At 40.4% G+C, this 70,702-nt stretch overlaps 6 protein-coding genes across 9 annotated transcripts in view; 1 reads left to right on the plus strand and 5 right to left on the minus strand.

Moving 5' to 3' along the window:
* Positions 1-5,796: 5,796 nt before the first annotated feature.
* Positions 5,797-17,554, minus strand: septin3 (septin 3). The gene is made up of 10 exons (XM_061086739.1): positions 17,440-17,554; positions 12,453-12,845; positions 12,187-12,315; positions 10,591-10,672; positions 10,275-10,412; positions 9,630-9,747; positions 8,615-8,710; positions 8,357-8,453; positions 8,194-8,245; positions 5,797-7,782 (listed from the first exon to the last, which is right to left on the minus strand). The coding sequence occupies exons 2-10, from the start codon at positions 12,841-12,843 to the stop codon at positions 7,653-7,655; spliced, it is 1,233 nt and encodes a 410-aa protein (XP_060942722.1). The 5' UTR covers positions 12,844-12,845; positions 17,440-17,554; the 3' UTR covers positions 5,797-7,652.
* An 8,596-nt stretch (positions 17,555-26,150) lies between these two features.
* LOC133022361 (serine hydrolase-like protein) lies at positions 26,151-31,890 on the minus strand. 3 transcript variants are annotated; one of them, XM_061089303.1, is made up of 12 exons: positions 31,839-31,890; positions 31,070-31,213; positions 29,432-29,545; positions 29,276-29,317; positions 29,150-29,169; positions 28,989-29,063; positions 27,968-28,074; positions 27,233-27,312; positions 27,117-27,151; positions 26,919-26,995; positions 26,522-26,609; positions 26,151-26,439 (listed from the first exon to the last, which is right to left on the minus strand). In XM_061089303.1, the coding sequence occupies exons 1-12, from the start codon at positions 31,870-31,872 to the stop codon at positions 26,308-26,310; spliced, it is 948 nt and encodes a 315-aa protein (XP_060945286.1). In that variant the 5' UTR covers positions 31,873-31,890; the 3' UTR covers positions 26,151-26,307. The 3 variants fall into 3 exon arrangements, with proteins under 3 accessions (XP_060945286.1, XP_060945285.1, XP_060945287.1); XM_061089302.1 differs by having other exon boundaries at positions 27,117-27,154; XM_061089304.1 differs by lacking the exon at positions 31,070-31,213 and having other exon boundaries at positions 27,117-27,154; positions 31,839-31,879.
* Positions 31,891-34,209: 2,319 nt separating this feature from the next.
* On the minus strand, positions 34,210-41,434 carry LOC133026239 (serine hydrolase-like protein). 2 transcript variants are annotated; one of them, XM_061093119.1, is made up of 13 exons: positions 41,272-41,434; positions 40,317-40,460; positions 39,236-39,349; positions 38,702-38,743; positions 38,550-38,569; positions 38,372-38,446; positions 37,196-37,305; positions 37,035-37,114; positions 36,884-36,918; positions 36,692-36,768; positions 36,518-36,605; positions 35,455-35,547; positions 34,210-34,954 (listed from the first exon to the last, which is right to left on the minus strand). In XM_061093119.1, exons 1-13 carry the CDS (start codon positions 41,327-41,329, stop codon positions 34,928-34,930), a joined length of 963 nt encoding a protein of 320 aa, XP_060949102.1. In that variant the 5' UTR covers positions 41,330-41,434; the 3' UTR covers positions 34,210-34,927. The 2 variants fall into 2 exon arrangements, with proteins under 2 accessions (XP_060949102.1, XP_060949094.1); XM_061093111.1 differs by having other exon boundaries at positions 34,827-35,547.
* A 16,690-nt stretch (positions 41,435-58,124) lies between these two features.
* On the plus strand, positions 58,125-59,114 carry mb (myoglobin). The gene is made up of 3 exons (XM_061092193.1): positions 58,125-58,207; positions 58,316-58,535; positions 58,974-59,114. The coding sequence occupies exons 1-3, from the start codon at positions 58,125-58,127 to the stop codon at positions 59,112-59,114; spliced, it is 444 nt and encodes a 147-aa protein (XP_060948176.1).
* A 2,780-nt stretch (positions 59,115-61,894) lies between these two features.
* pane1 (proliferation associated nuclear element) lies at positions 61,895-65,204 on the minus strand. The gene is made up of 6 exons (XM_061092173.1): positions 65,071-65,204; positions 64,205-64,281; positions 64,018-64,116; positions 63,424-63,503; positions 63,123-63,214; positions 61,895-62,914 (listed from the first exon to the last, which is right to left on the minus strand). Exons 1-6 carry the CDS (start codon positions 65,125-65,127, stop codon positions 62,765-62,767), a joined length of 555 nt encoding a protein of 184 aa, XP_060948156.1. The 5' UTR covers positions 65,128-65,204; the 3' UTR covers positions 61,895-62,764.
* Positions 65,205-66,648: 1,444 nt separating this feature from the next.
* The window catches only part of zgc:158803 (LUC7 domain-containing protein), a 5,311-nt gene continuing 1,257 nt past the window's right edge, over positions 66,649-70,702 (minus strand). Inside the window, exons 3-10 of the mRNA XM_061083896.1 lie at positions 70,054-70,152; positions 69,297-69,407; positions 68,895-69,038; positions 68,406-68,582; positions 68,156-68,310; positions 68,032-68,061; positions 67,389-67,571; positions 66,649-66,974 (exon numbers count right to left, since the gene is read on the minus strand). Of these exons, the coding sequence (XP_060939879.1) occupies positions 66,737-66,974; positions 67,389-67,571; positions 68,032-68,061; positions 68,156-68,310; positions 68,406-68,582; positions 68,895-69,038; positions 69,297-69,407; positions 70,054-70,152 (1,137 nt within the window). The 3' untranslated portion in view covers positions 66,649-66,736. The remainder of the gene's footprint in view (positions 66,975-67,388; positions 67,572-68,031; positions 68,062-68,155; positions 68,311-68,405; positions 68,583-68,894; positions 69,039-69,296; positions 69,408-70,053; positions 70,153-70,702) is intronic.

Genomic DNA, 70,702 nt, shown 5'->3' on the forward strand with positions numbered 1-70,702 from the left:
TCGAGAGCGATAGGCTATGTATGACCCTGTCCACAAGGGATAGCCTGTGCTCCCACTGTGGTCTGTGTCATCATGGCTAGTACTCTCACATGTTGTGTGCTCATAACATGAAATAAACATCCATGTGATCAGGAAGGGGGGCTGCTAGGAAAGCCGTGCGCTCCCTCACCCTGTGCTCTTCTTCTCTCCTCTCACACACTCAAACACATCAGACAAGGTCTGGAGAGCTGGTCTAACTGAAAAACGCTAGAGTATCACTTGTCACCTACACATGTTGTGAAATCCAGCCAGGATATATGCTGTACTGCATCTCTTCCATAGAATCGATGTCAATGTGCATTTCTCTATATGACAGCTTTTTGCAGATCACAGACAATACAGCCGGCGTGATAATCACGAGATACAGCCGGTGATACCAATGGTACAACAATTTTCGAATCGTCAGTAAATCACGATAAAAATCCAAACAAGTAAACTCATTTATCGCAATGGTTGAAGAATAATTCGTACACACTTTTTTAATATGCCCAACAATGTGACAGTGTTGTGTGCAACATGGTGTAATGTGAGGAAGGAAGCGTGTTTACCAAACATTTACCAAAGCGATCTACTTTGTCTTATCGATCCAGACAAAGGCAGACTGCTCATTCTAATTATCTGGATTTACAGTATGATGTCTCACATTTATTTATTTACAAGACCACAGTTTATTGCCAACTGACATGCACAGAAACTGTCGAGAATTTTTTGTTACAGTAAGTATTCTCTATTCCACGTGTCAGCAATATATGTAAAAAATATTGTTGTACGATCAGAATATAAGATCAGATCAAGTGGCCATGCCAAGTTTTACTCAAAAATTAGCCATGCTGAGCAGCCGGCTGAGAGACAGACTGCCAGTTCAACAAAATGAATCAGCTACTGATAAGAGCAGAGGAAATACAACTGAGATAGTCACACCACAAACCTTCATGGAACATTTCACAACAGTGCAATCAATGTTACCATGGATTTCAAGGCTTTCAGTGAAAGCAGGAAACACCCACATCTCAAGAAAAAAAGAAAAGAAAAGAAATAATTTCCCCACCAGAACAGCAGAGGGCACAACAGTGCAAAATAACAAAATGGAAGTGCTTGGCCATGAAATAGCTATTGAAAAAATGCCAGTGACATTTCTTCTGCCTGTAAACATGCTCACCCACTGTAAGTAGGCTGCAGTTTCATTTACAATCTTTGTAATTGTACAAGTTGTTCAATTTCTGAATGTAATTTCAATGTCAATATTGAATTATACATGTTTAGGAGCTTTGGGGAAAAAAGGTATTGATTTTTCTGAATTTGGATGACGGGCAAAGAAAGAGTTAGCTGATTACGTACGAAACATAAAAAGTAGCTAGTTATCTCCAGAAAGCCTGAAAGAAGAAGAAGAGGAGAAAAGCTCTTCGTCAAGTCTATGTCATAGTTCTGTATGCGATACGTTCATCTGGGATTTCTATTGACTTTACTTTCTGTGTGTGTCTTTTAATTTTTTTTCTAAATGTTTGAAATGTAATAAAAGAAGAAGATGTATGTTTGATTTGTTAACTTTGTGTCTTATCACAGAATGGGATCCACCAAATTCTTTGGCATGACACAGAAATAAAAATAAGTATTTGTATTTATGTATGTTGCACAACGAATTAAATCAAACAATGCTGAAAAGGAAAGCCTCCCGCTGAGACTGCTAAAATAATCAACAATCCCAGTGAAAGACAAATAAATATTTGCATGGACATACAGAAATAAATACAGCGTCTGTTATTCCATTCTGTTCCAAACCTTGAGCCTTGTCTTAATGTTTGTTTAGGGATGAAAGGATTTTTACTTTGGTCTTGGTACTCGTTGAGACATGCAGCTGGTTTTCCTCTCCGGTTGGCCTCTTCAGAACGTATGACCTGATCTCTTTAACTTTCACTTAAATTAATGTGTCACTTCTAATTAACATATTTGACTCATCCATTTTACCAGAAAAAAATCTACTGTTTATGAATAGAGAAGTACAGCCGGAATACCTTATAACACATAACTAAATAAGCAAGAAAAATTCTGTGTCAGATTTTGACTTGATGGTAATACTATAAAAAAAAAAGTGAAATGCTTATAGACAGAAATGCTCAGAATTACTTGGTTTACTGACATCTAGAGGCAGCGGTGGGCATTTTGTTGTTTCATGACACTGAAAATAACCCACATGTAAAGATAGTATCCAGCTGATATTAGGACTGTTTCTCCAAACCAGGCTAATTGAATTCGATCTCTGTGGGTTTTATGGTAAGATCATTTCACATCTCCTCTTTCTCACAATTTAAGCCAAACTGCCATTTCACGCCTTTGGAGGCATATTCTGGGCAGTAGCGATTTGGGTTTGGAGCTGTGACTACTTTTCAGATGTTTAACCAATCGGGAGTCAGTTTCAGCTGTCAATCACAATGTTTCACCCCATTTTTACAGCATCAAATAACTAATTAAAACCGAAGTTAGTGGAGGAAAATTGTGATCTAACATACATCAGTGGGATAAGAACCACCTAAGATGTCAGAAATAAATTGGAAACATTTATTTGACATGTACTTAAACCTTTTTATTTTTGTCCATGTCCCATCCACTAACATGGAGGAGGAGGTGTTTATGACTTGAACTGCAGCCAGCCACAAGGTGGCGATCAACACGCTTTGGCTTCACTTTTGAGGAGCAGTCATGTCATCTTTACACACCATCTCTATGGTTTGACCAATGTTAATGCTAACAGACACCCAAGCTTGAAGACCTGATGTCTGAGATCTGATGGCTACGCGGCATAAAGTCATTTGGTTAAAAGTAGGTTTTCTTGATGCATTAGAACCAGGACTGAGGTCTGATTTCCAGAACTGGGTGCTCTGTATGGATTAGCCACATTAAAAATAAACTGCCACTACAAGAAGTGAAGGATCTTGTTATATACCACAGGCCCATTGATGTGGCGCACATTGGACCTCAGTGCAGCACCGCGTGGTTCTGAATATCAATCATGCAATGCAGTGTGTTGTGTTCTTTTATCCCAAATATGATAAGAGCCGGTCTCGGTTTGGTACAGTCAAGTATTTATTAAGAAGCAATGAAAAGGTATGAAAAGTTACAGCAAAGCAATGGGCACCCAACGCATAGCCCAGCCGTCTAGCAGCACCCGGCAGTCAAGAGTCACACCGCACAGACGGCGGTTATAATATTTTATAACAGTAGGTATAATTTGATTGGTCAATAATGAAGGGGAGTAGCGACTTTGTTCTTCCTCAATGGTGCGCAGGCGTAGTTCCAGCCTCTTGGTACTCGATCAGGAAATGACAGGAGCCGCTCCCAGTCTCGCTCTTCCTCATATAGTTGCTAGGCAAATCTTCACATAAACAAGTCTAGACTCAGCTGATGCCTTGTGGGTCGGTGTTGTTCATTGGAGTAAAGAATATTGTGTTCCTGCTCTATTGGCTGTATGTTCTGTTTGTGAAAACATTCGCATCCTCCAAACAAAACAACGCCTTTCTATCTTCACCTGGGAAAGCTGCTAGAATTCTGTGTGATGTTGACTACAGCTAAGGGAGTTATGCTTTAATACAGAAAAGTTAGGTATGAGAACAAGTTAAAGTACAGTGTATCGTATGCCACAGATTCACAGTCTCCACAACAGGCAGCAGCTCTTATCAGACCATTTATCAAGACAGGTGTGAGATTGTACAGCGATGTGACGCACACACACACACTTTAACTATCTCAAGATTAAAACAAGCAGCAACGGTTATTATAAGTCATTGTGTGAAGGCCATAGATCTGGCCCAAACTGCTCCTGCCTCCATCTTCCTGCATTTGTTTAGAGTTCAGTTCTATTGCCATCTTCACAGACACACACAGACAAACATAGATTAAAAATCCCAACAAGTGGTACTCACTCCTGATCCTGGTGAACCTCGAGACCACATTAGCTGGTTCACTTAAAGGGAACCATCTCTTGTTCAACTGAAAATGCTGCTCTGACTCCAATACAGTGAGGACAGAAATGAAAAATATACAGTAGGTAGCCTACTATGCTGATATAAAACTAAAACAAAAATGCATAATGATGTGTGCAACACATCCCTTTTATCTGAAAGGGATAGTTCCCTGAAAATTTAAATGCACTCATTATCTACTCCCCACTGATGGAGGGTGGGTGTTTGAGTCCACAAAACACTTTTGGAGTTTCAGGGGTAAAGAGTATTGCAGCCAAACTATCCCTTTAAACTTTAAATGTATATGGGAAAAGATGTATCGGTCCAAAGATGGAACCCTGTGGAACACCACAAAAGAAACTATAATAGCACAAAAGTAATGACAAGCATCAGAGAAAGGTTACACATAGCCTCTGTACACACGTCACACCAACAAGGCAATGCTTACTTAAACATTCCATTTCATAATTACACAATTTATACCATATGATGAAGGATGATTGGTAAATCTAAATAAGCTGTAGATTGTGTCTTTAATGTTATTGTTTGTAAAGTTGTGGCATCCTGATGAAATCATATTTACAATATGATCATTAATTATTTGTCGATCCATAAATGCTTTTTCGGTCCATGTCTATAGTTATATAGACATGCATGTTTTCATTACTTATTTTTTACTTTCTAATTACATCACTCATCATATGACATCATGTGAAAAAAACCCGATATATATATATGTGGGGGGGGGGGGGTTTAGGGGGGGGGGGGTAATTCAACTTGACTGTTCAGGTTCAAAAGTTAATCGAGAGATACCCAAGTAATTTTCCTATCAAGTTTGGGGAAATTCCATCAATATATTGAGTTATTTTGTCCACACACACACACACACACACACACACACACACAGACAGACCTGTTTGTGCCGCTATACCATTGTCAAATAAAAAAATCCCCTATAACGGATTATAAAACTCACTTGAAGATCTTTCCAAAAATCCTTCCCCCAATGTCAATTCTACCTCATTAGAAAGCAGTGATGAGGTCAAAGAACATTCACCCTCTTTGTTAAAAATACATGGATTATCATGTTATCACGCCACAACAAGCCAGTGGAGTGCATCCAATTAAAATCAACAAGAATCTTTATTTGGATATATGACATTTTATAGGATATTTCTGCATCCAGACAGCTGTGAGCTGCTTGCCCACAAGAACCTGCTGATATGTGTCTTCATTAAGAACTCATTACACATTAAAGCAGTTTGGTGCATCTCAGAAGTAATTTTCTTGACTACCACAACTGGCCTTGCAGGTGGTGGGCAAGCTCCCACAAACAGGAGAGGAGTAATTTCCCTTGACACTACAGAGAAAGTTACTTCTTCGCATACAAACACAAAAATGTTTTTAAAAAAGTATATAATTCTGATTATTTATGACAAAGTGAGATGAATATTTATCATAACTGCAGAGAAATATCACAAATATTTATTTAAGCGTTTTAATGGTAAGATGTGAATATTTGTATTGTACTGAATGTAAATTTATCATTTTTGAGACGGTAACATAAGAAACATGGAAATGTGTTTTTATTAAATAAAGAATAAATTACAATAAAACATTAATGTATAAATAACTCATTGTGACACCTGAAGTTATCTCTAAATGTGTCACAGCAACTTTGACAAAAGTGGTTATTAAACAAATGTGCATCCGTGAGGTTCCACTAATTCAAAGGGATGGGTGATATGTGGCTGGTGAGCCGTCGGTGTAGTTACACGAGTCAAGACAGCAGCGCTCAAACTTATGATGTAACAATTTAATTTACACGTCACACACTCAGAAATAGTAGATAAGTTGCAGTGATATGTGAACACATTGGCTGTATAGGCAAACAGGCAACATGGATACACGCATGCACACATAAACACTTTCAAATTTCTGCTTGAAAACCTGACTGCACTAAAACCACGACTACAATGTTTTTGTTGCAGACACAACACTTCATGTCAAAATCGCACAAACGTGTATGATTGTATAAAATCAAGATTCAACTTCAAACAAAAACGTTGATAGGTATTGAAAAGATTAAATAACGAATAGTTTTGGCACCTTTGCGCTGTACTGCAGACTGCAAGTGGCAGAAAAGTGTCAATGTTGTGTGAAAATTTGGTAAACATGTTTATTACCTGCAGTGTGAGTGCATACCATTGGGTTAAAGCTTAAAGCTTGATGTAAACAAGGATCTGGAGAGATATAGTAGTTTTTACCGACAGCAGCCAAGGACCAAAACTCTGTAAATATCACTTGGAAATGAAATTAGGTTTCATATATGAAAAAATGCACAGAAAAGAAGTAGTAGAATCAGCGTGAATCAAAGCTGGATTTGAAAACCTGTTTGTTGTTCTGTTCAGTCACTGCTTTATGCGGTTGAGTGCTGCCACCAAGTGGTGAACAAGAGGAAGTTTAAACTGGCCTCAACACCAAACCATGCACAACATTGTCCTTGTGTCTGGCTCAGAACTCTGCTGTGTTCAGTAAAACTTTGCATGGCACTTATCAGCAAACTAAAATAAACTTGAGCAACAATTTTTCATTCATTTTCACTATATATGACAATTCTTGTTGGATGAGTTTTTTTGTGAAATTAGATTTGTATTAGCCATGCTTCTATTTATTCCTATGAGTAAAATAATTTTAAAAGCACTGGAAGCTTTTAAATCAACATCAAAACTGGGTGCATGTAGTTAATTTAAGTGGCAAAATAGCTCATTCTACTCTGTGTAAAAAGTTAAAATTTAATAATAATAAAACAACTGATTCGTTGTATAATTATTCTCAATCATCAATGTTAAAACAACTCGTCAACTAATGCAGGTGAACACAGCACGAATGCATTGGACGACTCCTCTGTCCCAAACTCTTCACGTTTTGCTCTATTGTGGTGAATCGTGGAGTCACAGAATCTGGGGTGAGCTCAGTCACACACCCTGCTGCCTCGTTCCAGCTGTCTTACGTCATATTTCGCAGGTCTGCACAAACTATTTCAAAATGATAAAATCCAACAGCACGAGGGAACATTGATTAGAGAAAACTCATCTGAGTACAGAAGGAGCTGAGCTTGCAATGTTTGTTAAGTCGTCCTGACAACAGAGCCGCAGGGTTCTTTCAAATGAGCAGTGGCTAAATGAGGATTAAAAAAACACCTAAGTATAGAGTCAACTGGCTCCACAGGAATTATGATTTTTATATTGAGAGCAAAGCAGATCATGTGTCTGAATTTAAACATCAGTTGCTACACAACACAAAAACATAAAAATAAGCCTCTTATACACACAATAACGTGGCACTTTCTAAGCTCATGTTACCCAGACAATGATGAGTGAAAATACTTTGGCAGTAGATAAAATGTTCCTCTGTATAATGGCACTAAATCTCTGAGTGGGAATCACATTTCATCCAAATACTCTGGGGGAATGACTCTGAAAATCGAACTGAAGGGTTTTGATATGTTTCAGGATTAAATTGATGGTTTGGAAGTTTGGAGAAAAAACTAATTATGTGACACTAATCTATGTGATGATATTATTCTGTGGCTTCATCTATCAGCTTCATTGCACAAATTAATTTTCACTCTGCCTGAACTCTTCCCCTGACCGACTACAGGTTGCTTTCTTGGGTGCCGTTAGAGGTGATGGGGTGTAGACCTCCGTTCTCGTTCAGTCTCTTGGCGCGGTAAGTTTCATAGTGGATGTTATGGGTGACCTCCTTCAGATCCTGGAGGTGGGACCTGAGAGAAAGAAATACATAAACACAGAAGGAGCATGTTACTAGTCTTTATCTATTTGGACCAGAGAGGCATCTGTGTTAATGTGTTTTTTAAATAAAGTTTATAGTTTATTACAGTGCTGAAATTCAACTCCAAAAGAAGACCTGGATTTAGAAAGCAATATGAACCAAGGGGATTTGTAAAAAGGTAAAATGTATTATTCAGACCCTCTCACAAGTTAACAACTATACATGTTATTTTTTAATTTATTTATAACTATAAATGACGTGGTCATCTTAGGAATCATTGACATTTAGGAAGAGGAAATAAGATCAATGTATCAGTCAAATCCTAATCAGATGTCATAGCTTCTTATTTGTTCTTTTCTTCCAGTTTATCGATTTAATTTGAGATTTCAATACTTTTTCTTACCTGATCAGGAAATCTCTCATCTGAGCAAACTCACAATGATTGGGATTTTCAACTGCAACAACAACAAAAAAGAGGGGGAATTCAAATGTCATATCTTATTTCATGTGTTTGACCTCAGATAAACAATATCATGACTGTATGGGACTTCTTCCACGTCACCCACCTTCCACGATTCCCCATGCTGTCTTCCTCCCCAGAACCCGTTTGCCATTCACTTGATATTCTCTGTCACTGCCGACCACAGCAAAGGGCATCGCCTCCTGTGGACAAACGTTCAACACTGTTCATTGGGCTGAAGAGAGTCGCACAAGGTTCATGAAATGAAACATACGCACAACATTTCCCAGAGCCCTGACATTATGTTCACAGGAAGCAGGGCATGAGGCTGAGAGAGAGAAGAAGAACCAACAGAACCACTTACTCTGATCTTGTCATTGTCGCTCTTGTCCTCCATGTCCTCATCAAACTCTTTCTGGGGGTAAAACTCAATCCCACTCATCTCCAACTCCTTTCTTACCTAGAGAAAGACACAACGCAAAAAAATCTTCATCCTTCAGTCCTATACTTTCAACGGTTTTATGTTCTTTATCCCTATTTGTTTTCGCTTTCAAATGTTGTATTAGTTGGTTGTCTTTGATATTTTGTTCACTTGTTATTTTAAGTTTCCATTCTTTGAGACAGATTCATGTTCTAGAAGGGGCTCAATAAAAAAAGTAATTATTATTATTATTATTATTATTATTATCTTCATCTGACACCTGTACAAATCCGTTTTGATACAGATAACTCTGAATTAATTAATCCATAAGTTGATATCTGTTGATATTTTTTACATATACAAAACCAACATTTATTATAAAGATCATTTAAAATGTTTATTAACTTGCATTCAATTATATTGCTGGCCACTTGAGGGCAGTGAAAACACAGCATTGACATAGAATCACCAAGTCAATATGATGAACAAACTGAGGCTTATTTACACATCCAGTGGATGCAGAGTAACATTAACATTTAATTGGATTCATTTTTCTAGCTAACTGAAATCTTCACTCTTATCTGAAATTGGTTTTAGTCTTGAGCAGTAGAATTAGAACCAGGAGTTATTAGAAACTCTGTACAGCTGACGGGAACTGTAGCAATAGGTGGTTATTCTCTGTAGCTCCTCATTTCATATTGTATATTGGCCTTAGAGCTATTGTTAATACACTGTACATTTTTGCTTCATACATTGATTAAAGAAGCTGTAAAGACTAAGACCAAGAAAACCGTGACAGTTTTCTGGTCAAACAAAGTAATGGAGACAGTTTCTGGTATTTCTCTCCTGACTTTTCTCGTTTACACATCAGATGATGTTTACACTGAATCTAGTTTCCCTGCAATGAGCTGATTTATTACCATCTTGCTTTAGTGGGACAATCTTCGATGGAACTCACCCGCTGTTTGAATTCCTGTCGCTCCTCAATGGTCATCGTGTCTGCTTTGGCAATGACGGGGATAATGTTGACCGAGTGACTCAAGCGCTTCATGAACTCCAGGTCTAGCTGCCGAAGACTAAGAGAGAGATGACAGAGGAGACAGGGAAGTGAGTTAGCAGGTAGATTTATGAACCCCCCGATTCTCCTCTAGAGTTTGCACAAAGGGTAACAAAGAGCTGACGGAGGCTCATTTTATTTGACATGTCTCATACCTTTCCCTGTTCTAGTAGCAATTACAAAAGATTTACAGCGTGGATGCTTTGGAAGAGTGGGGCTTATAACTGCAGAAAGGTTATGTCGCAGTTCTTGTTTGACTGCACACAAAACATCCTGTCTGTCTCGATTACCCCTGGCTAAGAGGGATCAGATACAGCAGCCGTAACTCACAACAGACTGTATCCGTTTATCCATTAAAAAGCAATTTAGAAGTTGTCAGCCGCATCTAATTGTAAAGTGTTCAGAGGAGAAATAGAGGTGTGTGTTGTCTGTAATACAAAGACGTGACATCAGGCTTTTGGGCATTAAAATAAATGTGTGTGTGTGCATGTGTGGAATCTCTAGTCTCCTCATCTCTAGCTCTGACATTAGGATTATTCGACTCACGAGTGTCCAGTTGGGGAGATGAAGTAGAGACAGCAATGCACCCTGAAGTCAGGGATGCGTTTTTTCCTGGTGATGTTCACTTCCTCCTTCAGGAACTTCTCATACTGCTCATTGATGTACTTGGAAATGGGCTCCCAGCTTCAGATACAGGAGAAACAAGTGAGCGTGGGAGATAGAGGTTAGTTGAGAAAGTCGTTTGGGGGAAATTGAACTAAAAAAACAGTTTTGACACATGCAAACAGAAAAGTAGTTATGTAATAAATTAATAATGATGATATTTCTGAGGTTTTATTGATCCAGGAGTTTGAAAACCCACCAGTTGTCGTTGTTGATTTGGTCCCCAAAGCCTGGAGTGTCAACGAGAGTCAGCTTCATCTTCACACCACCCTCCTCAATGACTGTAACAAAAAGAAAACTCATCTGTATTTAATGTGTATTTGACATTGGACATTTCCACACAGTGAAAAACTAGAAAGGCACTTGGAGCACTGCACAATCTGCCAAGGCCCAACGGTCCCCTTATGAAACCATATTTTGGAGCCACACCAAATTTCACACAGTCATAAATATCGGTCCTCAAAACAAAGATCAAACAAACAAACAAATGCAGATCAAATCAGCAGAATGTCTCTCAGTAGAGTGCATACATCCACCGAGGGGGGTTCTTTTCTAGATGCACAGTCCCGCCCCCTTATCGTTAAATTTGTTAAATCTCTCTCGACTGGAATGCCAGATCTGCCACATTAGCAGTCCCAGATGTCATGATAAGCACAACACTGTGTGACGCAGTGAACAGTCACCAGCTGATTTCTTAAAAGTCGTACAAAGCTCTCTGCCAAAGTGTCGCATAGGGGGAGGGGGGCCACTGTCAGACTTTTACTAAATGTGATACACAATGGCTTTAAAATGGATTACTAAACAATGGCGGCTGGTTAAGAACTCTGGACTCTGAGTGTTGCTGCTCCGCTCTGTTTATTCCAGCAGGAAGCTCGTGTGTCATGGAAGAATTTTTGTGTGTCGTGTGTTCAACAATCGTGATTCCTCACACCATTCTCAATAAACTGTCAACACATAAGGCCTTAAATCTTCCCCATTATGAAATGTTTAACTTGTATTAGACAAGACAAACTAACAAAGCTTAAATCTACAAACCAATCTCTCATTTCTTTGTGAATCTAGCCTCTATTTGCATAATGGAGATAAGGCACGCTTCCTTTTACCAACTACTAAATCTGTTCTTCATTTGAAATGTCCTATTATGGAAATGTAACAAATAGACAAACATCGATTTGCTGGGTTAAAGTCTCTACTCTGAGAAAGTAGGTAAAGAAAATCGGAGCCAGAAGAGACTATTTCAAAATGTAAATTAAATAAAGGTCATTAAAAGACTTTCTGATGCACCCATGTACTGTATGTGTGAACACACACAATGTGTTCTGTGTTACTCCCAGGACTGATTCATTTACATCAAGTCAAAGCTGTCAGGAATATAACCGGTAGGTCCAAGAACAATCTGTACTGACAGCTGAGTAAATTCTATCATTAGTCATGATGGGGTAGGTGATGATGTCGACAGCCATGTCTTTATGTCGAGGTTCTCTGTTTTAACTCAACCAAGGACCCCCCCTACCAGATAGAAGATGCCCCTTGGTATAATTTCACTTAGCCTATACACTTGCAAACCTCATTACAGATTCCTATATGCTTTTGCAAATCTCAGCACATATAAACAGATTCTATGACATGTTTTACCAATTTGACAAGACAAACATCTCTCTCTCTCTCTCTCTCTCTCTCTCTCTCTCTCTCTCTCTCTCTCTCTCTCTCTCTCTCTCTCTCTCTCTCTCTCTCTCTCTCTCTCTCTCTCTCTCTCTCTCTCTCTCTCTCTCTCTCTCTCTCTCCCTTTACTCACCATGAGACACTGACTTGATCTCCACAGTTTTGGGGATCTTGTCATCCCGGGACCATCCTGCGCTCCTCCTGCTCACCTGGGACTTGAATAAGGTGTTGACAAGAGTCGACTTTCCCAGACCGCTGTTACCTGAGAAGAGAGTGAGGGCCCAACGTGTGAGGGAAAATGAGATGCTGAAACTGTGCAGGTGTAAACAAAGAACTTATTTTTCTTTCTTTTCTTTCCACCAAGAACAAGATCCAGAGACGATTCCCACTGTGACTTACCAACCATCATGATGTTGAAGTCAAATCCTGTCTTCATGGTTTTCTTCCTCATCTGCTCAATGATGGTGTCGATACCGATGTATCCCAGCAGTGTGGACCCCCCACCGGAGCTGTGGGAGCCAGTGTGGCCATGACCTCCGCTGTGCGCTGCAGCGTGACCCCCACTGTTGGCCGCACCGTGGCCCACGCCATGACCAATAACATGACTGGCTACGGGGCCATGACTCCCGATGGGAACTGGAATACCACTTGGAAGGGTAGCAGGGACGCCTCCTCCGATGCCCAGCCCTTGGGGTGGGAAGGGGCTGGAGGGGGAAGGAGCCCCCACGTTTGGGGGCTTGGCAGGGACGGCGGGTTTAGGTCTCACTTCTGGAGGAACTATGTCTGACATGTCTATGGAGAAAACAGAGAAGACGATAATAGGCTTCATTAGTGGAAGTAGGTCAGAAGAGCGGCTGAAGCCTCTCCTCATTTTACGCTCTACATTCGTGAAGTGGGTTGTTGCAGTTTGCTTATAATTACAATAATACATGTTTTTTCATGTATATTCCTTGTTTCTAAAAATAGATACTGTTGAGCTTTTGTATAAATATAAATGGAAAAGAAATTGGTGAAGATCCTCATTTTGTTAATCTAATCCCATACTTCTTTTAAGTATCAACCAATACCTTTCTTTTAGGTTTAAAGACTAATATTTGCTTATAAGTAAAGGTTGTAGTTTTAAACTCTTCTTTATTGGCACAGAATGACAAACACTTTATAAACAAAAAAACATTTAACACATCTGAAGTAGATCAATTATATCTCCTCACCGTGCTTGCACAGTGCATAAGGATTATATACAAAATCTTTTCATTATATTGCTATTGCTGAAAATTATATAGAGATAATTATTAACTTTCGGCATTAAATAATTTGTCTTACAAAGACCAATAACAATTTTGACTGCAATTGTGTGATAAGACTACATCTTAGTCACAGTTTAAAAAACCTCTATGAAAATACTTGAAGTTGTTTCATTGACAAATCAGTCTCAGTATCGGCCTCTAAAATCCAATGTAGGTCAGCTCATGCTGCTCAGTATTGGCAGATACCTGGAGTTTAAGTATAAATCTTGGAAGAAAAAATTCAGTTTAGTGCATCTCTGCGTGTATCCTCTTCCGAATGTGATGAGTAGAGCTGCAACATTTAATCAGCAGATACATTTTCAGCAACTGTTTCTGTTCTCATACGAAGTCAACTGCTCTGAGAAGATTCTGACACTCCTTCTGACACCACAGCAGTTTTTCTAAATCAGCTCCTCAAGGGAAGCAAGCGGTGCAGACAGATGGTAACAGGAACAGACGTGAGGATGAAGCAGGTTGTGGAGCCTCGGCCCTCCAGGCTCTACACAGAGAGCAGCCTGCTGCCGTGCTCCAAGTCACTGCAGCCCAGCCACAGTCACAGACACAGATCATTTAGGTCACTGAAGAAATGGCTGTCACTTTGATTCACTACAGCAGACCTTCAGCTGCGCTCAGTGCACCGCCCCCGTATGAAGGGACTGGGAACAACGTCTTGTTGGAAAGTCACATCAACAGTCACAGTAAGATGCACAACAGACAGACACTATACAACTGAAAAAGACTCTAAGCAACCACAAAGAGACAGAATACGACCACCGAGACTCAAAGGAACCACAGAGAGACAGAATACGACCACAGAGACTCAAAGGAACCACAGAGAGACAGAATACAACCATAAACAGACATGGTACGAACACAAAGAGACACAATGCAACCAAAGGAGACTCAAAACACAACAAGACTCAAAACACAACAAGACACAAAACAACAAGGAGAAAAAATCGCAAAGAGGCAAGATACATATACGTATATACATATACAAGATACACCCACAAAGACACAACCAAAAGAGACTCAAAACAACAACAGCCACAAAACAAGGAGAAACAAAACAGCCACAAAGAGACATGGTACAACCACAAAGAGACACAATACGTCTACAAAGGGACACAATACAACCACAAATAGATGCAAAATTACCACAAAAAACATTTGTTTAAAAGAAAAGTGTGTTACAAAGAGCAACTATTATTCTCGACAGAGCTGCAACATTTATTTCTGGTTAGTCCACGAGCCATTGTTTTGATAATAACCTCCACCAATGAGGATATGCCTTTGCCCCTGTCCATTTGTTTGTCAGCAGGGTTACACAAAAACTACGGAATGGATTTCCATATAAATTGGTGGAGGGACGGGACATGGGCCGAGAGAGAGCCCATTCCATTTAGTCGCAGATCTGCACAAATTGGCAGATTCAGGAATATTTTTTATCCCTTTCTTTAACATTGTGAGATGCATTTTCACCCAATCTCCCAAGGAATACTTCATGGATCTTGAAGGAGAGAATCAGTCACATCTAGAGGACTGATGTGGTGAACTAGTATCTCTGGGCCTTGGTGAAGGTACAGACTGTGCTCTGCTATGTAACAGTCTCGGTGAGGCCTTGTTTACCTCACATTTTAAGTTAAAAACGTTAATATCTGGATGACTCCGAGGTGATAAATCTCTGTGTTGCATTCAGTCGTATAAATCAAACTGTATATTTTAGGGTTTGGACCACAGACTGAAGGTTTGGACAGTTAACTGGACCAAACAAGACATTTAAGCTGCTCAGGGATATTGTGATGGGGATTTTCAGTTTTATAGACCTACTCAATGATCTATGGAGAAAATGAATGCCAGGTTTGTTGATCATGAGAATACAAACATTAGCTGCAGCCATACTGAGCACATTTACATCTGTCTGACCTCACCTCATTTTACACTTTCTAATCCCTCCCTGCTTCACATGCACATTCACACATGGACAGAATCAGAGCATCGTTCATTTCGCGCTGCAGAGACAGACTCCAGCTGCTGGTTCTCTGCTGAACCTGTTTCCCTCATAACACACGCTCCTCAGCAGCTTGTGTGTGTTTTGATAGAACACACCGGGGTGTCTCCATCCCAGCCTGTCGACCCCATTGTCTCAGTGCAGCCATGCTGTGTACCAGCCGCTAGCAGCAGCAGCAGCCCCACGTTAGCTGCTAGCTGCGGCGGTGGGCTCGGCACGGAAAGACGTCACACTCACCGACCCCCGGTCCACCGACGGTCGCAATGAGCTGCAGGTGAGGACGAGCTGCTTCCGCTGCTTCACCGACCGACCTGATGCTGCTGCGACTCCCGCGAAGAACGACGTGTAACGGGAGAACACCGGAGGAGCTGCGGTCATGAGTCTGCTCCGGTCCCTCTCCTCCCGTAAGCCCCCCTCCTCCGTTACCACGGCGACAAGAGGAGAGGGAGTGGGGAGATGCAGCGCGCATGCGCAGTGAAACTGTTCCTCAAAGGGACCTTTTCTAAAAACAGCCACACAGGACTACTTACAGAGGATCTTTTAGATTAGGTGAAAAACGACCAGTCTGATCTGGAGACGTTGTTCAAAGTTTTCATGTTAGAGCAGAAGATGTGAATCTTTTACTGAAGCACACAGACACTAATGATTCTGCTTCATGCTTAAATCAACACCTTAAAACTTCTGTTATTCATCGGTATTTATAGAATAAATTCTTCCCTCTATGTGTTATTATGTTATACAAATTTTCTCTTTGACATATTTAGCATGCACCGAAGAATATGTATTTACTATATGCTTTTGTTATATATGGGTGTGGATTTTTTTTGTGGCTCAGGGATTAGCACAGGTCGTCCACTTACCAGAAGTTCTGTGGTTTGATCCCGGCTCCAACACATGTTAAAGTCCTGTATTTAAAAGTATTATCAGCTAAATGATCTTAGAGTATTAAAAGTGAAGAAAACTCTTTGTCTTACCCTGATGTACGTCTTAGTAACTCTGCTCCTCCCTGTACATTTGTACTACAGAGGGTTAGGCCTCCCACTCCTACAATAATATTATATACATTACCTGTTGGTGGGCAGTGTGCAATCTAATAACAGTATGTGGGCTATGTGTGTCAAGGGACAGCCAGTATAAATATTAACAGCAGATACTGTGTGGTTAAGATACATTTCCTTCACGACAAGTAAATCTCATTTTATTTATTCACATATTTTAGTCCATCATTATTATGTCGTTGATAATGCCTCATTGCTTGTGTTGCATTTTATTGTTGCAGCTGTTTGAGGTGGAATTAGCTTTAGTTAGTTTGTATATTATGAGGAAAGTGTTTCCTTCTCAGGACCTAAAGCGTCTTCAGATTCTTTGTGTGGAAGAAAAGAAGAAAAACTAAGTTCTGCTGCACAAATTCACTTTTTTCTTTCTGACCTTTCACTGATTGTGAAATATTTGAGACTTTAACCTTTTTGAATAATCTGAAATGTTTAGAGGAAATACTAACATCTCACAAACCAAAATGGTTTGACACCACTGGTGTAATATTTAAAAACGAACAACATTTTATGTAAAGTTTTATGAAAGGTAACTATAACTGTTTAAAAAAGTCAAAATTGTACCAAAGAATAGTGCTTTAGTAAATGCAGTTAGATATATTCATGTGTAATAACATAAAAACAACACAGCAATGGTTCCCTCCTATTTTTTACATTTTCTAAAATTGTTTAAATTGAACAGCCACTAAGATTACGTTTTACCAGACTAATCTCCATGATAAGCAAGTGAAATGTATCCACTGACTAAAACTGTGACCCTTTCACAGATTGTCATTAGCTTCAGCTTCACTTAAACTGTCCACAAACCATTAAGTCTGGAAACCACTGAGCCATTATATCCTGAATGACCTCATAAAAGGATAAAAAGATTCTCATTAGGGAGATGAAGACACCGTATTAATACTTAGGAGAGTTTTTAATCTCTGTCCTGTGACATTACTGCAGGACTTAAGACGGAGACATTACACAGTATTTGCAGTGGAGCTGTGATAGAATGATTCCTCATGGTGTTGTAGGGTCTGTGTGACAGTACTCACACTTATCTCTGATTTGCTCTCCTGTAGCCAGTCTTTTGCTTCCCTCTCTGCATGTTTCTGTTGCGTCTGCTTGTTTGCACGGCGAGCTGTTTTGGCATGTCCGCTCTGTGCTATGCTCACTTTGATAGAGTCTTCTAACCAATGGCGTCACATCTCGCTACAGCACGTCTGTTCCCCTGCTGATAAGCAGTGGCGTCTTAAATCCCTCTGCTCTCCTCTTTGGCCACCCCCTCATCTGAATTCCTGCCCCCCTCTTAGATCTTAGAAAATAATTGAACTCCTACTCGAAACAGATTAAGAGCCCAAGAGATGAAAGAGTCCCTGTCATGTGTATACTCTGATGGGTTTGTTGACTTTGCTGAGTGAAAGTGCTTTGGATATGTGTGTACTCACCCACATACACTGAGCCTGGGTAATACATAGTGACGTAATAAGGGTCCTCTGCTTCCTCCATGATAAAAGCTCTGTTTGCAGGAGAGTAATCCACTTGGTTTGCTGCTGCTGGGGTCGTCCCCTCCGGTCCCTGGTAAACTCTGCTCTGCGGCTGCCACTGCAGGTCAGAGACCCCCTTTGAACCGCTGCCAGAGCTGGTTGAGTTGAATGGGCAGCGAGCCGCAGAGGGGGGCCAGCTCACAACACATTTCTCTGACGGGTGTTCTAGTAGCTTTGAGAGCATGCTATGGTGGTCAGGTGGGGCCAACATATCTGTTTGATTCAGCCACATGTCACTGAGGTTCACCTCTTTGTGGTTTTTATTCTGTCCAGTGGGTTCCTCGTGATCTGACGGATGTTTTTTTGATGTGGCGCTCTCAGCAGGGGCATGCGAAGGTCGGGAGGCCTCCTGAGTCTGAGGCACCACCAGACATGTCTTCAGTCGAGTGTTTACACGCTGAGAAGCCTTCGCTCTCTGGTCGATGTCTCTTGACCGGCAGCTGTAATCCTTTGAGAAACACTCAGACTGGCTTACTGCGCTCTGTGCATCCATCATGGCGGCCTGACTTGGGGCCTTGGACCAGATTCTGTGTCTCTGCTGGGACGTGACATGATGCGATCCTCCCGTTTGTGTGGGCGAAGAGCTTCCTGTAACTCTCCTTGTGTTATTGTCTTCCCCGGGTCTCCTGAGATTGGAGCCTGATAGAAATGTTGAATCCACTTTTGTTTCATCGCTCAAATCAAATCGTCTCCTCCTCCTCTGGATATTGGGTGAAACAGTTGACTGACTCTCGGGAGGCGCTGTGCGAAATGAAATGTTGTGAGTCAGCTGTAAAGCTGTATTTCTCTCAGAGTACATTTGTTCACATGATTTATTATTTGAAGCTAAAGCTGCAGTCTGAGTGTGATATCTATTCGGAGGGTAGTCTGTACATTTGCTTTGAGTTGCCAGTCCATCAAACACTGTCTGAGACTCTCTGTGAACAACATTAGACCTAATCCCCTCTGACTCTGATGAAAGAAATGTTTGTGTACCTGTCACTCCACTTGGCAGAAACTCCTGCTGCTGTCTGATGTTTGACTTTGGTTTAGGGATTGAAGAAAAGTCTGAATTCCTTGGTGGAGGCTTTGGTTTATCCTTTGAAGGGTTTTCTTTTTCCTTTTTGCTTTGCAGTGAGAAGGAATCCAGAGACATGGCTGCTTGTTGCTGGGGCTCAGAGTGAGTGTGATGCTGAGACCCTCTGCTCGTCATGGGAGATCTTCTCGTGAAATCTAGTAAAACCTCTTGGTCAAGAATCTTATGCTTTGCCTCATTTGAGAAACTTTCTTTTGGCTCAACCTCTGTATTCGAGATGTTAATAGATCTAGCACGTCTTTCTGCTGCAACAGGAGAGGGCTGCTTCCCACTCTCCCCTCGGCACAGGGACGTTGGAGAAGGACTCAGTCGGGGTGCTGGGACAGTCAGGGTCGGAGACACACTTGGCTGCAGCTGAGGCTGGTGCAGTAACGGAGAAAGATCACTCCACTGTGAGGCGGGGAGATGGAGCGAATCACTTGGCTTTGGCTTCAGGGAGGAAGCAGTGGGAGAGGAATTTGGATTCGGAGCAGGACAAATGGAGAAACTGGGCTTTTTAGCAAAAGTTGGAGGGCTGCATGTTTTGGTTTTGGCTCTTGGAAGCGTTGAAGCTCTTTCTCCGTGGATTCTCTGACATGATTTAATCCAAGAGGGCTGACTGGATGTCTCAGAGGAACAAATTGGAACAAATAATCTGGAACCACATGAAGGGGAAGATGTGTGAACTACAAAATGAATTCAGTAGAATATTTACACTGTTACATAAGAATAAAGAGAGCTGGGATATGAGCTGCAACTTATCTTACCTGTCAGTGCTTTTCTGTTTTGTGTCGTGTTTTTCAGAGATGAGTCCCTTCTCATCAAATGACGGGATCTGAATCATTTTCTTTTTAATAACAGGGGAAGAGAGCGCGAGAGGAGGTGACAAGCAGGTGGATGGATGTTCCCCTGTTTGTCTGGAAGATGAAGACACTCGAGGCATCAAAGGTGCCAGACGGTCATAAACACTCATCCTGTTTTAGATAAGTTAGATAAAAAGGAGACGAAAACAAAGAACAGTTGCAGGGGTGAATAAAGGAAAATTAGGCTACAAGATAAATACTCAACTTTTGTCTCAGTCTCTGGATAAAATAATCAGATGTTTTACTAAAATAGCACCAACACAGTTAAAATACCCCATTATTATATTTTTTTACTGTGATGGTGCTATTAATATATAAATATATAAATATGTTTCCCTTATATAAAATGATGACATGCAAAATTGATATAGCTGAGAAATAAATGTACTGTCAAAGTCAAAAGTAAAATTCAAGGGAACTAATTATGTTAAGTATACATTGAAAATGTACTTTGGTAAAGGTGCACTTTCAAACACTGCAATCTGAAATATATTGACAGGTAGAGCACTGTCACCATAAATTCAACTGAATAACAAAAATCGATGACGAAAATATGAGTTGTTCAAAGTTAAAAATTAGGAAATAAGACACTAACCTGCAGCTGGACTTTGTGTCGCTGTTGTTGACAGTCTGAGTGAGTGAATAAGTCAACGAGTGTGAGACGGAGGGACAGAGCAGTAGGAAGTGGTGGGCACAGAAGTGCCATTCTCCCCATTCCTTGACACTAAGGCCTCACTGTTTCACTCCCACTCGTCGCTTCTGTTGTTCCGTGGGTCGGACATCTGTCTGTGAAGTGTCAATGTGCCGTGTAATCACAGAGGTGGAAAAAGTAAAAAGTAGCAATATAACAATGTAGAAATGCTCAAATGCAAGCAAAATTCCTGTATTCAAAAGTTTATTGTCATCAAAGTACTAGATGTAGATGTCTTGGGGTGGGTGAGGAAAACCACATTATTTCCTTATTTGCAGATGATGTCCTTTTATATATATATATAAACCTGAGAAATCAATTCCGGCAGTTTTGAAATCTATAGCCACATTCAGTGCCCTGTCGGGTTATAAGATCAACCTGGGGAAGTCGGTTGTTACACCCTTTGATATCCCCCAGGATATGTCTATACAATCTCCTTTCCAAGTGTCCAGGAGGGGTTTTAAATATTTAGGTATCTTTGTCACCCCTGATTTAAATAATCTGTTTGAAACTAATTACTCACCTCTAATTCAAAGGGTTAAGAACGATCTGACAAAATGGGCCTCCATACCAACTTCTTTCCTCGGGAGAATCAACACTATAAAAATGAATATTCTTCCTCGATTGAACTATTTATTTCAAAATCTCCCGTGCTATCTGACCTCTGCATTTTTTAAGTCTCTGAATTCTCATGTATCTCGCTATATTTGGAACAATAAACATCCAAGAGTTAAGTTCTCTACTCTTACTAAGCCAAAGGATCTCGGAGGCTTGTCATTGCCTTCTCTACAACTATACTATTGGTCAGCACAACTTAAAATGATGTCAGAGTGGTTTTTGAATAGGAAAGATTCCTTATGGTTGGGTCTTGAATCTCAATCTTGTTATCCCAGAAAACTTACTTCCCTTCCATTCATCAATAATATAGATCATTTAAATCATCTCAAGAATAACATAATTGTTTATAACACACTACTAGTCTGGCGAGACGTGAGGAAATACCAGAATATTCCTCCTGTCCTCTCTCTCCGATCTCCCCTGGCTCTGAATCCAGATTTACCAGCACAGATTAGGAGTATTGGTCTGATGGAGTGGGCATCTAAGGGCCTATCTAACTTTATGGACCTGTTGGACTCCGACTCTGTTAAACCATTTGAACAAATCATGATTAATGATTTTAATATTCCTCACAAAGACTTTTATAAGTATCTCCAAATTCGTCACTTCATAGGGTCCCTTCTGAGGACATGCAAGGTTCGCATGGGACTGTCAGAGTTGGAAAACACAATAATTCTGGCTAAGTCTCCCAAAAAACTGATATCAAAGATTTATGTTTCACTTTTTTATTTTGAATCTTCAGGTTATGACTCTTTGAAGCCGGTATGGGAGCGCGACCTGGAGGTGACGTTTAACCCTATAGACTGGGACAAGATCTGTAGTGGGGTTTTCCCCAAATGTACCTCAATCTCCATACATGAACAGAACTTTAAATTTTTTTTTAGAACCTATTACACACCTGTTCGCCTCCAGAGAATGTTCCCTGACACCTCTAACCTTTGTTATAAACGTAAAGTACATAAAGGTACATTTATTCACTTGTTTTGGTCATGCGACCGTATACAGACTTTCTGGAAGGGGGTACACTCTGTAATTCAGGAGGTCACGGGTAAAATATTCTTGCTGACTTCCTCTTTCTGTCTCCTCAGTCACACCCTAGACAATCTCTTTGATGCGGACACTAATTCTTTGTTGATAATTCTTTTATTTTTGGCTAAAAAATTTATTTTGCTGAGGTGGTCAACCCCTCAGGCCCCTACAGTCGACATGTGGATATCGCAGATTTCTGCTCTTTTCCCCATTGAGAAATTGACCCACGACCTCAATCACAAATCAGTCAAGTTTTGGAAGATCTGGGAACCGGTGCATTCATTCTTACAGAAACCATAACTCATATTCTTTTTCTGGAAGGGGAGGCCTAACTGCTCTTTTATTTTATTTTTTTCATTCTTTTTATTTTATATACGCTATTCCCTTGTCTATCTCCTGTCATCCTGCTGATTGTGTATGTATGTATGTTTGTGTATACACGGATGTATGTGTGTATGTATGTATGTGTGTATATATATATATATATATATATATATATATATATATATATATATATATATATATATATATATATATATATATATATATGTATGTATGGGTATGTGTATGTGTGTATATAAATATATGTATATATGTGTGTAAGGATATATACTGCAGTGCTCATTGTTAGTTTGGGGTGGGATTTTTGTTGTTGTTCTATTTGTTTTGTTGTCTGTTCTGTTTTTCTAATGTTTGTTCTATAAAATGGTTAAAAACCAATAAAAAGAATATAAAAAAAAAAAAAAAAGTACTAGATGTAAACGTATAAGAAGCATTGATAGAAGTATTCGATAATATTAAATACAAGGACTGCATTTAGTATTATAGATGTAGTCACGCTCCACCCATGGCGCACATGCACTCCACAGATCTCAGGTATTATAATAACTTCATAATTACACAGACACATTAAACACAGAGAAATGAGATTTGAACTGTTTTATTTTTGTATGAACAAAAGAAGCATATGATATGACAGTTTCCTCACCATGCTGTCAAGTAAAAACAATGGAAATCAAAAAATATACACTTGGAGCTGTTACCAAATACTAGTTTTCTTGGTCAGTCTAAGATAATCTTGGCACCTTGAATAGATCACTTGTGTTTATTCTGCACATATTGTTCTATTAAAGTCACTAAAACACCATTTTGGCACGGTGGCACTGTAACAATCCACAAGCGTCTCAGCAGCTGCCATCACCACAGAGAGGGTTTAAAAACCCTCATTGCACTTATGTCCCTCACTTCAACGGGTTAATTGCACAATATAAGTACACTCCATGAAATACGCAAAGTGATTGTCGAAATACAAAATGCATGTAAAAGTTGGCACGAGTATAAGATGGCATGAGATTTACAAACATTTCTAAAGGGCAACATGTCCTCCAATAATCAAACAATCTCTTTCAGCATGTGGTCGTCTCCTCTATGTGCATTTCAAAAAAATCTTTAAATCCCCCACTGCTTCAGCTTCCCCTGATGCCTACAGTAAAAATCTACAGACATGAGAGAAAAGTTGGAATGATTGGACAGGGTTTGAAATATCAAATAATCTTTTCCTCCCTCCTTTGTCTCTCCCGTTTTCTTTCTCCATCTCTTAAGGTGTTGGCCTCCATCCCTCCCGTGTCCCGGCAGCACCCCTGTCCAGATGGCCCCTGCCGCCTCGCCCTCTTGATCATATGAGGGCATTGCTATCATCATCTCTGCAGTTCACGCTGGCCACCAGCGGGTGATGCCGGACTGTTTTGCTGCTCCACTTGTGGGCATCCTGCAGCCCGGGCTCTAGGAAGTACAGGCACGCTCCGAAGCCTGCCAGCACCAGAACCGACACCAGCAGGTAGAGGGGGACGAACCAGTCGAGGAACAGCCAGGACATCACTGCTGCCAGGGGCAAAGAGAGACAGGAGGGAAGGGTGAAGGAGGAGGAGAGGACAGAAGGGAAAATGGATGGTTGAGGAGACAGGGGAGGAGAGACATGATGGAAGAGGGGGTGGAGAGGAGAGATGTTGGATGAGCAGAGTTGTACTTATTGCAAACACTCCCTTTCTGCTGGGTTCATTGTCGTGCACGACAAACTGCAGCAGCTCAGTGTCCCATTATTGGCACTCGCTGCTCAGAAATCCCTCCTGCTGCCTCCTTACAATCACAAATACAGGACGAGGCACAGGAATGAACACTCTGAAATATAGGATTTTTTAACTTGCACAACAAACACAGTCGTTGCATCCCTTAATTTAAAAATAGTGCACGACAGTAGAGAGAAGCGTGTTACCTGTGGACGCTGCTGAATCAGTGCAGTCTCTGTGCGTTTGAGGGTGGGAGTGATGCGAGGCAGCTGCGAGTCGAGACAATCATCAGATCACTTCCAGCGCTGCAGCTCCCACTGGTGCGTGTGAGACCGCGGAGGAAAAGCAAATCACAGGTGTTCTCTGAGAGGCAGGGGAGACAGAGGAGGCTGCACGCTGCGGCTGCGTCCTCCAGCTCCCGGCTGTGACGTCCAAAGAGGGAGGGGTGTGGTTGCCATGACAACGCGGGTGGCTGAAGAGGATGGAGGGAGTGGGAGGGAAAACTTATATAACTACAATCATTTTTTTGGGGGGGGGGGTTGGAGGAGAGGAGAGAGGAGAAGGGGGAGAAGCAAGCCCCTTCAGATGTCTCTGGGTGCTCTCCGCCTTGCTGCCTGCTGCGTAAAATCAATTCCACTCCCTTTAACACAGAGGCCATCACACAGTTTATGTGACATTGAGAGAGAGAGAGAGAGAGAGAGAGAGAGAGAGAGAGAGAGAGAGAGAGAGAGAGAGAGAGAGAGAGAGAGAGGATATTCTCATGTGAGACAGCTCCTCTAATATCTGCTCTGACTGATGGCAGCTGCAGCTTTCATGGAGTCACTCCCATGAGTTGTATTTTTTGTCTTGTTGCTACAGGACAAAGGAGTGCATCCAAAGATGCTGATGATGCTGATGATGCTGATGATGCTGATGATGATGATGATGATGATGATGATGATGATGATGATGATGATGATGATGATGATGATGATGATGATGATGATGATGATGATGATGATGGTGATGATGAAGATGACAGTGATGATGGCCTACATAAAGTTCCTACAGGAAGCGGATTTGTGAAAAGCAGTTTAACAGATCAGCTTTGTTCTGGAAGTTTTCTGAAAGCTGGTGAAAGGAGAACTCAGGCAGCAGCTGATGTCTTATGCAGAAGGTTTTGATGCAGACTGCATCAAGGAGACCAGAAGGTGAAACAATATAAAACTGGTAACAGAGTAACATGAGCAAATGTCACCCCTGAGTCTTAAGATGTCTTTCACAGCATCCCAGTATATCTCCCTCTACTTGCGACACCCATTGTAACAGTAGATCCACAAAAGGCAAAAATTTCTGTCACTCTATATTTTGCATGTAGGTGTTTGCATCCTATTGGATAGTTAAGCCTAAAGTATGCATTCCTAAATCCCACTGTGTCCTTACGTCTTGCCACTGGTGAAAAGAGTTGAAGTTGGTGCCTCTCTGTCTGGGGCATCAGAGTTAGACATGAAGTCTCTTAGCGTAGACACTACAATGCACTGTAGGTTGGGCCTTTATCTATAACCTGACCTTTGGTACTGCTGGGAGAGAGAAGGGAGTATCTGTGGAATCAGACGGGCACTATTCTACTGTATAGATATGATCCAGATCTGCACCAGAACCCAATGGATTCTTTCCTGATCCATTCCACATCCTTCTACCAAGTTTTGTGGAAATCTGTTAAATTGTAATCTCGCTAATAATCTTTCACGCTCAAGGACACAAACATAGGCACAGACACTTAGACAGGTGAAGTAGAATTTAGAGGATTTCATCAGAACAAAGGGAAACACATAGATTATATACATAAAAAGGCTAATATGAGGATAGTTGAACATAAGTGAGACACATTAGCACAACACATCAGGCGGACAAGGGAATCTTAGCCATACAAAATTTATTTTTAATTTAATACATTTTTTCAGTATGTTACATTGAGGAACAATTCACGGTAGCTTTAATACAGTAGCACAGGTTGATCTTACAGACAAGTGGAGAACATAATGGAGCTGTGACAGCGTGTTGGAGACTGTTTTTTTATAACTTGTGCTCCGGCCCGGTTGACAATGACAAGACTTTAGTTTGTAGCATGTTGGTCACAAACGGAGCGATGACCTCAGGGTTATTCAGGTGGACGTGATGATCGCCAGGTACCGTCACCACCTTGTGCTGAGGGAAAGACAAACAGAGGGATATTAGCTGGACATATTTATCAAACCAGCTCAAGCATATATCTAGAGGCCACACCCACATTTCTGTCCCGAAAGTTTTGAAGAAGAGCTGGGGTGAATTTCTCTTGGGCTGGTTCGGAAAATCTTCTTTCAACGCCGCCTTGTGCTCTGGAGAAAAGAAGAAGAAACTAGGATGAAGGTGACATTAAGTTATTGATACACTGGTTTCAGACATGCACTGAACTCCTGAACTTTACTGAAATTATCAAAAGGTGCTTATGTCCGAGTCAGTTTCTGGAACTTTCCCGCAAGTGAGTGTGCGTGTCAATGCCAACGAAGATGTCAACTTGGACAGCCAACGACCACACTCTTGCATTCATTTTCTTCATATGTGAAAGTTCTGAAAATGGCCGGACCCAATTATTATCATGTCTGAAAACAGCGTTATAGATATGATACAGTGAGTGTATATCTTACAGAAGAACTAAAACTGAGGCTTGACTCCTCGACTGCATCTCCAGACTCTGCTCCAAACTGAAGCGGTGTATGTTTTTCTGAAAAACAAAGACTAGTTTTTCATTTATAGGGCTGAATGATAAAAAACCTTTGGTGTGTTGAATACGAAAGGAAAGTTCTGAATGTGACGCAGGGTTCAGGAGGTTAAAAGTCACTTACAAAATTAACCCGCAGGTCTCTGGAGAACACAAAACCTGCTGAAGAGAAACACAGTCAGCTGCCGGCACAGGGAGATTATTCCTCACCGAGGGGGAGAGGAAGAGATAAAGACGTACCTCCTTCCACCTGCAGCAGACCTCTCTCTAACAGGATGTGCGCAGACTGTTCAGACAGAGTGGGGTTTGCATCCATGAGCCTGAAGGAAATAAAGTATTTTGAGTATACAGGCCAAGCTACAACAAGTCTAATATTCCTTTTAAAACTCGAATGACACTCAACAGAGCACATACAGTATCTCTGCCAATGTCTTTTTTATTTCAATAAAATCAAGGATGCATCCTTTCAGCACTAGTCACCTAACGTCCTTGAAAACAATGACGAAATGGCATTGAGAAACTTTACAAAGAGAAAAACACACCTTATTAAGGGTTTGGGCCTGGAGCTGTTATTCATGTTAATTAGCAGTTAGGTAAAGTCTATTTGACATAGCACTGTTCAAATACTTAGACCAAGTCATATGTCTGCTAAGGCCAAACAGTGAAAGCACATTTAAATGAAATAGGTCAGGATTTTCATTTGCATCTACACCAAATTGTACACACTCAATATAGTATCCAGAACATGTCAGATTAGCTCATGAATTACCCTTAAAGAAATCATGGAATATATAAAAAAAAAAAGCCAATCCTCACAATGTTAGAAGGGAAAGAAATGGATCCACCCCCTGATTCAGATCCACACCAACATTTAATGGGTTCTCTCCTGACTAATACCACACCCTTCCTCCAAGGCTTAGAAACAAACAAACAAACAAACAGGGCTGATAACTAACTGCTGGGATAGTATGATACCTCTTAACCGCCTCCTCGTAAGTGTAATCTCTCTTCTTTACTTCTGTCTTTTTCTCAAACTGAATCATCTCATCTGTCCCCTGCCTCAACACCTTGTACATCTCTTTCTGCAGGAAGAGATAGAAAAGAAAGATGAGGTGATTAGGTAAAAAACTAGAGCTCTCAATAAAATATAAATGTTTCAGAGTAAAGAGAGAATATAACTGAGGCACGATGCAATATCACTGCAGGGATCGTTTTCACCACTTGCTCAGGTCGTATGAAACAGACGCTTTTGCAGTATAAGCAGCCCAGCTTCCAATTTTCCATACAGACTAAACTATAAACTATTAAATATAACATATTAGCACATACTACATATCACTGAGGTCATGTCCCCTGCATTAATTCTAAGGATTCTGGAGCTTGACAAATTGGAGAAACTTTACATTCATTTATTTACTTATATTATAGATTATTTTATTGTCAATACATTTGTTTTAAAAACGTAGAGCCAACAATATGAATTAATAACGGACTCATTGCCCCAGCCAGTTTTCCTTCCTTGAAGCAACACTTAGACCTTCACTTTGGAAGGAACAATTAACAGAGGATCCTGTGGTACAACTGAATAAATGAAATATTAACTATAGTAACATTTAATAAGCACTGTGGCTGTAAGTGGAGCAACAGAGGTCAGCTGTATTTTTTCTACGGATTTGGAGGAATTAGCAAATTGGAGGGACTTTAATATATATGATATATTATTCTATATTCAATGTTTCAAATTAGAAGAATTTATGATTAAAGGATTCATTTTTGGCCCAGATTTTTGTATTCCTTTTAGCAACACATACCTTCATTTAGAGCAGGATGTTGTGGATTTTTTTTTTACAGATTTTATTTAGTCAGATTCTTTCTAATAGAGACGTCAGGGTGTGTTGGGACCACTTTGACTCATGACTTCAGTGTTTCTAATATCCTGGCTACCGTCTGGCAATAAATCACAGAGTTTCGGAGACTGAGGTGTAAATAAATGTACCGGATCTGTTGGTAAGAATCCATAAGAGTCCAAGAACACGAGAGCGTCCACCATCTCAGGATACAGTGCAGCGAACTGTGGAAACACAATCACGTACAACAGGATGACACCTCATGAGGAAACACAGCAGAACAGTGCATGTTTACACATCAGCTACTCACCATCCCTGCAATGTCCGCACCTGTAAATACAAAGAGGCTTCATGTTATTTACCCTTTCACTTTTTCAACACAGCAAAGTATACAACACACAGGTTGTGATCAGTTGTGTCCTGGTGGTGCACTCACCCATACTGTGGCCTATGATGGAGAATGTCCTCAGCTTCAGAGCTGCAGGAGTTAAGATAAGATAAGGTAATCCATTATTAAGCCATCAATGGGGAGATTAGCAACAAATTAATAATTTAATTTCAAACATCATGGAGCAGGATTCATCGCACTCACACCCAGCGACTCTGAGAACATCCGCCACGTACTCGAGCACAGAGTAAAAGACTCCAGGAGGTCGGTGCGATGAGCGGCCGTGACCTGCCAGGTCCACCGCCAGGTATCTGCACTCTGAGAGGACGGACAGGGCCTCAGTCATGTGATCCCAGTTATAATGTATTTCATGGGTCCATATTTTCTTGAGTAAAAGTTACCGGAAAAGAGTTAAGTAATTTATTATTGACTATATGTTAAAAATATATATATAAGAGTAAAATTTTTATACCAAACGTAATGTTAAATAATGGTTTTATAGAAATTGCTTAGTACAATGATATTCAGCAAAGTAAGCGATACACGTGCGCACATCAATCATAGATGATAAAATTGCTATATTTGTGTGGATTATAAAAGTTGAACGTGATAATGAATGAAGAGCAGCTCTTGTTTCTAAACTGAGACAAATCTGATAATTTTAAAGGGACTGACTTCCCATTGAACCACTTTAATCTACTGATTAAATAACAAACTAGTGTCCTGGTTGTGATCAGGTTTTTCGGAGAAGCCAGCTTTTGTCTTTCCCAACATGCCGGTTTTTACAAACCCGCTTCAGTCCTATCCTGTTTTGAGAAACCTGAATATGCTGCCTGTGCCTGGAGCCCGCCAACTGAAACCTGGATATTCTGTTGAGAGTAAACACCTTAACCTGGAGGGTATTCCATCCAACTGGCTAAACTAATCCTGGTTTAAGTGAATTGGTCCAGCTTGAATTGGCTTGACCTTTTTACTGGCTTGAAAAAAAGAACTGATAAACAGTTCAACAATTTGACGTGCTAACAGACTGCGACAGCAACTTTATTTTTTCATGCCTACAAATTTAATACTTTAGATAATAAACTTAATAAAAATTATTTCTTATCATTCTGACTACAGACATTAAGAGCGTGATAAAAACTCTGGACGGAACTGTCTTTAAACAACTTTGGAAACGTTTCCGCCTGTTTGACATTCTTTGAGACACGGATGAACGTAACTTGACTGTGATCCTGGTAACTCCTGCTTTAGAGCTGGCTAGCTTTAAAGCATGAGCTACCATGGTGACTGAGAGGGAATTAATTTAAGACAGTCATGGGATGGATCCCTCACTTAAATAAGCCAGACTTATCGAAGTAAACCGGATTAGCGTTTAGCCCCTTTGATGGAATAGCCCCCAGGTGTTTGGTCCAGAGTGTAGAGGTGAGACATGGGGACACCCTGCAGGGCGGATTCTGTTTGAATCATGCAAACATGGAATAAGCAGTTTTTTTAAGTTCCATGTCAATACAACCCCCTTTAAAAAACAAGATAAGACTCAAACATAGCATGTTTGTATGTAAATGCAGTCGCCTTGCAGTCACATTTGTAGTCGCGGCACAACTCACTGAATCCACTGATCTAACTCATTGGTTTCTCACAACCACTGAACGTGTTGTGTTGTCCAGTGCAGTTTTTTCACAGTTGCACGATCTTTCCAGTAAAAACTTGATGTAGTCTTCAGCATGTGTAGTGAGATACACACCAATTTAAATTAATTACGGTTACGAATTGTAATAATATTCACTAATGCTGAATTTGTTGATAATTTTTGCAATTAACTTTTGGTGTGTTGTGATTAACCTTTGGGCAGCAGGGGGATGAGGGTGCTGAATGAACCACAGTTGTCAGCCCAGCCGTGCAGGCACAGCACAGGACGGCCCTGATCAGGACCCCAGACTTTACCCCTGATCTCTCCCCATGGGACTGGAACTGAGAGCTCTGACACTGGACACACAACACAACAACACACAACAACACAAGAACACACAACACATCACAACACAACACAAGACAACAACTACGTGGTTTGACACATCACCTCCACCAACACCCGTGTCAGTCTGTTTGTTTCAGTTTGTTTATTGCCTTATCAGCAGGTTTACACAAAAACTACTGAACGAATTTGCACCAAACCTGTTGGAAGGATGGCACACACAGGTGTCAGTGTGCAGCTCAGACACAAGTTCACTGTGACATCATATATATATACACACACAGTCATAAGGTATAAATGACATAGAAACCCATCAGATTACTTGATGGTTTACAGACAAATAAAAGAGCTAGACTTCCCAGAACTTATTCTTTATTAGCTTATTTAAGTGTCTGATGATTCCTCATTTGAAGTCTTAATAAAAAGTTCTAGTGAATAAGCTGCAGCTTTGTTCCAATGGACCTTGAGATTTGTAAATCAAACTCTGCAGCTCAGAGACAAGGATCTTTACTACAGCGGTGGAGCCTGTTCACAACATCAACTCTGTTTTGGTACTACTATACTACTACTATACATCAGTCTGAAGGAAACACTTTCACGCAGCGCGGATTGTTATCACGATTCACACTTTCTCACCTTCTCTGTCCAGCTGAGGCCCTGACGCTTGCATCTTTGCACAAACTTGCAAACTTCAATGCGCACTTCCGGGTTGTGGAGCCTGCAGACTCCAGGGGAACTACTTTCCCTCCGCTGGGTCTCACAGGCAGTCTCATCTGCTGCGAAGAACACAGTGGAAAAACCATGTTCAGATAAATGGACATCATGTTAGTGTATATTTCACTTCCCTCTGTTCTTCAATGTGGGCTGCTTAAAGTTTGCTTTTTTTAACAAACATGTTTTGGAGGTTTTTCCTCCAAAGCCTCAGGTCGCATTAATACGACCCCTTGTATGTTTCAATCAGGCTCATTTAACTGATTTGAATGTTTTACTGAACCCTTCATATATTTATAAATTAATTTAGTTCAGTTGACTTAAAAAAGCATGTACACTTAATTAAAAATATATGTATGACATAACATTTTCTAAATTCAATATAAAATGTTTTCAGTGTAGCTGCCACTGAAGAAACTGAGCTCATATTATCAGTATTTTTTCTAGGTTCTCTGTTCAATTGTATATAATTTCATTTTCAATATAGTTCATTTGAAAACTTTAAAACTGAAGGATTCATTATTACCCCATCCAGAATTCTTTATGTTGAGCAACACCTTGACCTTTATTTTTAAAGATAAATTACCAGAGGCTGTTGCAGATCAGTTGAATAAATACAATCTTGACATTTTGGAAGATTTTGTCAGATTCAGCTAATGGAGACGGCAGGGTGTGTTCGGAGGACTATGACTCATTACATCAGTGTTTCTAATATCCTGGCTATTGGCCGACAGTTTCGCTTGACATAGATTTGAGATTTGACCAGTTAAACAGCTGAAAATGTCTTTAGACTTATTTATCCTCTAACATTCAACTGATCATTCCAACTCTAAATCAAACCAAATCCAATTCTTCATTGATACGAAACACTTTTAAATCACATGATTCATTTTATTACAAAACAACAATCAGTCACATTCATGGATCTCGCTCAATTAAAACAGTTACCCCAAGATGGAGACTTGTCTTGTCTCTACTCCACCAGTGACTGAGAAAATGAATCCTTTTGATTGGGCCCGTTTCCCTGATCTGATGATTTATCAGCTGATCTCATCTTCTTCTTGTTTGTGCATGGAGTCGCCTCAGAGAAGATTACTTATAAATGTTTATGTAAAGGCATCAGGTTTATTACAGGACAGTGGATCATATGTATTCAGCCTCCTGGCGACAGTGAGTGGGAAAAGGTGCTGAAAACCATTGATGGATTCAGGCTTTAACAGGGTTTTGATGAGGTTTTGCGTCTGTTCCTAACGGCTCATGGGAGCTGTGTGTTTTTTGCTCTTAGTTGGGAGAAAAACATGTAGCTTGGTAGATACACCTGTTTATCTCAGAGTGAGGCCAGAATTCCCCAGCATCGTGTTTCAGCTTTGTACAAAGACTGAGGAAAGAAAGATTCAAAGGCTTGTGGGATACAGGTTAGTTTGGAAGTGGGGCAGGACTTGTTCCTCTGTGGTATAAATAACTGTGTTTATACTCACTTCAAAGATTCAACTTGCTAAAGCCCATTCATCTGGTAAGTTAAAGTAAACATAATGTTAGATTAACTAGGATGGCACAAGGTAGAGCACATTTCATTTCACACACTGACAGATATCAGTTCTCTCCTTTCATCAAGATCCATGAATTATTCCCTGGTGAAAATCTAAAAAGTGTTGGGGTGCATTCTACTGAGCGATATTCTAGTTACGTTAGTAACTGAAAGTGCCTGTTTTGGGGGGTTTGTAAAATAAATAAATTTTATATATTTCTAAGAATTATTTTGACCGAGTGATTTTGTTATATTTCATTTTTTTTAAAATTTATATAGCTTTGGTCTAACAGTATAAATGGAATCTAATACATTATGTGGCCCCCTTTGCCTGTTATTAAGGTTGATACAATACAAATGAATACAGAGCTCATATATCACAAAGGCTCATCAATCCTACATGTGGTTGACGAGTTATTTCAGTAGAAATATAACAATATAAGAGGAAGTTTTTGTCTGATAGCTATGCTGAATTATTTTTCATAAAACATAGTTTAAACCGCATCCACACCTAAATCGAATGAGTAAGAGGCCCAGGGCTCATCCTTCCAACAGGTTTGGTGCAAATTTGTTCAGTAGTTTTTGTGTAAACCTGCTAATAAGCCAATAAACAAACTAACAGACTGACACGGGTGTTGGTGGAGGTAATGTGACAAGCCATGTAGTGTAGTAAACACGATCAACAGTACTTGTAGTTACTCCTCAGACTTCACACCCTTCCTTTCCCGCTGCTCACCAACCTCCGAGACTAAACATGAGACACTGTACTACATCTGATGAAATATTTAATTCCCGAAGCAGACTTCAAACACATCACAGAGCATTTCAAACTTTTTGCTGCAGATCGAGCTGAACACAGAATTCTGCAGCTGCTCTTCATTCCACTAATTTCTTCTGGGTGAAGCTCTGACATTTCTTGCAACAATATTTCTGTCTGATTACTGCATCAGTGTATAAATTGTTTACAAACTAACACCATCTTTCTTTAGCCAAAACATTCCTGGTTCTCAGAGGATGAACCCACATCAGTTGTTATTACCACTAACAGGTCAGAGTTACCACTGTTTGTTACCACGGATTTACATGAAACTTTGTGTAAGGGTAGAGTTTGATCCAAGAAAGAACACATACAATTTTTGTGTGCACCGGACCAGGGTGTGCATCCAGAAATGTTTGTGAGAATGTTTTTCAACATGTTCTCAACTTTTCCAGAGAACAATGGATGAAACATGAATCTTGATGAAAAAAGTGTAAGTGTGTGCTAGTTGGTGCAGTTCCAAATAAATTAAAATCTGGATCAAATAAATTCAATGTGGTTTCATAAAGGGACTGTTGGGTCTTGGTGGAGGTCAACACTCTGGTAGTCACAAAATACAATCAGCACCTTTAATTAAATAAATGTCTTCAATGCATTTATTATGTTAGTGTGGACAGTCACGGATGTAAACTGTCACTTGGTCAGCAGAGGCAAACGGCTTCAAGGCATTTACGTTTCTGTGCTCCTCCTTTCAAACTGTAAATAACAAGAAGATTCAGAGCAATGTTGTATTAAAAGTGTTATTCTACCGTTTAAACACAAATACACAAAGTACTGCATTAAAACCTGCTGTTGACCTCTGATGCAGACGTGATTCATTGGATGGAATCATGATGAACAAGATTATTCACTTGATCAGTGAGTACAAAAATACAAACTGTGTCAAAAACACATTGACGCTGCATTTCATTGATCCCATCCTTCAGTAGTTTACAAATGAACTAGTTTAAGAACTTGGTGTGAAAAATGCCACCATCATTAGTATAAATCTATATATATATTAAAATATTTTAAATCACATGTGCCAGATAGGTTAAATTAAAATGCTACAGTATAAATAAAACAACGTAAAAATGCCCATAAAACATTTATAAAACAGTCGATGACCGACTGAGCTGGCTAAGTTAGTTGCTTTTGTGTGTTTTCTATAACTTAGACGTCGGTACATCTGTCAGTCTGTCCGACTGCGCACACACATTGTTCTGCAGGAAGTCCGACACCAGGGGAGCGACGACCTCAGCATCATTCAAGTGGATGTGATGATCACCAGGTACTTTCACTACGGTTTGCTGAAAGACAGATGCACACAAACACAGTTAGAAGAGTGTTAGAGATTAAATGAATGTGTTAAAAAACATACTGCAGGTATGGAGCATCATTATCATTTATTATAATGTCATTTTCATGATTCTTGCCACTTGGTGAATGTTCAGTGAATATTCTCACTCTTAATTCTGGCGAGTCTCTAACTGTGGCTGTTTGTTGTTTATCAGGAGGTTTTTCGAGGTTTTTCTCTGAAACAAGCTGCCTGCTGCGGTCTTATCATTTATATAGTACTAGAAAATGCCTTAAGTTGATCACAGACCTCCGGCAAGGTAAAGGACAGAGTCTTAACAAACACTGTTTACTACCTGGATTGAAATATATATTTGAATAGGAAAGAAATCCCATAAAGTCAAATATGGGGGAGGTGGCCTGAGATTATTGCATACAAAAACTTGAAACACACTGACATTGATCTTATTGGTGAAAACATTCTAATCATTAATCTTATAAATGTACAAAATGTAAAAGTCACTTTCAAACATGCATGAAACAAAAAAGAAAAAAACGTATTATTACTGTTATTATTCATTTTTCCAAGCTGTTTTACAGTATTTTATGTCAGTATTTTATTTATTATATATATAATTATGTATTTTTCTTGGCTTCTGTATTGGTGCCTTTACTCGAGTGAATGATCAGAATAATCGTTGATATTCTGATGTGAAGAGCTTTTCTTTTGCTTTACAGTGAAACTTTGTTCTTCTCCTCATCCTCTCCCACCAGCAGCACTGGGCCAGGTACACTATGTAGGTCAGGGTCTAAGTTCACAGCTATAACAAACGATGCTGCCTCTGAGACACTGAGCCTTTTACTACACAGCTTTTTCTGCACCTCTGCAGCTGTCTGTCTACTGGGCACAATTACACACAGGCTTAACGGCTAAAAATAAACACAAAGACGCAAGTGCACCCACTTTACTACAGAAACACTCACATTTCTGTCCCTATAGGCCTGCACAAGAGCTGACGAAGCTTTCTTTCCATCTCCTTCAGCAAACAGCTTCTCAAAGCCGTCCTCTGCTCTGAAAAGACAAAGAGGTGTCTTCACTTAGTGAGGCTCAGTGTTGTACTTCTGGAGTTTAGTGAAATATGCAAAATGAGCAGTTACAGAATAACGAGGGTGGAGGCTGTTATCCTCTTCTGGAACTCCAGACACTGCTCCAAAGTGCTGCGCACAATGTTTTTCTGTTATCACAGAGAAAAAACACAATGTAGCTGTAATACATGGGCTTCATACGACACCTTTGGGAGAACTTTGAGAAAGTAAGTGGGGAGCTGAAGCAGTTCAGCAGCAACCTACCAGATTGAGACGAATGTCTCGAGTGAACGCAACTCCTGCAAGAGAACAACGCATTATATCACAAGCATAAGAGGACAATAAACATAGTGAGGCTATTCAAAGAATTTTGTTCTCAGAGGAGGAGCAGCAACAAACAACAGAGCAGACTGACCTCCGTCTACTTCATCGAGACCTCGCTCTAACAGGATGCGCACAGACTGTTCAGACAGAGTCGGGTTTGCAGCCAAGAGCCTGGAAGAAAGAAAATACACCTTTTTAAACAAGAGTTGCACAAACAAAGATACTGAACCAGCATAAATGTGAAGGTAATACCTCTTAGCTGCCTTCTCATAAGTGTAAACTCTTCTCCCCCTTTCTTCTGCCTTTTCTTCAAACTGAAGCATCTCATCTATGCCTTGTCTGATCGCTTCTGGAATTTCTTTCTGCAAGAAAAGGAAGGGACCATATTCAATATAACTGACGAGACAATTACTGATGAGACATTACTGACAAGAGTCGATTAAAGAAATCCTATTGGCTACCTGTGTTTTATAATCGATTTCAACATATTGCTGTTGACCTTCAAGGGGCTACATGGTTAGGCACCAGAGATCTGAAGTCCTCTATGTAAAAATACTGAGTCATTTAAACTGGGAGTGAGGGATAAAAACATCTTATGATAATTATAATAATAATACATGGTATTAATATAGCGCTTTTCAAAGGTCTCAAAGATGCTTTACATAGTGAAAGATAAAATAAGGGAACAATCAAATAAAAAAATAAATCAATTGTCCATCCCTCTTGAGACGGTCTGTCCTCCAGGTGAACCTTTCCGTTCAGCTTGGAGAGAGACATTTTGGTGTCAGGTGCAACAGCAGGAAAGTTCTGCTGGTTAGAGCTATGATGTTTGTGGATATGTTCTGAAGTAGGTTAATGCTAAATGTGAATATTTCAACAAGGTCAACTTAAGACTTTTTAAGACCTTTTGAAGACCATAATAAAAACAATGGAAACACCACATTATCTCAAGCTCCAGGCAGAGACAGTAGGTATTCATCATGAGATGAATTCTGACCGAGGTGTTGGACTCTTTGTAGTTTGATTATAGTGTAATACTATCTGTATCCATGCTAAAGATCTACAACACACAGAGATATCAACAAACTATGCATGTCACCCAAACATCTCTTAAAACATAAAACTCATTCTTAAGTGTGTCTGAGGGGTATTTAAGTACGTATTTAAGACCTAATATGTAATATCTTATCATAGACAGTACTTTTTAAGGCTTAAATTAAGATTATTACATTTTAAGACCCTGTGGAAATCCTAGCGCTTACACTTAGATAAAATACTAAAATGGGAAAACATAAAAAATATATATATTTTTGAGAGTCAGATTATAGTTTGAATCCACAGATGATGATTTATAGATCGTTCTTCACTCTCAACAGCACAGTACAGTCCTGCAGTGACAAGTCTCAAGGGTAAAAACATTTAAAGTACCGAGGCTGTAGGTAAAAATCCGTAAGAGTCCAGCAGTACGATAGAATCCACCTTCTCAGGATACAGAGCGCTGAACTGTGGAACACAAAGTACACACCCAGGTGCAGAAATGATAATTAGAGTCATAATAATAAGTGTCTGTTCATCATTTGAAAACTGTTCTGATCTGGTCACTTACCAATCCAGCAATGTTACCACCTGAAATTAAACAAAAGAAGAAGGTGGACACACGTAGTACATACAACATGTGACATACATCAGACATATTATAAATATGTTTATATTCTAACATGGTAAATGTCTCCAATTCTGCTGTGTGGCTGCACTCACCCATACTGTGGCCTATGATGGAGAATTTGTTCCACTGCAGAGCTGGGGGAGTTAATTTCACACTTAATCAACCAGGTTCAATATCTCACCACAGAACAGACTGAGTGATAGTGTGTTATACATTTCTCTAATGTAATATTAATTCATATACTGCTATTGCAAGTTGATGCAAAATTAAGTAAAACCTTTGATAAAAAAAAGAAGTCATGCCGTCGTCTTGAGAGGAATGTGATGGACATAGTCGTTTTCATCGTCTTTTTCCTCAGCTGAGAACTTTGTAAGATGTGGTTGAAAGCTCTAGTAAGAGCCAGTAAGTCGACCTTGGGTTTCAATATCAGGAAAAACTCAAATTTTAAATAAAAAAATTAAATGAACAAAGTTTGTCCTTCAATAAAAAGTAAACAGTGTATTACAGTGGGAAAAAGGCTGATTTGCATACAACTGTAGCTACATAGCTAAAAGGAGAATAACCTGATGGCAGGGATGTTTGATTTGAACAAGGAGCTAAACCTGCCGGTTCCTGAACTCACTCACCGTCAGCGACTCTGCATACGTCCATCACATACAAGGGGAAGGAGTAGACAGCTTCAGGAGGACGATGTGAGGACAGACCGTGACCTGGGAGGTCCAACGCCACGTATCTGTACTCTGGAGAAGATGCAAAGAAAGACAGAAAAACAATAAGCTATATTTTAAGATGAAAAATGTTCTAAAGCAAATCCCTAGAGACAGTGTTAAAAAACAGAACGTCATATGATATCACAGAGGCATAAAAATGCCAGACTCAACCAGCTGCAATTGTGATATCAGTGTCTTGGTAAAGGACGGCGGTAAATGAGTGCAAGACAGTGTCTTTGGCTTAAGGCTACATCCACAACACTACCATATGTTACATCATTTCTGTTACGGATATGTCTGGCGTCCAGGGCTGAGTCACAGAGCCGCTACAACGGAGAAATACTGCTGATTCTGTTTGAGGTTAAAAACTCCAGGGCTGCTTTTTAGTCTGGACGGGCACAAACAGAGAAGTTTGGAAACTATGATGTAAACACTCACAACCTCATGCTGATTGGGTGTTTTCTGTACCAACATAGACTTCACAGAGGAAAACCACCAGCATTAGCCTCGGCCATCCGTTTAGTACACGACATGGATAATCAATTACAAACGTTGCTAACCCGGTAGTCTTTGCTAACAGCTGTGGATCAGATATTTTTTGAGGAATCTGTTCCTGTGTCCAGTGGGAGGAGCATCCTGAAGGCAAAACACTGGTGTGGGTGTAGCCTTAGTCTGAACAGTCGAAAGCAACATGTTGTGAGCGACACATTTTTTTTTCATACAACTTCTGCCCAAGAAGAAAAACTAATAGCTGTTGATTTTTGAATATGTCGATTATGATATAATATGTGTTCACATTACATTGAATTAAAACAGAGTGAAGGAACATGGTGTAAGGGATTTATAGGCAGAATGGCCCTAAATCTGAATGTTATAGGTCGAGAAAGCAACTAAAGACTTTGACAAAACTTGCAGGTACGAGGAGTTCAAACTTCTCTGCTGAGAGCAGTGTAAACATTTAACATGAGGCCTTAAAAAAAGAATAAACGTGAATTACCTTTGGGCAGCAGGGGGATGAGGGAGTTAAATGTTCCACAGTTGTCAGCCCAGCCGTGCACACACATCACAGGGCGCCCGTGATCAGGACCCCAGACTTTACCTCTGATCTCTCCCCATGGGACTGGAATAGAGAGCTCCGACACTGGACACACAACACAAAACAACACAATCTCTTTTACTTTGTTAGCAGGAGTACACAAATCCGAGAACATGTAACCATGAAACCTGGTGGAAGGATGTTGTCTTGATCAGGGAAGAATTTTGGTGCAGATCTGCCTGGATCTACCCCCCGGAGCAGGGGGTAGATCCAGGAAGGGTGTTTTTACACATTTCTCAGATTTCCCAGAGAATAATTCAAATCAGACATGATTAGGGAACTAATATCTATGAGTGTGTGTCAATTGAAGCAGCTTGATTGAATTTAAAAGGACTGTTGGGCCTTGGCGGACGTACACACTCTGCTAGCTGCCATTCTTGTTGATTAATATATTAGTTGACTGACAGAAAACTGTCACATTGTTAGAGTAAAAATATCTTCTCTTTAATTCTCAATGTTTCTTTTATCTCTTTTTCTACCTTTGAGATGTGAACATGTTTGGACTTCAGACTGTTGGTTCAGACTAAACAGGTGATCGGTCGTTTTCATGTTAGTCAGGACAACTGTGACTCATCGTTTTGAGTGACCATCATGAGCCTGAAATGTCAGTAACCTGAGAAAGATCCTCATCTTACAACCTGTGGCTCCTTAATAGATTGACTGCTTATATGACTCATCAAAAATAGGACATATAAATTCACAGAAATCTACCTATCCTGCCTCATTTTTAGTTTATGTTATTTATATATATATAGTCTTTTAAAAATCACACACACACACATGCAACCTTGCACACATATACACTTGCACACGCATACACTTGCACATACACTTGCACACTTGCACACACAGTTACCTGCTTGCTTGACAGTGCTGGAGTTCAGGTGCCTGACGCCCTTCAGACTCCGCATCATGGTGGACAACACCTCTGCTCTGAGTTCAAACCTGAAACATGTGATTTAAGACACTAGTTAGGAAACAGGAACCAGTGAGAACACAATTCCTTCACAGGCTCCTCCTCCTCCTTCTTCTTCTGGTTTAGTGCTGCACTGTAACCAAACTGAGCCTTGTCGCCCCCTGCTGTTCAGTTGTAGTGTCACCGCCAGAACACTAGGCGGAGTAACGTTTTTTGTCGAAGACGGCCTAGAGACGCCTTCTCTACTATTTACAAAGTCCAAAGAAGCAGCATAGTGTCTTTAGGCATATGAGCAGTCCTGTTGTTTATAAAGCAGGCTGTATGAACACCTATATGCATGCAAAATGAAGTGATGCAATTCTTTTGTGCTAGAAGACCTGTATTTACAAAGTGCAAAGAAGCAGCATACTGTCTTTAGGCATATGAGCAGTGGTGTATAAAGTACTTGAAAGCCATACTTGAGTAAAAGTACAGATATCTTACTTGAAAGTGACTCCGGTAAAAGTAAAAGTCTCCCGTCAGAAAAGGACTTGAGTAAAAGTCTTAAAGTCGCTCATATTAAATGTACTTAAGTATCAAAAGTATCTGGTGTTGAAATGTACTTAAGTATCAAAAGTAAAAGTACAAGTACCAAATTTTATTTCAACTGACAAATTTTGAACCCGAGATGCTGAGGTTAAAATAGTATTGGACAAGTGCATCTGAACTTCTAGCGACAACAAAGAATCAACACAACAGAATAAACAAGTACCTCTTGATTCTACCTAAGAACGCTAATAGACCAAATTAACCTTTTGTGTCTATTAGCTGTATTTTGCATTTTAACCTGCCTGGATGTTTACCTGCCTGTATACCTGCCCGCCAGCTTGTCCACGCATCTACATGTAAGCCTGTTTATTTATCATTGGACTATCTTCACTGGGTGGGCCTGGGGTTGTGTTTGCATTTGTTTCCAGCAGGGTGACAATACACCTGTAGGGTATCTTGCCTGTAGGGACGACAAAGTGAAGACACAACCCTGCCTGAAGTTGTACACATTAGCCAGTTTGTACAATACATATATAAGACTCAACAGCTTCTAAGTTGTGTTGAGTCAGCACAAAGGGCGACTAAGGATTGGAATTGGCAATATATAGATATATAATATCTTTGCAAAAATTATATTGGCATTATAGTGAGTGGAACACTGGGCCTGATTACCCAGGGTTCCATTTGGGAGGTCCATTAAAAAAATGAATTGTGTGCGTGAATATGCAGTAGTAGTAGTCCATGACACAGTGTTTGTTTTTGGTTGTGTTGGCTGAAAGTTGTTTTTGCGTTTGCTTATATAATTGGTTGTGTTGTTTGTTTTTCCATCTCGACTTGTTTTAAATCTGTTTGTTTTGTTTACGTGGACGTGTAAGACTAAGTAGACACGGCCAACCAATGATAGTCTATTTGCCAACAGTTTCTGTTTAAACCAACTACTTCCAATATTTTCTTTAAGAAAAGTTAACCACTTGCTGCTTCGAGCTATGTATTTATGTGCAGATGTTGACACAAAGCAGGAAAGGGAAAACGAATGTGAATCGAAAAAGGAATACCTTAAAATAATTATGTAAAGTCACCTAATAAAGGCCCTCAAAAACCAAATTCATTTGCCTGAATAATAATCCTTACAATTTCAATAGGGCCACATGTCTGTCAGTGCCTGGGCCCTAATAATAAAGACTGAACCGAGCTCCTGCAGGAGCGAGAGAGCGAGAGAGAGGTGCGCCGTGCGTAAAGGTGCACGTTCCGCCAACCTCCGCTGCTCAAGTAACGAGCCAGTTATGAGAATGTAAGAAGTAGAAAGTACAGCTATTTGTGCTCAAATGTAGCGAGTAAAAGTTAAAAGTCGTCAGGAAAATAAATACTCAAGTAAAGTACAGATATATGAAAAATCTACTTAAGTACAGTAACAAAGTATTTCTACTTTGTTACTTCCCACCACTGCCTAAAACTAAAAAGAAAACTGAAATAATCCCCTATTCATTCTCTATGAACTGTAATTTATCTATCTATCTATCTGGCTATCTATTTATTTATGCATGCATGTATATATGTATCTATGTAATTTATGTATTTACTGATTTCCATAAGTAACCTGGATTGCCAGAATCCGGAAACATTTTTGGATCCGGTACTTATGTTTATCTCGTCTACACGAAGCCCTTTCAGGAAAACACGGTAACGCTCCAGTGGAGTGGTTGAAATCGCTGTAAAGACGTCATGGAGCATGCGCTTAAAGTGAAAGAAGACTAAAGTCGAGATCCTACTAGCAATCTGCGCATAACGACTTCTCTACCACCTGAAATCACTGTTACCATGGCAATCAAACAGGACTAGTTAGAATAGAGCACTTCACCATAACCCTAGTTTGTGTTAAGTTACCGTTTTGAAACTTCCGTCTATAATAAAAATCTTTTCACGTCAGATTTGCCGGTTTTGAACAATGGTCCAATGAAAATAGATTAAACAGTGATAGAAGGAAGTGACGAAGCGGGGTTAATAATGGTTCAGGCTGAGGTTGCGAGGCGAGGTGCGTTCACTGTTAAATACAACAAGCGGAGAAAGCAGAATCACGGGCTGACCGGCGCTGAGAAATGCACGTCCCGTGTTAACAGCCAGGCGCCTGCGCGCTGGAGAACTGCGCGGCGCGGCGCTTCGGCGTCCTGTGTAATACTTAAGTTATCAAGATCAGTCTTGTACAACCAGGGGGAGATTTGCCCCTCTGACAGCCAAGCTGGGTCAGAACCTATCATCCGGTGGTGACTGAGCAGATTATTGTCTGGGGCAGGACGTGCAGCACTCAGGCTCTTCTCTTAACTCGGACCCGGAGCAGGAGAGCTCCTCCGGCTGCTACTCGCAGGAGAGTAGCTGTTACCATCATCCACCTGGGAGCGTTTAAAAAACGCGGATATTTTTAACTGCTTCTCAGGTGGTTCATGCGACATGTTTTCAGATGGATGCTCTCTGTCCGCTGGTGGAAGGTTGCTCACCTGTGTGTGCGCGCACGTGTCAGTGTGTGCGCGCATGTGTCTGTGTGTGCGCGCATCTGGATGGAACTCCGCCGTGCGCGATACAGAGAGCAGAGGAGAACTCTAACCGCGCGACCATGTCGACACAGAAATGCAAACTATAGACCTGTTTTATAGGTAATGTAACCTTAAAATGATTTATGTAGAAATCTGGCGCCATATTAAAAAATAAAATAAATAATTAACTTGACCTTCCAGGGGGGGCGCAGCGCCTAATAGAATGGTAGGGGAAACACTGATGAAGCAGGCTGTATGAACACCTATATGCATGCAAAATGAAGTGATGCAATTCTTTTGTGCTAGAAGACCTGTATTTGCATAGTGCAAAGAAGCAGCATACTGTCTTTAGGCATATGAGCAGTCCTGTTGTTTATAAAGCAGGCTGTATGAACACCTATATGCATGCAAAATGAAGTGATGCAATTCTTTTGTGCTAGAAGACCTGGTGCCATGGCAGAACAGCAGTGTCGCTGGCACACTTGACCCTGGGTGACCTGATCTTACCTGTTATGCTGACTTTTAGAATTGTAAATAGAATTGTAAAAAAAAAAATCCCAACTGTTTAACAACAAACCAAATTTTTATTATAAACACAAAAGAAAAATACAAACAAGGTGCAAAATATCGAAGTGCAAAAACCACTGCAAAACAATAAGAGAGTAGACAAACTATTTACAGAGTGCATTCAAAATGTCTGGCGTTCATTTCGTTACTAAGTCCATAGCCGTGTTATAAACTGTGCGCATGGCTTGATTCATTGTCTCTGCGGGCACCTGCCGCACAATGTCCGCCACAATCGCACCAAAGCGTGTGAACACATCCACCTCCTTGTTTTGGATCAGAGACACTCTCTGTTCCAGAGCCTCCAACGCCACCCTGTCCTGCTCCCTCTGCCTTTTTTTTGAGGCCGGGCGGCACAGAGGAGATGGCGACATGATGGAGGCTGGAGGGGTGGACTCAGCCAGTAGACTGGGGTGCGGAGCATAGGGAGTCGACGGCTGGACGGCGGCCTCAGGTGCCGGGGTGGATGGCTGGACGGCGGCCTCAGGTGCTGGGGTGGATGGCTGAACGGCGGCCTCAGGTGCTGGGGTGGATGGCTGGACGGCGGCCTCAGGTGCTGGGGTGGATGGCTGGACGGCGGCCTCAGGTGCTGGGGTGGATGGCTGGACGGCGGCCTCAGGTGCCGGGGTGGATGGCTGGAGGGCGGCCTCAGGTGCTGGGGTGGATGTCTGGACGGCGGCCTCAGGTGCCGGGGTGGATGGCTGGACGGCGGCCTCAGGTGCTGGGGTGGATGGCTGGAGGGCGGCCTCAGGTGCTGGGGTGGATGGCTGGACGGCGGCCTCAGGTGCTGGGGTGGATGGCTCGGGGGAAGGTGATTATGTGGATGGTGAAGTTGAGGGCTGTTGATAACAAAAGAACATATAGTTGGTCTGTTAGCAATATGGCTACAATGGTGAAAGTAACATAACTGCATTCCTTACATCAGTGTGGGCACTTTAAGAACAGGCAGTGGCTCTTTGTCCATACATTTAGAGTCTATGACCAGGAGATTTTTATGGAATGGATTACTGAAGACTAGGGCTGCCACTTTCATATAGCTACAGCGATATGAAAACAGCCTGTAGCTACAATGGCAAAGGTTACAGTCAATTGCACCCTCAAATGTCCCCACTGTGGGACTATTAAAGGATTCTGATTCTGATTACATCTACAATGCAGGCTCTTTGCTCTTTGTCTATGTGGGGTGTCCTGTTATTGAATGTTAGTGCACTTTATATTGGATATTAGGACTTATGGTCAATTTGTATTGTTATATTGTATTATTTGCCTTTTATTGTCATTGTACAGCACTTTGGTAAGTTTATGCTGTATTTAAATGTGCTCTATAAATAAAACTTACTTACTCACTACTTACTCTTTTCCACCATTTATCCCGTTTGCAATATGATGAAGCATACTCCAACCATGTGAACTGTCCAACTCTGATTACACTGCTAGCTCGAACACACAGCGGCTGTTAAAAAACCCAGAACTTCATATTTACCTTGTCGTAGTTGGACTCCTTCCATGAGTTGAGGGCCATTTGTGTGTCCTCGTATTCGGACAACAACGGGTTATAAAAATGGTCATATTTGCGAACTTCTTCAGCCAAACGTTCCTCCAGCTGATCCATCTTCAAAATTTCGTTTGTTTTATGCTCACACAGCGCCCCCTGTTAGGTCTTATGAGTTAATTATCATGAAAATAAATTCATTTTATAGGGTTGAAATTAGATACATTTAATCCAATGGGCTTTTCCTCTATGATGGTGCCAATTAGACTGGACATACACACACCTTCCTGGTTGTATCTTTAAATCACAAACATAGGAAAACAGTGTATAGATTTAATCTTCCTACAGGAGACTCCTCTTCTAAAACAACTGAAACTCACTTTCCTCCACACCACAGTGCAGAGGTTTTTCTCTGTTATTTCTCAGAGAAAAATGTTCTGGCATGTTTTTAATCATCCTCCACTTCCACTCCTCAGATCATGGCTGACTTTGACATGGTTTTGAAGTGCTGGGGTCCAGTGGAGGCGGACAACACTACCCACGGGAACCTGGTTCTGACCCGGTCAGTGGCTCTTATGAGACCTTTGATGACCTCTGTGTCCTCAGAGGTAGCTACGGCCCTGGTGCTCTATTATCGCTCCTGAATCCTATCGTTTCCTTTTCTTCCCAGTTTGTTCACAGAGGGCTTTTCCTCTATGATGGCGCTCATTAGACTGGACATACACACACCTTCCTGGTTGTATCTTTAAATCACAAACATAGGAAAACAGTGTTTAATCTTCCTACAGGAGACTCCTCTTCTAAAACAACTGAAACACACTTTCCTCCACACCACAATGCAGAGGGCACTGGTCCCCATGATGTCGACTGGTCCTGACAAGGTCAGTGTTTATGCTGGGAAAGGTCTCAAAGAGACAACAAACACAAACACACACATGCACACTGTTTGTTGTGTTGAGAAAAACAACAGCGTGTTCTTTACTTCTTTAATGAGAAGAAGAGCCAAACTCAGTTTTGCTCAATTTAAGAATTTATTTAGGAAAGCAATGAACAGGTTACGGCAAAAGACAATGGGTGCCAGTACATTAAGTGTATCAGAGCGCCATGGACATCCGGTGTCTGTCCATTTTATACAGTAGATCTTCGTTCCTCCCTCCTCGGAAGTGCGCACGCGTAGGCCATCCTCCTGGCTTTTGGAATACGGAAGGGAACAGGGAGACACTCCCAATGCTATATAGTTGCTAGACAACGAGTTTTACTACAAGAACGTCCTTCACCCAAAGATGCAATGTGGGCCAAAGGTGTTTACAATTGGAGAAAAGATTATTATGTTTCAACTATTACAAAACAAACCTTCCTGTGTAAACATTCGCAAAAACTTCACCAAAACAATGTCCCAAAATGTAGTCAACAACGTCACTCTGTCCAACCTCGAGACTTATCAAGACAGCTGTGGAACTCTGTGTGAGTTCAATGAATCCAAGGGAATAAGCCTTTAATATCAGAAAAGTTAATTATTAGCACTAAGCAGCAACAGTTATTAAAATCATCTGTATGAATGTATAAAACTGTTCCTATCTTTATTGTTAAGAGTTCTTTCAGCAAAGGCTATAGTTAAAAATTTGAAATCCCAACAGACCCTCTTTTCACACCGTTCAAATCGGTGTGACCACTTACTGGGATTTCATGTTCTCAAAACTTTCATCCCATCCAGTGCAAACCCGTCCTCATTCTCATCATCATCATCCGTCAGCATCTCCTTCGTCTTCAGCATCCAGCTTCACAGCGTCAGTATCACCTTCCTCAGCATCAGATCAGCTGGGGGCATGAGGCATGTTTTCCTCCCTCCGAGCCTTGGTGATCTATTCAGTAATTTTCAGAGTCTACAGCCATGTCATGTCATAGTACGTAGAGGTGGAGAGGGCACTGGTCACCCAGCCACCAGGGGCAGTTTGGAAAAAATGTCTTTCAAAAACGTCCTATCATAGTACACACACATAACCCTTTTCTGCAAGCAGCAGGTCCAGGGCCATTCGTTTCTGTGTGACCAAACAGGGTACAGGAGCGAGCTGTTCAGATTTCAGCTTTTTTCAGATCTGCTCCAAGAACAAAATTATCAAGAATTGTCAGTGAGGCTTTTTCCAATTTTAAGAGTCAATGATCTGGATCTTAGCCTTGTAAAGATCCTTTCGTGGAATTGATACTTGCCAACAGGCCAGGTGTTTAAGCTTGCACTGTACCAAGCCAGGCGCAGGGCGTAGTCGGTCGTGGTGGAGGAGGTGGAGTTCACACTGGATGAGATGAGTTGGTTTGTGAAGACTTGATACCCAGATTCCAGAGTTTGAAAGGAAAACAAACAGAAAAATTGATTAATTTACTGCGAAGCGTAATTTAGATTAATGGTTCTATAAGCTTATATTTAAAGAAACAAACTAAATATCGAATCAAAACATACATACCCTCTTTTGGTATTCAACAATTTCATAAAACTTTTGAGGTGTGGTCGGCCAAATCAGTGGACATTAAAAATAAAATTCAAACAAGTGGCAGAAGAGTGACAGTAATCTTTGGCCTTTCATGAAATATTCAATGATCGACAAGCTGTATTCCAATAAGCAGCAGATATAACAGTGTTTGAGTATTTGAGTTCAAACCATTTTCCAAAATTCATTGACTGCTCCATAACATGATAATTCAGAAGCTTTGACGTCAAACTGTCCTGTGATAAAACAGGAATCACATACAAAAAGGACAAATGTGTGAGACATGAGATTCAATTCAAACATTTCAGAGTTTACAGCTGAACAAAAACAATTTAAATAAAAGTTATTCTCACAATTTTCTTCATGATGAAATAAAAACCAAAAATAGAGCTTAACATCACCTTTCAAATTAAGAGCCTTAGATGTTAAGATATGTATAAAACAAAAACAACAAAAAATAAAAACCCTCTCGCCTGAATTTGAAAATTAAAGGGTCCAAAATAAATTTAAATCTAATTATAGATATGACATTCAAATAAGTGTGTAACCAGAGGGCCTTGTATTATGGTTTCTGTATTTCATTTAAGATGAAACTGGCTATGAGTTAAAGTGTATTTGACCTCTGACCTTTAACTGGATTTTAATTTATTCTTCTTTAAAATGGTGAAACATAATTATTTTTAGGACTCTCAAGAGTCTTAACAAGAGTTACTTGGGGGTGAATCAAACTTCTATCTTAAAATGCCCTATACTCAGTGGTCAGCGCTTTGAATGGCCTATTTACATCTGTATGATCTTGTAGTGTTGTGAACTGCATGTATCTTACCCATGTCCTAAGTTCTCTACCAGTGGTGTCGTGTGTGGATGAGACCAGAGTATTCTATGTTATTCTGAGTCTGTTTCCTACTGATGTGTGTTGGTCCATTGGCGGCTATATGAGAAATATCTGGGCTAGTTTGGATTGGAGATTTTTCTGAGTTTGATCTCTTCTTCGGAGAGGGCCTCACAGTTATGTGGGGCGTGTGTGTCCGCTGTCATTTCATTGGCCATGTTGACAGGTTTAGATTCAAAGGTGATGTCAGGCTGTTTGAGCGCCTGAGAGATTTCGATTCGGGCTGGTGAAAAAGAAATTGCCTTAAAGTTCAGAAAATACAGTGATGCCGTGGTCCGAGTTGACTTTTAGGGGAAACATTCCAGGTTCCTGGTTCCCTCTTTTTTCTGAACCAGGACTCTTGAGCCGCATTCACCATCGCTCCTGATACTGCTGCTCCTGTGTCGACCATGAGGGGGATGGGCTCTCCATTGATTTTACAGGTCACTATGGGGTCTAATTGGGGGGCATGACGTGACCTGCTGTGGACATTGGCAACTTCATTCGTCATAGCCGTTGCCTTGTTCCCAGGCGGAAAATGGCCTCTGGTGTGGCTGCGGAGGCATGCCTCTTCCTCTGCCTCGACCTGGGGGCCTCTGTTGTCGGGGCCCCATCCTCCGTAGGGGGCTGGTGTTCCTCTTTGTCCCTCATGAGGGCAGTCTCGGGCCCAGTGGTCAAGCTGGTTGCATATGAAGCATCCGGTATTGGAGGTTCCTCTTGTTTGACCTCGATACTGACCAGGGCCATACCCTCCTCTTGGTCTGAATGGAGGGGGTTGACCAAATGGAGGCATGGATTGATTGTCTCTTTCGATCCTCATAGCCTGTGCCACTGCCTCAGCTATTTCTAAATGTAATCCTGACACAGCAGCCATCTTATTAAGGGGCTTGTCTTTCTTGTTGGGGTTCCTGTCGGGCCTCTTATCTTCCAGTTGGGCCTTTAGTAGCTTTCTCTCGCATGATCGCCAGCAAGACTCAGACTCCATCAGTCGCTTTTGAATCAGGGAAAGTTCTTTTTTCAGAGATTCTCAGTTAAAACGATACTCATCTTTCGTAGACTCTGGACTTGACGTTCGTCATCACAGGCTGTGTCTTCCAGCTGAGAGAGAAGCTGCATCATGGTGGTGGGGGTCTGGACAGGGGCGGCGGCCATCTTTTGGGATAAAAAACTGTTTTCGAAAGGTTATTATTTATTTTTCTTTAGCCTGTTAATAATAATACCTCCAGACCAGCACACTTCAGTATTTCAAACAGATGGTTCAGACTCAGAATATACCAGGTCATCCACCTATTATCCACACACTGTTTTTCTAGCGCTGTGACTCGTTGATAAATGTGTGTGTATTTTGGTGGGTCTGTCGTATGGGTATGTCAGGGGTGTTTATCTCTAACTGTAAAATAAATAAATTTCTTAGTGGATGAGAGAGAGAAAAAATTAAAATAAAATAATAATAATTCCAAATATAACAATAATACAAATCAGAATGAAAATGAAAATTAAAATAATAATAAAAAAATTGAAAACAATAACAAAACAGATCAAAACAAAACAATACAATACAAAAATCAATACAATATTACAAAGATTAAAAAGATTGAAAAGATTAAAAATATTTACAAATATTTGTAAAATATAAACTAATTAATTAACCATTTATCAGTCAAATTCAATGATGTTTACACAGTTGTAACCCGAGTTTTAATGTTTTTTAAGTTTTCCCAGCTACCAGATGGCAGGCTGAAGCCTCTAGCTGTAATTTCTTTTATCTAACCCCAGATGGTGTATTGAGTCAAAAAACAAACATGAATTAAAAAGATCTAAATTCTGTATCTTGCTAATTCCAGGCAGCTCGTAAACAAGTTTAAAGCTTAGGTTGAAATTCTCATCCGTTCCTAGCGAGCAATTGGATGACTTCAGTTAGTAATAAGAATCAGCTTTACAGCATTTTTATCAAAAAACAAAACAAAAAACATACTCAATATTCCCTCCTTTGACACAATTATCTTAATTCATTCAGTTGATATAATTGATAATTGTTTCAACATAAATTTTATGGAAAATATACTCTAAGAAGAAAAAAGTTGGACCATAGATTGATATTCTAAAGGGGACAGAAATATTTCACATTTACCCCTGTTCCGAGGAGAGCTCAACTGGCCTCCACTATTTAGTTTCACTGTGCCCACTTTATCAGAGCCTAGTTCTCCATAATACAAAACAAAGACACTGTGAACTTATTCATTGTCAACAAAGCCAAGGTTGAGGATGAAGCTTTGTACGAGTCAAATGGCTTAGATATACTAAAAAATATTGACAGAAAATGCACCTAGTGTGAATAGTTTTAAAGAAAAAGAAATCAGGAAAAAAAACAAAATACTGCCAATTACTATCTTTTTTAATTACTATATTTTAAAAAGCACTTTAATGTGATTTTGTGTTTTCGTTAATCACTTTTCCATGGAGTTGTAAAACAAATCAAACTAATAAATTGTGTAGTATCATACTGGTGTCTACTGTAATCCCTGCTGTAGCAGGACTAACATAGTAATAAGATATTTAAATGATTGGATTTTATGTAGAACTTTAGAGGCCAAAACCTTTCTCCTTTCCTCTAAAAGATTAGATGTATTGGAAATATCTGAAACAACAAAATTGTGCCAAAAAGTGTAATTTTAACAATTCCTTCTGGAATTCTTTACTTCTGAATTTAGCAATAGTAATAGCAAAGGTTTCTGGCCTTCCCCAATAGCTTCCTCTCCCTCAATACCCTTGTCATCTACCAAGCGTCAAGCATAAATCTCTGCCTCTGTTTCTCTCAATCCTGTGACCTTTGACACACTCTTTCTCCTCTCTTCCGTTTTCAACACAACATACATCAGATGGCAGACATATACCACTTCTAATCTAATTCCTATATATTTCTCTAGGAAAAAGTTGTTTTCCTGTCAGTCCGTTAATTCTGTCTTAGTCAGTTTGTTCTGTGTCTCAGTCAATCGTTTGACCTTGACTCTTTTTCTCTCGTTTCCACACACACAAACACTCCTACTCCCACACACATCTGGGAGTTCTCCCTGCACACAAGCACACGAACATTCACAGCCAAGCGTGCTCTGCCACGTTTTTTTTTTTAAATTTCAGGCAGAGACCGCATTCCCTCTTTTGAGATACGAAGGGCCGCGCCCCAACGTTTTCTACCAGTCACTCAGACCAACAGCCAAACACTTCCATTCATAATCAGCTACTTCACATCCTCTCTATTTTATATAATCAATAGTAGTATAATAATTTTTATTTAAGTAATTTCCTCTTTCAAATCCTTATTCGTAACATCCTTCCGTTATTTGTGTCCAATTGAAACGATGGTGTGTATTTTGGGGATTCCAGGCAGCACCGATTAATAATTGCCCTTCTACCTCTGAATCAGACAAACCCACATTTTAATTAAACCTCTACGGTTTCTGGAAATCTTAAATAGTCTCTGATTTCTAAAAGTGAAATACACAACCCAATTGTTTTTACAAAACTAAGCCAGATTCAATAAGCAAGCCAAGTTTTTTTTTAATTTATATACACAGAAAGAGGGGAGGGGGGGGGGGGAAAGAGAGAGATAGCAGGAAAAAGGGAAACTCCCTTGTTTCAGCCTCAGTGCTGTGTCACGTATAGCTTCTTTACATAAAATACTTTATTAGGACAAAACACTCAACTCACATATAATAATATTTTATGATCTCGGCGTCTTTAAATGTTTAGGCTTGACACATAGCAATGGTAAAGTCTGTGGTCCCAGCTCCAGTCTCGTCAGTACTGATGCTGGGGCAGACTTATCATATATGATTACTTGTGTCGCACGGCGAATTTTAAGCTTGATCCAACGTTGCACTCTGGTTATTCAGACCCGGTCCCGTCGAAAGCACACGTCTGTTACAGAATAACAACATCTTCACAGCCGTTTTATCTCTAATCTAAGGGTCGATCCAAAAGCTGTGTCTGAATTCATTAAGCGTCTGGTCTCGTCATAACAGCGCTCATGCCTTCAGCTCACATTCTCTTCACGGATCCCTTTTTAATATTTGCTTCAGGCTCGCTTCTACAGTGTATCTGGATCCGATAAGCACCTGTTCCCGTCAGAACCGGCACTCCGCCTCCAGAATCCACTGCAACCCTGCTACCTGAATCTCTATCTTTAGGTCCGATTAAACAACGGTGTGTTTGGCAGTTCGGTCCCTCACTTTCCTAGTGCAGGCCGGCCACCTTCCTCTAAAACCACACCCTAAAAAGTTTAGGTTGCACTATTTGCAAACTGTTGTTTAAATCGTCAGTTTACGGTATATGCGCCAAGATCTGGGACTCCTATTCCATTCTCATCACTTTTTCATTGTCCCTCTATTTTACTCTTATTTCCTATGGTTTCTTACATCACTTTTCATTGTTCCTATATTTAATTCTTATTTCCTCTGGTTCCTCACAACATTTTCATTGTATGTTGACTCACTTCCTCACAACATTTTCTTATTTCCTCTGGTTCCTCACAACATTTTCATTGTATGTTGACTCACTTCCTCACAACATTTTCATTGTATGTTGACTCACTTCCTCACAACATTTTCATTGTATGTTGACTCACTTCCTCACAACATTTTCATTGTATGTTGACTAATTTAGTTCCTCCCAACACTTTTCATTGTATCTCAAAACACACAGAACTTTATTTATAAATTTTACCTCCTATCTCCTCTCCGCATTCTCATATCTATAACAGTGACTATCTAAGTAATACAGAATTTGTTTTAACTGGTTTCTGCGTACCTTTTTGTTTTGACGTCCAATGAGAATGCGAAGAATCGATCGGAGCAGCTTAGACTTTGAGGCCTGCTGTCTGGTCCAAATCTTCCTTAGGAAAAAAGTCGGTCAAAAACTCTCATAGGAACACGTCGGGGTCACCATCTGTTAAGGCGTGTTTTTTTATCCTATATAATGAGAGAAGCCGATCCAAGATTTTGGTTCAATCAAATGTTTTATTTAAAGATACAATGAAGAGTTATTCATAGCTATGGACAATTATCACAGCCTTATGCTAATTAAGTTAGCAGTAGGAAGATGAAAATGGCCCCGAACAGAAGGGGTTTGATATAGTTATAACAGTAGATTTGATGTGATTGGTTATGAATATTTGGAGGGGAGTCACCGCAAATCACTTTGGATCTCCCTTATTGGTCCAGCCGCAGTCCCACGCCTCTTGTTACCGAATCCAGGAAGTGACAGCGAGCAGCTCTCCGTCATGCACCTACGCTACTCTACCGGTTGCTAGGGCAACTCTATCTACCCTGACAGTCTGATGTTGTCTCGTAATTCAGCCTTGAGTAGAAAGTGTCTTGCTCTAGCCATCTTGGCTGCACCAACTTAACCATAACAAACCTACGACTCTCCTATCAGGACAGCTGTTAGACTGGCCATCCTTGTGACGTACAAACATTATTAGCAAATTCCAAATATTAAATATGATAAGCGAAAGGTTGAAAATAATGATTTGTATAAGGTAATGTTATTGACCCACTGCTCCTACCTCCCCTTCCGCCTTTATGAAAAGAGTCTGTGCCATTATGGTTTGAGAACATGAACGTGTAAACATTCGCATCCTCGAAACTAAACAATGTCATACTGACTTTGCCCCAGAAAGGACAGCTCCTTGAATTCTGTCTGATGTTGAATACAGCTAATGAAAATATGCTTTAATATCCAAGAAGTTAATTATGAGGACAACTAAAAGATACATTATTGGCACTAAACAGCAACGGTTATTAAATTAATTTGTATGTGCATTATATCTAGCTAAAACTACCTCTAGCTTTATTATTAAGAGTTCTTTCAGACACAACCTATAGTTAAAAGTTTGAAATTCCTAACAGACCCTCTTTTCACACCGTTCAAATCGGTGTGACCACCTACTGGGAATTTCATACACTCCGCAAACCCTTCATTCAGTATTTTCATGAAATGATGGTGTGTCTGGTTAGTAAAGCTCCTGTCTCGCTGGACCAGGTCAACTCTTACCTCCAGAATCACAATGATATTTATGATCTTGGTCTTTAATTTAGGACCGATTTAAGCAACGGTGGTTCTGGCGAGTCAAGCACCTCACTTTTGTGTAGGCTACTCAACTTCCTCCAGAATCCTACACTAACTAACTTAGTTTGCCTCTGCAACATTTGCTCAAGTCGTCTTTCATCTTTTAGTTTCGATCACCGGTTTGTCTCTTCTCCAATCTGAATTAGTTTTAAGCATTCGTGCTTCACAGACTTATCTGTTCAGCCAAGACTCTGCACTGTTTAGACTTATTGCTGTTACAAACAACCTTTGTTCATTCCCTTGATTAACATTGCTTTGCCGCAACCTCTCATTGCCTCCCAACAACACTACACATATAATTTTTACCTCCTTCTCCTCTCCGCACACTCAAAATCTATATCAATAAACAGAACTTGTTTTAACAGGTTATCTGCTTACCTTATAGTTTGAGTATGTGGAGAATCAACAGGAGCTGCCTCGACCTTGGGGTCTCCGGTCTTTCTGGTCAAAAGGTTCTCTTCAGGATTACGTCTTAAAGAGCTTCTCTTAAAGAATCACGTCGGGAAGTCACCAAATTGTTGAGAAAAACAACAGCGTGTTCTTTACTTCTTTAATGAGAAGAAGAGCCAAACTCAGTTTTGCTCAATTTAAGAATTTATTTAGGAAAGCAATGAACAGGTTACGGCAAAAGACAATGGGTGCCAGTACATTAAGTGTATCAGAGCGCCATGGACATCCGGTGTCTGTCCATTTTATACAGTAGATCTTCGTTCCTCCCTCCTCGGAAGTGCGCACGCGTAGGCCATCCTCCTGGCTTTTGGAATACGGAAGGGAACAGGGAGACACTCCCAATGCTATATAGTTGCTAGACAACGAGTTTTACTACAAGAACGTCCTTCACCCAAAGATGTAATGTGGGCCAAAGGTGTTTACAATTGGAGAAAAGATTATTATGTTTCAACTATTACAAAACAAACCTTCCTGTGTAAACATTCGCAAAAACTTCACCAAAACAATGTCCCAAAATGTAGTCAACAACGTCACTCTGTCCAACCTCGAGACTTATCAAGACAGCTGTGGAACTCTGTGTGAGTTCAATGAATCCAAGGGAATAAGCCTTTAATATCAGAAAAGTTAATTATTAGCACTAAGCAGCAACAGTTATTAAAATCATCTGTATGAATGTATAAAACTGTTCCTATCTTTATTGTTAAGAGTTCTTTCAGCAAAGGCTATAGTTAAAAATTTGAAATCCCAACAGTTGCCATGTCTTTAATATGATTGTCTTTATTCAGATGAGATTTCACTGGCATGTGAAGGCTCAGAGAGATGAAACATGGAATAACAACGTGATTCATAAGCATATCAGACGGTGCTTAGGTGGAGATTCCATATTAAGGTTGGGGATATTGTGAACATGTAGGAGAAGTTTAGTGAGAGAGGTAGAGACGTCAGTGGGAGGGTTGGAATAATTTGGCGACCGGACAGAGGGAGGCAGTATAAAAGGTCAGCTTTAAGGGGGGGGCAAGTCAGGTCGAGAAGAATAGGGTATCATCATCACACAGGATTTTTGACCACAGGTAGGTACTGTCTGATTTAAAATACTTTCAGGGTACAATCTTAGAATATAAAAGTCATAAAAGTGTTGATTTATGGAATATTGACAGAGAATAAAGCTGATTTTGACTAGCACAGAGAAACGACTTGGTTAAAGCAAATTGGTGATGATTGGACATTTAGTGGTTCAGGATAATTTGACAACAACCTGTTTCTGTGATTTATCGAACATTTAAGATGCATCGAAAACCAACTCCAACCCAGCTGGAGAATGTCTTGTTCTATATAAAATTGAAATATACAGGTATAAAGCTCTTTCATAATTTCAAAGTCCTTGAATTAAAAGGATGTACCCATGGCTACTAAACTAATTACATTGGCAGTAAAACAAGTGCAGATGATTGTGCTCTCATGGGAAATGTGTATTTGAAAGAAAACCGACATCTCACAGACTGAGTGAGGGCAGATGGGGTCATGTATCTGCCTCTTTCTAATAATAATGTCCTTGATTAAAGTGGCTTCTGGACATCAAATCAAATAGAAGAGATGTAACAACGGAAGAAAATGATGAGGCTGTTTATGTAGCCTACGTAAACTTCATGTGATCAGGGCATTTTGTTTTTCTCAGATTTTTTCCCTGTTATTTCTCAGAGAAAAATGTTCTGGCATGTTTTTAATCATCCTCCACTTCCACTCCTCAGATCATGGCTGACTTTGACATGGTTTTGAAGTGCTGGGGTCCAGTGGAGGCGGACTACACCACCCACGGGAACCTGGTTCTGACCCGGTCAGTGGCTCTGATGAGACCTTCGATGACCTCTGTGTCCTCAGAGGTTGCTACAGCCCTGGTGTTGTATTATCTCTCCTGAATCCTATCGTTTCCTTTTCTTCCCAGTTTGTTCACGGAGCACCCGGACACTCAGAAGCTGTTCCCCAACTTTGCTGGCATCCCTCAGGGTGACCTGGCCGGTAACGGAGCTGTTTCCGCCCACGGCGCCACTGTGCTAAAGAAACTTGGTGACCTGCTGAAGGCCAAAGGAAACCACGCTACCATCCTGAAACCTCTGGCCCACAGCCACGCCACCAAGCACAAGATCACCATTAACAACTTCAGGGTAACCTTGTTTGTTTGATTGTGGGATTCCACAAAAACGCCATAACCGATTTCTATGGAATTTTGTGAAAGGGTGGGGCCTGACCCAAAGAAGAGACAATGCAATTTCGGGGCAGATCTCGATCAGGGAGGGATTTTTTCAACAATGCAATCAATGTTTTAGTTGATTTTCAGAGAATAACTCACGGATCTTGATGAATAAATCTAGACATGTTTAGAAGACTGATATTTATATTTATAAGTGTGTGCAAATTCATTGCAGATCCAAATAAAAATCTAGTGAAGTTAAATGTGGTTTCATGAGGGAAGTGTTGGGGCTTCACAGAGATGTGTTCTCTCCTGAGTTCCACTGAAATAATATGTGTGACTAAAAGTTATCAAATTGATTTTGTATCCTCCGAACCTGATTTTAAAGCCTTTCTCTGTATTTTCTTGACAGCTGATTACCGAGGTCATTGCTAAAGTCATGGAGGAGAAGGCAGGGCTGGATGCAGCCGGGCAACAGGCTCTGAGGAATGTGATGGACGTCGTCATCGCTGACATTCAAGCAAACTACAAAGAGCTGGGCTTCGAAGGCTGAGAATGAAATTGACCCGTCATGTCGAGGTCCAATCACAAGACAAGACATATTCTGCATGCAAGTGCTTTTAAACAAATAAAGAACTATAATCTATTTGAATTAATAAATGATTCCAGGTGTTGACAGTTAAAAAACTCGAGGAAGATCGTTTTGTATTGGATTTGTTGGATTGTAAAAGTGCTCTGTAATACATGGTTTAGCTTAAAATTTATCTTGGACACAAACTTTATAAAATTATTACCAATAAAACACTTTGTTGCTCAACTCTGCTCTCTATTCTTTATCTTTATTTTCATTTTCATTATATTCATAATCATTTTCATTTTGATTTCAATTTCAATTTCGTTTCTACTGCTGCTCCTATTTAAAAATGAATTTAAGTGTGAGTGACAGGGACGTTGTGATCAGATATTTTATGTGGTCTGAAATTAAATCCAGCTCATATTGTTACAGTCAGGTGATCCATATAGGAGTAAGGTTAAGAATAAAAGTCTTCACTTCAAGAACAGGCACACACACACACACTTACAAACAAATGCATCAAATGTCGACATTAAATCTCATCTCTGAATGTGACTGTATGTGTTATTCCTTGATTAAGACTGATTGGTGACATTATGATTCTATATGATGCCATTCCACACTCATGATACTTAAAATCAAAATTATATTCACCGTGACCTTGTATAACAGGCAGAGACATGAACCCGTAAAGCAAATTTCTGTCAGACTGAATTTTAGAAGGAAAAGAGAAGAACAAAAGCTTGAGAAAGTAAAAATTAAAATAATAATAATATAAAACAGCCTTGGGACTTGCTTGGTGGTGCAAACCTAAGATTTGAAACCACAGACTCAGTGATTAGTCTCACAATAAGACTATTGTGTAATTTAAGGTTAAGTATGAATCAACTAAATATACCCATTGTATTACTTTCTAAAGCCTGAGGTGATGTCTTCAAATCCCTTAGTCAGACTGTGTCAGAGAACCACGGCACTGTGGGCTCAGGAGACACAAACAGAAGGTCGGTGGTTTGATCCCCGGCTCCTTCAGTCCGCATGCTGACGTGTCCATGACCAAAATAGTGAAACTGAAATTGTCCCCTGAAGGCTTTGCTGACAGTGTGTGAGGAAAAGTGCAGGATATAGTTGCACTGCAGGGAAGTGTGAATGTGGCATGTAGTGTAAAGCATGTTGGTGGATCAGACTAGAGAAGCACAACATAAATACGGTTCATTTACTATGATATTAAAGAGAAATGATAATGTCTTATCGTCGTTAACAGGTGAAAAGGTGCAAACACACAGCCAGAAAATATCTGACATTCTTAGCTCTGGGGTCTGCAGAGCTCTAAGTATAACAAAATTTCAACTGGTCAGTGCTTCACTTTGTCTAGACTGAAATATCTCATGGAGCAGAACATGAGACTGAAAAAATTCATCAGGAAGGCAGAGTCTGTGGTTGGCTCTAAGCTCGTCACCCTGGAGGAGGTGTTGGAGGACAGGATGCTGGCAAAACTGCTGGCAATCATGGACAATCCCTCTCACAATCCCTCCACAAAACACTGGACAAGCTAAGGAGCAGCTTCAGCCACAGACTCATTCAACTCCGCTGCTCCAGGGAACGATACAGGAAATCGTATATATATATATAAAATATACCGGCTGCTATGACGACTTAATTTCCCTTCGGGGATGAATAAAGTAATCTATCTATCTATCCATCTATATGGCCCAGATATGCATAATCCCCAGTGGGTGAATCCAGATGACTGTCTGTAAACTTGTTTCTCCTTTTGAACATCATCATGGCAAAGTTTTCACTTGTAGTGTAATATCTCAACATCTGCTAACAGGACTGACACAGATTTATTGCATTTTTGACATCCCTCCACTTTCTTACATTGTCCGGTCAGATTTTCCTCTGTACAAAACTAATGACAAACCTGCATAAGTAATGGAAACCTTGGTGTTTGGTACATCAGCTCATCTCTACTCTTTTAGTCTTGTTGCTTGATGACTGACTTGTGCCTTTTTCATTCTCTGATGACCGACTGATGAGTTAATTCAATGTTTCAGCTCTTGAGATCTATGCAGATGTGTTGATGTCTCATACTGGGAAGTGGTCTTTGCATTGAGGGTGATACTTGACTAAAGGACAGTCTGACAATCTCTGTAACCTCTGAGGAGGTCATAAAGGTCATGGAGCTGCTCCACCTAGCTGCTGCCAAATCGGAGGTCACAGACAGTGAAGTTTTTATTCATTAGTCAAGTGTTACTGGGACAGAACCAGGAGTGTTATCACCGACATTCCTCAGCCCCACTGACTCCTTGCTGTCCTTCCATTTTCTGACGTGATGCCAGCATTTGGTTAACAAGTGTGATGGACAACTGACAGGATGATAAGCTAACTATAAATACTGTTTGTGTGCGTGTGCATCCGAGCACAAACGCAGACGTGACACCAGGCACAGAACCTCTGGTCCAACTCCGCTGCCCCCCCCCCACCTCCCTGACCAGGTGCCCACTGAACCAGGGCCAAACTCACTGGTGCTCGACTGCAGACTCCGGCTATATGTCCAGTGTGACGAGAAAACCTTATTCTGCTTTAGGTAATTAATAATTAAGAGAACAAAACATTTGAATGTCCCTATAAATTGATTTGTATAAATATCTCGATATTAAGAAATTCAGTGCAGATTCAATTCATTATTTAAATGTTTTGTGACATTTATCTCAGTCGTCCAAAGTGAAAATGATTTGAAAATAAAGTTTCAAAAAACGTTTTTATGGACCAGATTTATTTTCATGTATTAACATGTCCAATAATTGTATCATGTATGAACCATGAAACATTCCCATATAAAGAACACAGACAACTATGTTGTAATTATTTACAATATTCAAAACATAAATATTCTGTGGCAGCATCATGTTGATATTTGATATCAATTCACGGTTAAATTTAGAGACCCTGCACATCAACACGGATGTTTCCATTTGAGTGTTCGGACCCCTGCTCAGGTTGAAGGTGGGAACAGTCATGTGACCAGACTCACCCCGTTAATACAAATGATGAAGTTGTAACTTGTCCCGCACACACAGAGGAAACAATGCTAACAGTGAAGGAGACGTCGCTCACGCTCAGACTCTACACGTCTTTACAGTCCGGAGACCAGGTCTGACCGGACAGAGTGGTTAATATCATGTGTGTGTTAACTGAAAGTCTTTCACTAATGAATTAAACACAAACAATTGTTCAATTCAATAATACATTATCCCAGGGAATCATTCATGGATCTTGATGAGAAAAAACCACACATTTAAAGAACTGATATCTATGGGTGTTTTGAATTTTGGTCCAGCTTGATTGAATTTAAGGGAACTGTTGGGGCTTGGCAGAGATACACAGTCTCCTGAGGGATAATCAACTTATTTACATGTTTTCCTGAAGTGGCGTTTCCAAATATCTTGTGGTATGAAAGAGCAACAATATGTATGTAGGCTGCAGCAGTTATGAACCAAAGCATAAACATGTTGTGTAAAATGAATAAAAACAGACACCATGCTGAGGTGTTAGCTACAGCTGCATGCCACCACTACAAATAAATAGACTGTACACATGATAAAGTCACGGTCGATCAGCCACTGGGACTAATCAAAGCTGGGCTGGTCGATGTCCAGGGGCACTGTGCACTGAGTCAGGTTGGACAGGTAGAGCGCTGTAGCCAGGGGAACAAGGCCGGCCGCCACCTTCAAGATGGTCAGCAGCCTCTCTGTAGCGTTGGTCACATCATCTGGTGTCTGGAGGGGAGGAACATTACACACGGCTGCTTTTAAAGATACTGAAAACAAGGCACTGCAGAAACATTTAGAGTCCTTGACCTTCACCAACGCTGAGCTTCATGAGCCAGACACACAAGTGGCTAAACTGTAAAGTAAATACCACAGAGAATGCACTTCTCTGACGTCTTAAATTTAATATCATCCTTAATGTTTGTGAGAGACAAACCTGATCCTCTGCAAACAACAGGGGGCAGTGGAGCGCCGCAGCCAGCTTTCTGACAGTGTCCAGCCGCTCAGTGGGGACTGAAGCATTACGAGCTGCAAAAGACAGAAGCAATAGAGGACAGACAGTCAGAGAGAAAATCACACAGAAAAGACTGTACTAAGACTCGGCCATTTAAAGAAGGATAGAGTATATGAATTACAAAAAATGACAAAGCACAGCGTTTGATTCATTTCATTGTTTCTTACTTCTCCAGTTTTATCTTCATTTGACAATACTTAAAAGATTCCACTCATCATCATACCATTAGTGACCAGGAAGCAGACTTTGCCAAGGAAATATCCAGGGTCCAAATATTTCAGGGAAGCATCTGCTGATTGGAAACTATGACAAAACAAAATAATACATGTCACAGTATCAACTGTTAATATGCTTTAACAATTCATTCATACATGAGTTATCATAAAAACCATGTAAACAACACAATGCTGCAGAATTCAGTAACTTTTTTACATAATAATGGATTCCGTCTTCCAGTTAATATCAGTCTGTAAATGTTTAAAATCTGTGTTGGCAACAAAATAAAAAGTGAGGGCAAAACATTGTTAAATGAAGAGTTGAAAGAAAAAAGAAGAAATCGATAAAAGGCAGTGGATGTCCTGCAGTTGAGTTTCTCTCACGATTAAAAGGACAGATAGCCTGAAGTTTGTTAATATGTAGCGATATGTGTGCTTTAATAGAAAGAGAAATTAATTCACAGCTGCAAGCGGCTCGTTGAAGCACGATGTACACGTTTCATTCAGGAAAACTGACACTGCAATATGAAGTATTGTATTTTACCTGTTTGCTTAGTTAGTAAAAGCACACAAGTATGTTCCTGGAAGGGTTTGAGAGTTACCTGAGCTCTGAGGTCAGGTTGATGATGAACACCACCAGATCTATTCTGGGACGACTCTCCTCGTTCTCCAGGGGCAGAGGGAGACTCTTGGCCAGTCTCCTGATTGGTACAAGAAATGAGCTCAGGTCAGGATGAACACTGATAAGCAGCAAACAGTCAATAAAGCTACGTTCACATAAATACTCACACATTCACAGTGACAGAGGTCTCCTCCACCAGAGCGTCTGCTAAGCTCTGCTGAAACTGCTCCTCACTCTCCACCAGCTGGAGGAAAAACAACAAAACAACTCTCATAGTCAGCAGAAAACCTGAGGAGAACACTTCAAAACCCACTTTTCAATCCTTTTATTTGATCCATTACCATTTTACATATAGAGGCCTGGGTGTCATATCATTTTCTACAACTTGAGAGAGAAGTGACCTCACATCTAAATACTTTAAAGCACTTTGAAGTCATTTGAATTTTTTGAAAGATGCTACATGAATAAAGCTTGATTGGTGAAATATCTATGAATAGATTAAGTACAAAAGTAAACTTAAAGTCTGTTGGAGCCAAGTTTAAAAACGACCCAGCTACATTAACTCACAGGACACATGGTTTGTTTACATCTCAGGGGGCTGAGCCTTTATCTGACAGCAGGAGCTTGAATCAGATGGTAGATTTCATTTCAATTATCTGTTTGTTTATTTGACAGAGACACTGCTCATTAATCAACATCAAAATGAGTGTAAATCAGCCAGAGTTAGTTCATCAGGCTAATTTCCATGTGTTGTTTCTGGCAAGCTTTTAAAATGGCAACCTAAAATTTAATTAAACGATATATTCAGACTAGTTTTCAGGCAGGAAGCACGCACAGCAATAAGGAACAACACAACATGTGAGACAAAGCACAGCATGTGGCCGGTCGATTGGTTTGTGTTTGTGTAGATCTGCTCCATCAGTGTGTTGTGATAGAGGAAGAGGCAGGAGTCACACAGTCAACAGCACCAGCAGCCATGTTGTCCCTGTTGTTGTGTCATGGCGTCGGTGTGAACTCCCTAACACACACTCACCAGGATGTTCGCTGTGTTCAGACCGGGCAGTTTGCTGAAGGGCTTCAGAGACGACATGCTGAGCTCAACACACGACGACAGACGAGGACAACTTCAGTGAATGTGGGAAAGACAAAAGTCTGAAGCGTCCATCTTCCCTGGCGCCCTTTTTTACGAACCTGCGTATGACGTCATCGCGCCAGGAAGTTTTCTCCGTCATGTCCAGTTGGCTTCTGCCACCTAGAGGCTGCTGGGTCTACTGCACCCGGGTACTCATGATCACTTGTCTCGGTTTTCATGCAATTTTTTTCTGCTTATTCTTCAATTTTCTGAGATATTCACCTTTATAAATATGGTTTGTTATAAATCTAAATGAATTACCTCACATACGACACAACCAGTCAATTGATTAGCATCTATTTTGGTCGTTTTGGTTTTCATGCAGAGATGCCTGAAATTCATGGTTCTTTCTTCTCAATTTAATGTGATGAATTTCTGCAGTTCTTATTAGTAATTTTAGAAATGTATTATAAGTGTATATGAAGTGTAACGGAGCACTCTCCTCAGTGCCATCAATACAACAGGGGTGTTAGTACCTCTTAATATAATTAAGTCCAGTACTCATTACTAAAACATACTTTAATTATCCTCTGACAGTTTCAAAATAATTAGAAAATCATTGGCAGCAGACAGATGAATGGCAATAGAATATAAAAAAGTACAGAATAAAGTGGCAGCTGGGTGGATATTTATGTACTATTGTGTTGTTGTATAGCTCGAAAACACTGGTCCTCTGCTGCAGTGTCACAAATAAAAGGATGCGTACCTTTACCAAACAATCACAAAGTGAAGTTGCAGAGAAAACTCGTCAAACACTGTTTTTGAATGGAAGCAGAGCATTTTATTCACTACGGTGGCACAGCAAAATAAATCCCTCCTGTGGATCCAGATTTTATAACAAGCAGGCCATGAGCTGTCAGTTTGTAAATATGCACATCGTCGAAAGGAAATATTTCTTTCATTGAGAAACATGTTTGTTTGGACAGAATTACCTCATCTCTCAAGTGAGACTCTAGAATGTCGATCAAATTTATCCCAAATGAGAATGTTATGGCTTGAAGACAGCAAAAAACAACGCAGGTGTCAGAGGTGCCTCCAGTCATTCACAGCTCATTTGTCTAAAATCACAGTGAGGGTTATGCACATTAATGAGTCCAACCCATGTAAATAAATCCAGAAACAGTAATAACATGACTTAACTAATGATAAAAAAAAAAAACACAACAGTACTTCATGTGAGTAAAATAAAAACAGATTTAAAGAAGGGCCTCTGCTGACTCTTCACTCAGTCACGTCTCATCACTGTCGTCATGGACAGGTTGGCGTAGGGGTACGACTGTGCTGCTTCCAGGACAATAGACCTCACAATTCAGAGGTTTATAAAAGTTGATTTGTATGATTTCATGACCGCCACCACTGAAGCTGTTCCCTCATCCCCTGGTTAAGTTCCCACTGGTCAATGCTGCTCTACTGTACATGTTTCATCATGACCACATATACAAAGCTGACCATCCCCCCTCCCCCGCCCACCCACCTACACACACACTCACTCACACCAACTCGCTCCCATGCTCTTTTTGTTAGACAATATATCCTAATCAAAGACTGGGGAGGCCTCCCCTCCTGTTCATATCTCCCCGGACTCTCGCTCTCCGGAGCTGGAACGCCGGTCTCGCTCCAACGACAGGGATCTTTCTCGTTCCTTGGCCTTGGTTGTGTCCGGTGAGATGGACCTCCCCCTGTCTTCCCAGTCCCCTTGCTCTGGCTTGTCCTGACGCCAGCCCTCTCCTGGGCCCTCTCTCAACCTCTCCTGGGACACCGAGCGCTCTCTGTCCTGGGTGTTAGATGATCCATCTGCGGAGGATCTGTAAGGAAAAGAATGTAAGTACAAAGGGCAGAAAAATAAGGACTTGAGGTACTTTACTTCAATTTGAGATTTGTCTTATAGCTTTGTTTAATTTGGAACTCATTTCAGAGTAAAATGATCACAATTTTATATATATTTAGACGATGATAATATTTTTAATAAGGAAATGATGTGCTATGGTAGAAGTATCTCATTATTACAAGCATTCTTAGGGTGCCTGTCATTCAGGATGCACGTGAGAACATATTGTGTGCGAGGCACTAAAATTCATCAATCAATTTCCTCTGTGGAAGCAGAACATGTTTTTCCAGCCTTCAGACAAACCCACAGCTCTGGACCAACAAAACACTTTTGGCGCCAAAGTAAAGGAGGTTTACTTTATGCAGGTTTCAGTGATTGACAAAAGCCTCACCTCTTCCTTTTTTGTCTGTGAGAGTGGGAACGTGAGCGATGCCTTTCTTTGTGTCGATGTTTCCGCTCTCTCTCTCGCTCCCTCTCCCTCTCTCGATCCCTATCCCTATCACCACCACCTTCTTCTCTGGAATGAGAGGAGCGGTGGCGTCTTGAGCGATGGGAAGATGAGCTGCCACCATCCCTAGATAAATGATTACAAAGAGTTTTTCAGATTTTAGTGAAAAAACAAAAACATTTATGTTTCACGGCTATAAACAACAGATTATCAGATAAAGCCTTCATGCTGGAAAAGACAGTAGCTACAGCGATTTAATACTTGGCTGTATGTTATACTACTACTTCCAATAACACTATGGCCACACAATAACCGATTTTCAACAGAGCAGCGGAATCATAAAACTACTTCATATTCTAGTGTATTGTGAATATATTCACACATGGCACTCAACTAGCTTAACATCGCTCTGAATCTCCATACATCTGTAAAACCATTACAAGCCAACCAATAATAATGGAATGCTGAGTTTTAAGCACACTTAAATCGACAGATTGAGCAGCGTGTTACATTATTAGTCTGTATGACTATGTGAAATATCATTCATATGTTTCTGACCCAGACAAACTTATGTAGGCAGACATACCTGTAACGCTCTCCACTTCTAGATCTTGACCTGAGACAGAAATAGAAATCAGAACGTTTCAGTCTCCAGATGACTCCCAATCCTTTCAGAGTACATGGTGGAAGAAAGAGAAAAACTTTCTTACCTCTTACGCTCCTTCTCCTTTTCTCTTTCTTTTTCCCACTCTTTTTCTCTTTCTTTCTCCCGCTCTACCTCCCACTGTCGCTCTTTTTCATCCTCTCGCTCACGCTCCTCTCGTCTTTTCATTCGCAGTCTTTCTTGCTTCTCTACTACTGCTTTCTGGATACAAAAAGATAGTAAAAGAGTAAAGAGATGGATACACTTGTCACAGGTCTTGACTGAACAGAATTTGCTAATTCCAGGGCATCTCTTACCCTTAGCTTTTCTAGCTTCTCCCGAATTTCAATGAAGCCAATGTGCAGTTTGCCACCAAAGTGGTCCGCCAGACGACGATCATTGTCGTGGAGACCCAGGTAGGCAGAGCACACCTCGCACACACGTAGTTTTTGTTGTTGAAAGCTGGATGCAGGCATTGAGTTTCTGTACACATCCTGTAGGAGCAAAGGTTTTAGCACAATGAGTATAAAATACAAACAATTTAAACTTGTATTTCATGATGCAAAGCTACGTTATTATGAATTAAGAATTATCATTAACTCAAAAATACAAGTTAGTCATTTTCAAATAGGATGATATAAATGTGTGTCTGACTCATCGGGGATGTACAGTAAAGTTATTAATACATGCAACATATTTAAGAGAAACTTAAAACCTCCGTTCTGTCAGGCGACACATAATTAAATTAATTGAAACTGTTCCAACACAATAAACAGTCACAACAAAGCAGTTATACAATGTCTGACCTCTGCTTCTTTCTTTGCGGCCCGGGTCTTCTCCACTTTTTCCAGCAGCTGCTGGGCTTCGTCTACGTTCCCCTCACTCCCGAGCTGCTCTGCCCGGGCCAGCAGCTTCCCGATCTCCTCGTTCAGCTCGTGGACACGTTCAGCCTTTTCATGGCAGAAAATACACAAAATAATTAGCTTCAAGATGTAAAAGATTCATCTTTTCAGAGATTCTTGATACCCAGTTGGTTATCTGATTAGAAGACATAGGACCTAATTAGTTTTGAGCAGCACTTAATCCGAATGAACAGGAAAAAATATATGCTGAGAGCTCTTAACTGCTCTGGAGAGACAGGATCCTGTATTGACATCAACACATGACTTTGTTCTTGATAACTAACTCTAATATTGTAAGTTCTTCACCTTTGCAGCCACTTCAGCACTGATCTCATCCTGTGTCTCGGCTAGTCTTTTCTTGGCCAGCTCGGTCCTGCGATCACAGTCTGCAATAAAAGACTGAAGGTGTTCAGCAGCCTGAAAGAAAACAAACAGAATACAAGGATTTTTGTAAGTGAGAACAAAAGATATACTATTGTAGAGGAATATTTTCTGTGTAAAACAATACTTTACTAGACACAATGAATTTATATAAATATACATAGCCAAACAAACTTCCATTATACTTTCTACAGTTCAAACATGTGTCATATATTGTTGAAAAAGACTGCATTATAGTGCATTTATTTAATGTGCTCACAAACATCTGCCCATTTCTCCATCGGTCTCTCAAGCATCCTTAAAATCAAACCTCCAGCATAGTCCAAACTCGGACATCCTTAGAAAAGACTGAAGCACAATCACAAAGCTGTCACTTTTAAGTTAAATCCCTATTCAAGTCAAGCATTTGTGGCCCTATAGCAAAATATGTTCCAAATTTTCTTCACAGAAGGCTATACAATTTGAATTTCATATGACAAAACTGATTTGCACAAGAAAAACTCCAGAGAAACTATTCTGATGTGACCTGCCTCATAATTTGAGTCCCAGTTAGCTGCTGAGGCAGGAATCACCAGCTCATCAGGAAAGTTGTAGCATGTGTGTAATGGATATGTCCTCCCACATCAGGGGTAACATCACTGAGACAGCTTTGCTGGAAGTGACTGTACTGAGTGGTACTCACATCAAGTTCAAAGAAGTACTCCTGATCCTTGGAGGCAATCTCGTAGTCTGCTCTGAGGGCCAGGTCGTGGACTTTTATGCACTCCCCCAGGTCCATTCTCTGCATGAATTAAACGTTATGTTTCGTTACTTCACATCACTCATCTGGAAATCTAGTGTGCTAACAAATCCCTAATGTAAAACTTAATTCTCGTTCAAAAAGGGAATTCAAATGACATCACATCAGACACAGCAAATGTGACATTGAGTTAGAGTACAATCAAAGCACAGAGAAAGTAGCACAGTTTTGTATTGATCTTGTACTCTTTGATTCTAAAATGTAATCTGCCCTGTGGCTGAAGCCCTATCTTAGTTAATAAACAAGTTGGTTTACGATTCAATTCTTAGCCTTTCTTCTGGATTAAGTGACCAGGAGTTCGATCAACATTTTTGAACCATTCCTAATGAAACTGCATTGGAGCTATCTATCCTTTTCGCTTTAAGAGCTTTTTGCTTTCAGATTGAGTTGCAACGTGTGGATGTATTTGAACAATAACTTCCTTTGCTGTGTGGTCATGATATCACAAGATTGAGTCCAACACTTATTAATTATACTTATATATATTTTAGGTTCCGATGTGATGAAGCAGCCACAAAACCAATGTTATTAC

This window comes from Limanda limanda, chromosome 2, assembly GCF_963576545.1.
Source record: "Limanda limanda chromosome 2, fLimLim1.1, whole genome shotgun sequence".
NCBI classification, from domain to species: Eukaryota; Metazoa; Chordata; class Actinopteri; order Pleuronectiformes; family Pleuronectidae; genus Limanda; species Limanda limanda.

Coding starts and splice junctions, on each gene's coding strand:
- septin3 (XM_061086739.1), bottom strand. CDS start 12,843: ATGTCAGACATAGTTCCTCCAGAAGTGAGACCTAAACCCGCCGTCCCT. Junction 10,413..10,590: donor CAAATCAACAACGACAACTG/GTGGGTTTTCAA, acceptor CTGTATCTGAAG/CTGGGAGCCCATTTCCAAGT. Junction 7,783..8,193: donor ATGAGAGATTTCCTGATCAG/GTAAGAAAAAGT, acceptor TCTTTCTCTCAG/GTCCCACCTCCAGGATCTGA.
- LOC133022361 (XM_061089302.1), bottom strand. CDS start 31,872: ATGCAAGCGTCAGGGCCTCAGCTGGACAGAGAAG. Junction 29,064..29,149: donor GTGCGGACATTGCAGGGATG/GTGAGTAGCTGA, acceptor GTGTTTCCACAG/TTCGCTGCACTGTATCCTGA. Junction 26,440..26,521: donor AAAACTTTCGGGACAGAAAT/GTGGGTGTGGCC, acceptor TCTTTCCCTCAG/CACAAGGTGGTGACGGTACC.
- LOC133026239 (XM_061093111.1), bottom strand. CDS start 41,329: ATGATGCGGAGTCTGAAGGGCGTCAGGCACCTGAACTCCAGCACTGTC. Junction 37,115..37,195: donor TATGAGAAGGCAGCTAAGAG/GTATTACCTTCA, acceptor TCTTTCTTCCAG/GCTCTTGGCTGCAAACCCGA. Junction 36,769..36,883: donor GAGACATTCGTCTCAATCTG/GTAGGTTGCTGC, acceptor CTGTGATAACAG/AAAAACATTGTGCGCAGCAC.
- mb (XM_061092193.1), top strand. CDS start 58,125: ATGGCTGACTTTGACATGGTTTTGAAGTGCTGGGGTCCAGTGGAGGCG. Junction 58,208..58,315: donor GGGAACCTGGTTCTGACCCG/GTCAGTGGCTCT, acceptor TTTTCTTCCCAG/TTTGTTCACGGAGCACCCGG. Junction 58,536..58,973: donor TCACCATTAACAACTTCAGG/GTAACCTTGTTT, acceptor TTTTCTTGACAG/CTGATTACCGAGGTCATTGC.
- pane1 (XM_061092173.1), bottom strand. CDS start 65,127: ATGTCGTCTCTGAAGCCCTTCAGCAAACTGCCCGGTCTGAACACAGCG. Junction 63,215..63,423: donor CTGCTTCCTGGTCACTAATG/GTATGATGATGA, acceptor TGTCTTTTGCAG/CTCGTAATGCTTCAGTCCCC. Junction 62,915..63,122: donor TGTTGTTTGCAGAGGATCAG/GTTTGTCTCTCA, acceptor CCTCCCCTCCAG/ACACCAGATGATGTGACCAA.